This window comes from Benincasa hispida, chromosome 3 (genome assembly GCF_009727055.1).
Source record: "Benincasa hispida cultivar B227 chromosome 3, ASM972705v1, whole genome shotgun sequence".
NCBI lineage: Eukaryota > Viridiplantae > Streptophyta > Magnoliopsida > Cucurbitales > Cucurbitaceae > Benincasa > Benincasa hispida.
This window is the reverse complement of record NC_052351.1, coordinates 38,459,509-38,531,597: the sequence shown is the minus strand read 5'-3', so window position 1 is coordinate 38,531,597 and position 72,089 is coordinate 38,459,509. Positions and strand designations below refer to the sequence as shown.

Sequence of the window (72,089 nt, the reverse complement as noted above, 5' to 3'; positions counted from 1 at the left end):
TGTGTTTTCCATAGAGAAGTAGGGGTGTTCAAATAACCCGAACAACTCAGACTACCCAACTCAAAATGTAAGGGTTGGGTTGGGTTATTATTCTTGGGTTAGGTTGAGTTGAATTTTTTTATTTTTATTGGGTTAGGTTGGGTTGTGGTTTGGTTAAAAAAAAATTTTGGTTGACCCAACCCAACCCGAATTATATATATATATATATATTCCTCTTTGTTTAAAGTCTGATTTCGTCGTATTGATTAATTTTTAAATTTTTAATATTTTTCTTATAAAATTGTTATGATATTTGTCTTTGTTTAAAGTTTACAATAAATATCATAGATATTTGGTATTTAGCATCTTAATTTTATGAGATATTAATGATTAGTCATGTGTTCTATATAAATTTACATATTTTTCATTTAAAAAAAAAGTTATAACTCGACAACCCAACCCAACCCAACTCGAATTTTAAGGGTTGGGTTGGGTTGAAAACTTTATTTAAGTCATTTGAGTAGCCAATCAAACCAACCTGAAATTTCGAGTTGATCCAAAAAATACCCTCAACTCAACCCAACTCATGTACATCTAGAGAAGAACCAAAGAGAGAGTTCTCTGTTTCAAAAAAATTGTGGAAAAAAATAAAACTACCACACAACGATGTGGTTGAGAGACTTAAGGGGAGGGAGGGAGTTAACTCCCTCTCTTTAATTAAATTAATTATTAAATTAAAACTAATTTAATTATATTAGTATATTATTTAATAATTATTATATATATAATAACTAACTTATTAGATATATATACACTATGTTATATCAAATATACACATAACATATAATTTTTTATTTATCATTCTTATCAAATACAATATAACCTATAGTTCTATTTTCTCTCAACAATATATGGTATTTAATGTAAATCACATTTATACTAAATTCAATTATACAAATCTCATCCATATAATTAAAATTAAATCATATTCAAATATTTAATTTCCTCTCTACCATTTATAATATTTAACATAAATCATATTTATATTAAAAAATTAATTACATAAATCTCATTCATATAATTAATATTTGAATATGATTCAAATATTTAATTCCTCTAAAAAAAATACTTTATATTATAATGTATCTAATACATTATATTAACTAAATCACATATAATTAATTTGAAAAATTCAAATTAATCCAAAATTAATTCTCAATAATTCATGTTGAGTTACAGAGGGGATCTTATGAACCTATAGATTGAAGCTCCAATAGTACTTAGATAATTAATTAAACTCTTTAATTAAGTTACCCAACATCCATTAACTGATAGCCACTCTACTAAAGACTGACAGCTGCAATCTTCGCACTATAAATATATTTCTATATTTATTAGATATAAACAATCAACAGTGCGATGACTCTTCACAAATTACTCATAAGTATAGCTGGGCCAAAATTACCATTTTACTCCTGTAGTTACATCTAACATTTTAAGTATCATTTATCCCTCTAATGAACAATAAGTCATAGTTCAACTATGACCAAGTCTCTCTCGAGCCAAGAGAGGATGTGGCCATATTATTTAAGCCCCAAAATCAACTCTTAAAGGAGAAATTTATCTACTTACTCCGACATTAGGGAATGAGTGAATTCTGTCTTGTGCACCCGTGTTTCCAGTTTCCTGATCAGACAAATCCCCAAAATTGTAGACATATTGAGTTGGCAATCTGGTCACTCTCATCCAGACAAATAAAATGATCGCCTTTATAGGCAGGAGTTCATAATTCACTTAGGATTTATGTCATGTCACATATGGTCATCTTAGTGAAATGTAAGTCTCTATTATTAATGGCGTTGTATAATGAGACTAGTCATTTTGTGGTTCGGTCTTATACAAACACTTTGTATAAATATCTCTACTCACATATCTCTACATAAATGATCAAGATCAGATTATTTGTAACACTTTACAACACTTGTAACATCTACAAAGCGGGTCGTATTCGTAGTGTCACCAGGATAAGGTACCCAGCCTTATCCATCTACTACAGACCGTTTAGATTATCATTTAGACATGATCCACTCATATGTCTCTATATACATGTTTAAATTACATAAAATAATCTAAGATCTTAGTTAATTGGATTGAATGTATACTCATAAAATAACAGTTATTTTTTAATAACAATTTGTTTATACAATGTTTACAAGCTACAAGAATACTAGAGAGATTTAGGATACCAATCCCAACACTAAGAAGGTATCCACCTAGTGGAGATGTTTGGGTGCACCCCTGACTCTTTATTTCCAGCTTCTCTAAAAAAAATAAAGAGAAATATATGAAATTCTGCTATACCATCCAGGTGAAAGAACATCTTGAAAATCAGTACAAATAGTTTTTAATTTGAGTAGGTTTGCAGGGTATCTTTCACTTTTTCATCAGTTTCGAGTTGTTGGATTGACTTGGGAAAAAATGAATTTAAGAAAACTCATTTTTTATTTAAATACTTTTGATAAAAGTTGACTAAAAATATACTTGAAAAGTTATTTTGAGTGGTTGCTAAACATTCCAATTTCTTCGAAAATGACTTATTCTTTAAATTAAACACTTGAAAAATATATTCCAAATACACTCTTCATCACCTGATGATCTGATTTCAAAGTATAGAACCTAATTACCATCTAACTGAAATCCATTTTATATCTAATTGTCTGGAGCCAAGTAGGTGTCGTTAGTACTACCTAACTCAAAACAAACAATATTTATAAAGCTCAAACAATAACTTAACTAACTCGTAGTTAAAGTGGAAGAAAGAGGTTGATCCACAGGGAAATGTTATTTAATCCTTTCTTTAACCAAACATAACTATGAAAGCTATAAAACTGGAGTTTTTTATTAAGACAAGAAACATGCAAAAAATCAAAAGATAAAGGATAGTTGTAATCAAGTTATAGAATAATCTTGCTTCTAATCCAAGTTAGACGTTCATTGCAATTCTTTTCATTGAATTCTACAAATTTAATTCACAATCGGATTAAGCACGCAACTACTTACTTAATCTAGATTAAACTAGTCTCTACAAAGGTGAACAACTAGCATAACCTAGTCAAGAAGGCGTCCTAATCAACGATTAAGGTAGGATAGCCCTAATCCTTATCTATCTACATGCTTCTACCTCTATTGCTTTCCTTAGCGGTCATATAAAAGAGAAAACACATGCATTAAGTTCTAGTTTCTCCAAAACTAGTAATTAGTGCATCCTAGGTTAGTCAACCATTCAACACACAATTACTATTGCCTCTTGGAGATCTTGGCTAGACATTCTATCTAACACATTAAAAGTAATGTATTCAATCATGAGTGGATGTGACAAAACCAAGCATCTAGGCTAAACATGCTCAAGATATAAATCATTCAACATGCTTCAAGAATTAAAATCAGATTCAAGAATGCTCAAATTCAGATTGATAATGATAAAGAAAAGTAGAAAACTCAAAAGAATTTGCGAGAACTCTTGAAATAGAAACAAGATTGAATTACTTCATAAATCCATAGACAAATTCATGAAGAATTACAAGTTATTGATTACAAATAAAAAAGAAATCAAACTCTAACCTAGGTAGGAAACAAAATTACCATGGAGACTAATTGATACAGAGAGAAATTCCAGCCTCCATGAAATCGTGCTTCCTCTTCTTTTCAGCAAAAATGAAAGAAAACTATCCTCATCTTGGCAAAAATGAAAGAAATCTATTTATAGTTGCAGGGATAGCATTGAGATACATCGTTGACGCTTGGTTGCACGAAGCACGCAGGATGAATCGCGTCAAAATCCGAAAAAAAGAATGAATGCATTGATTTTTATGTTTTATACTCGATACTCGATGCTCGATGCTCCAACGTCAATACTCGATGCTGATTACTCGATAGCATTCACTCGATGACCTTTTCAGTAGTTACTCGATGACTCGACAGCCTTACTCGATGGCATTCTTGGTATTTATTCGATGCTTTATGCCTTAACTCGATGGTTGCTTATACTCGATGACCTATTTAATTTATTGATTTTCTTGGTTATTTTGGATCATTTTGGCTTAATTTTCTCTAAATGACTCCTAAAGCCTCGGGGACCGTTTTACCTATAAAATTAGTATTAAAAGCAAATAACAACACAATTTTGGGGGAATTAACATTAAGAATATATATCCTTGAAAGACCTAACACTAATATTAGTCTTAATTACTATATAAGATACCATCTTATCGACATGTAGATGTTAAGGACTTCTAATGATACCAATAAATTATGAGATTTTATCAAGACATAACAATCAAATAATTTGTAACTTGACTTAAGCTTATTCCAAAGATTTTGTTTTGAAATTCTAATTTTTCTTTTTTAAAATACAACACATATATTTTGACATTTAGATAAAACATATAGTGTAATTTGTAAAATAATGAGAAATAATCATAGTTTTTAAAATTGGAGATAAATAATAGGGATTTTGGTCCCTAGATTTTGAGGATAGTTTTCACTTGGCCCCTAAGTTTCAACATGTTACAAGTTTTCTCTATTAATTTTGAGTCTAGTTTCATTTGGTCTCTAGATTGCATAATGTTACAATGTTTTGAATTTAGTTTTTATTTGGTCACTAAATTTCAATGTCCTACACTTTTACTTTCAAGTTTTTACTAATGCTTACTTTCGTATTTTACGTTAACATTCAATTAATTAATTTACAATATTTAAGATATGAAAATTTATAACTAATTTAAATAGTGATGAAAACTTAATGGAAACAAATTAATTTAATTCTTTTAAATTAACGAACTTATATTAACACTAGGATTGAAAATTAGTATTAATAAAAATGTCAAGGTTAAAAGTGTAAATCTTAAAGTTATAAGACCAAGTTGAAACAAAACTCAAAATTCAAGGATAAAAATTAAGGTAACATTTATGCCCCTCTCAGAACAACCAGACTAAAGACACGCTTTGGAGGACTGATCGTGTGGCATTTTCACGATTAAGGACCTATTTGGATTGACTTAGAAAAAAAGGGATTAAATTACATTTGAAAATCTATTGAATGGTTATCAAACACTTCAATTTCTTCCAAAATGACTTATTTTTTAAATTAAATACTTGAAAATATGTTTCAAACACACTGTATATTCATGAAGAAATTTTATCCGAATCATTGTACCTCCATTGCCCCTTCGCCAATCTTATTTGGAGCTGCATATTTGATCTCTCAACTTGCCTTCATCATTCAAATAAAGAGATTCTCATAAGTGGATCAGACTTTATCTCTCAATTGTACCAAAAATATTATTCTATCTAACCTTATTGGATCCACCTCTCGAATCTTTAGCTTGATCGTAACAATCGTCTCTCGAAGGATATTTTCAAGACGATCTTTATCTCTTTGTATATCCCTTGTTGATGCACGAAATCAAATCTATTTTGTAATTATGATATTTACACCATTGTTTGAATTGTAGAGTTTTCCTCTAACTCTTCTTGTTTCTTCTCTGTAATCATTTTTTATGATCAATACATTTCTAGTACTTTTGGACTTCGAGTATGATGAGGGTGCTATTGATGTGTCAATCTAGTTGAGATGTCCTAGTACATCTTCTAATCCTTATTTCCTTTAGTATTTTGTTAAAAAAAATTAAGATAACATTTTGAAATCTAAGTACTAAATAGAAATTAATTCAAAACTCAATAGTAAGAGTAACATTTTGAAACTCATATAGATCAAATAGAAACTAAACCACAATACCGACGAAAATGTATTTTATTTCTCATCTATATAGAACAATAATGCTAAAGTTAGGTTATCTTTTCTTAATTTGATTGGCAATACTCTAGCTCCAAAAAAAATTATATTAAATTTTCCTTTTCTTCATAGATCCATTTTATTCCATGTTTTTAAAAATATTTTAAAGTTTTAATCACATGATAATAATCCTTATAGCGAGCAGTTGAGGCCGGGTAATTAATATTCAACTTTTGAGTACTTTTCCATTCTTTTAATATTAATTTCAAAATAGTTTCAAATTTTATTGGATGATTTCCATTATTCAAATTTCCATAAACTCGAGGTTTTTATATATAAAAATTGTTTTTAAATTCACAAATCTCTTTTATAATGGGGCAGTCGATAATTGACTTCTTAAACACCCAATAAAATTTAGAAAACTTTTTAGACTCTGGATCATGTTCACCCGTTGCCTCTTAAAATTGAAATTATATTTTTGTTAATCGCCTTTAAAAATAAAACATAATTAGTTGTTTTTTAATTACTTAAAGTACTTCAATTCCTTATTGCTACCTTAGCCAATATTAAATGGTTTGTAACAACTCTCACGTAATAAACTTCTTTGGTAGGATTTTGAACATAAGACCTAGACCACTTGATCTGATACCATCTTAAATCATTGATTGATTCAAAAATTTAAGTTAATAGGTAAAGACAAATTTAATCTTATATTATCTAACATTTATAGTTTTGTTCTTCCAAAAACTCATGCATGGAAGGAAAAAGGGTCATCAAATATATACCTCAAATAATCATTTAGGTTAGGCTAGTTTGGGTTGAGTTGCGAGCCGATAGAATTTATACCAATGTTTCTTTCTCTTACATTGATATTTATAATTCCAATATTTCATGCATCTTAATTTAGAAATTCGAGACTCGAAAAATTAGAAGAATCCATATAACGATAAATAAGAGTTTTCATTAACTTGAGATGTCCTTATGCAGTCACTCATCCTTTTCATCTAGTAATTTGTTCTAAGAAAGAACTCTTGTTTAACTTTGAGATATCCGGAGGGTAAGAAGTTTCATAAACTGGTCTTTTTATATTTTGATAGCGTGTCCTTTTAAAGTGGAATTCATCCTTTGTTTTTTCCTTTCCATTCACTCGGATCTCTTCCGTTTCATCGATTTTGTCCGGATCCTCCTTTTCTTCCGAAAAAAGGGAAGGAGAAGTATCTTCTTCGGTGGATGTGTGTTTGCATTGGTCCATTTCTATGTGCATTCAATCAAAGTTTTTGAATCACTAAACAATATTGTACAATATTTTGAAACAAGCTAAGTTTACATATGATTTAAGTCAGTCTGTTTGGATAGTAATATATTTTAATATATATCCAATAAAATAAGTAGTTTGAAATAAAAATTAGGATTTGGAATTTGCATTTATCATGCTATCCAGGTCTTGTGTTAACTGTTACATCAAAGAGTACAAAGAGATTCTCTTGCATGATTCAAAGCAAACCACACCTTTCTTCTTAAGTCTTGTCCTTTTTGCCTGATAAAGTCATGGCTGCTTCAACCATTTCTAACTATTTTTTTTTTTTAACCTGAAACAGCTTTTCTTCTCTCTCTCAGTTTCTCTCCCTTATGAAGCAAAATACATGTTAAAAGGGTTTTTCTTTTGGAATTTAAAACCTTTATTCTTTGGGGGAAAAAACACATGTCAAAATTTTGTACATAATTAGCTATATTGTTACCTTGTTAAAGTCCTGTCTTGAATCTTGATATTCCCAATTTCTCTGCAAAATAACTTTCCCAAGAGGTAAAACAAGAGTAATTATGAAATTACCCTTTTACTTAAGTATAATGTTTGAGAGTGATAATTTTGAATTGGCCAAATTATTTTTGTTGGATTCAAAATCATTCTCACACATATATTATTTAATCCTTCAAAATTAATTGAAATATTTTATTTTACATATTTTAAATGTGATTTGCATGCAATCAAAATTGATTTTGAATGATTTTTTTTAAACAAATGTACAAGAGGTAGACGAGATCAGTAAGCGCACCCAAATATCTCAATTAAGTTGATACATCCTTAGCGCCCTCATCATACTCCCAAAAATCAAAAGTAGTGTACATATTAATCATTAAAAAGAAATAGTACAGAGAAGAGAGTAGGAGATAAGCTTGAAAAGTACAGAAATACAGACAGAGATAAGCTAGAGAAAAGTCATCCAATTGAGAACAATAATAGATGTACCATAACTACAACAAAGATTGGGTTTAGTACACCAAAGGACGTCTAAATACATAATATCTTCCCATAGTATATAGACTTGCCATCATTTTGAAATGTTCAATCATTTCGCTCCAACTCGAGACACCAAAGCGTTGCACCAATTAAATTACATTAGTAGAGTTCATTTTTAATAGTCCATCCAAAGAAGAAGATGTATTAGATACACACGATTAATGAACCACATAAATTTATATGTCGATTCTCTATTGGTTAAGTTTTTACAAATCATTTGTTAACTTATTTTATACTTCACGTGAGCTAAATTTTAAGGAAATATCGACCATATTAACCTTTTCCAACCATTTAGAAACTTAATTAAAATGTGAAAAAAAAATTAGTGTAAAGGAATTTATGGGGGTTGCAAGTTTGAATATAATATAGCTTTGTCGTCTTGCTGATATTGTATTATATGAAACTCACTTCTTTATAAATATTTTATTTATAATCATTATTGGACTCCAAGTCAGCCATGATGTTTTACTTCACACTAATTAGTTTTATAATGTTTGTTAATTATGAAAAATTCCGAACTTCACATTAAATATATTATATGATAAATGTTGTAGCTTAACCAACTGTATACATAATAAAAAAACTGAAATTTATGATGTATATTATTGGTTAATTTAAAGAGTATAATCATTGTCTTGGATTAATAATAGTTAGAATTATGTACATTAATGATAAGTATATAAAATAACTTGTATTAATTATATCCATAGATAAAAAAGAATGTCCATCCATGGTTATATATTACAAAAATAGTGAATTAATTGATGAATTTATTTTTAAGATATTCGATAAAATTGGAATGATACCAGATAGTCTCTATCAAAGGTATATTGATATGTCATTTTTCTCCACGAAAATGAGAGAAAATTGGAAAAAAAAAAAAATCTCTATATAAATTAATAATAACGATTCTCTGTTCTTGTCTTGATCCCTACCCATCAATCTCTTTTTTTAATAAAAAGTTCAAACAATTTTTATTACATCAATAATAATTCATACAAGCTGATTGGTTAAAAAAACACAAACACTAGAAAATTAAAAATACAACCTTTCTTACAACAATTAACACAACCACAAGTACACTAGAAAAGGGCTCTTTTTTTGGGTTTTATGCAATAATAATATTGATCAGTGAATGTTATATAAATTAAGAGACCCAGAAGAAGATCATTTCTAAAATCAACTAATTAATGAGGAAGATGAAAGGTCTTGAAATATGAATTTTCTTTAAATTAAAATGGTGAAGAAATTAAGAGAAAATTTAGCATTAATTAATTAATGATAATTCTATCGCCTCCTTGCAGCAGTTTCTCTTTGTGCATTGAAATAAACAGCAGCCACAGGAAGACCCAAATCATTCTCACCCGAAAATCTTCGAGTATTGAAACGATCCCTCGAAGAAGGAGTGTTCACCGAACGACGTCGTTTTTGCTTAAACAGAACAAACACAAACCTGTGGATTCCTATTGTTGGCTTTGGAATTTCATAGCTCATTTCTTCTTTTCCTGTCTCATCACCCAAAATTTTAAAATTCAAATACAGTTTTATTATTATTATTCTTGTTTAATATAAAAAGTAGCTAATGGAAGTAACCTATACCAAAAGTAGCATCAGTAGTTCCTGGAATGTCAGTCACCAACCTGAAAAAGAGATCCAAATAAAGGCCAAAAATTAGGTAACCATCTCGGACTTGTTGATAAAAATTCCCCCTTTCTTTTCTTTTTTCTTTTTTTTTTTTTTTTTTTGTACGAATTCTTTTTTTTTTTTCCTAAATAAAATTAAACCCTAGAGAAATAAGTTATTTTTGGTAATGGGTTTTCAATTTTGCATCTGTTAAATGGAAAAAAAAAAAAAAAAAACATATATATTTTTAAGCATTTAGAAAATCATACTAAATAGACTCTAAATTTATCTAGAGAGAAACTGTTATTTTGGTAATGAGTTTTCAATTTTCCATCTTTTAAATAGAAAAATATTTTCAAGGCATTTAGAAAATCATTCCAAATTAGAATCTCAAAATTATCCCTAGGAAAGAAATTGCTATTTTGGAAATGGGTTATCTTCAAAGTTTATATTTTTTCAACTCTAGAGCTCAAGAGTTTGAAATAAATAAAAAGTTCTAATTTTAGCACTACTATTGTTGAAATTACCAGTGAAGGTGTTCTCTCATGTATGGATCACTAGGGCCAGGAACATCAGGGTCAACCATAACCTAACCCAAAAAAAAAAACATACATACATATATATATATATATATCAAATATCAAATTTAAAAGGAAAAAAAAAAAGAGAGAGAGAGAGAAAGAAACCAATAATTAATTTAGTTTTTACCAGAGTGAACAAGGATCTCATGTCTTCTCCTTGAATACGAACCCTAGGTTTGAAGGTAAGTGAAGAAGGGAAGAATTCATGGCCATTGAGAACTTGCTTGTTGCTGAAACTGACTGACATTTTAATGGTTGGGACGAAGGGATCCACAACATCTCCAATTACTCTTCCAAGAACAAGAGGCTGTTCTGCTATTTTTCTTGCCATTACAGAGAGAACAGCACACAAAAAACAAAGAAAGACTCTTTCTTTTTTTCCCTTTTTTCGTTAATTTTTGTTTGATGTTAGAAAAGACACTTTCTTTATGTCTAAAGTGGTTTCCAAGAAGACCCCTTTATTTATAACTTCTTAACTAAACTAGAAAATTTTACTTTTTCATACAACTCTGCCAGTGCCAATTATATCATACACATATATATACACAGACATAAAGAAATAAGAAAAATTATTTACACAGACATAATAGAAAAAGTTATAACTTGTTTTCTATTTTATATATAGGGGATTTTCAAAAATAAGAAAAATTATTTACACAAAATAGTAAAATATAACAAAATTTTAATACTTTTGATAGAAAATGAAAGAGGTTAATGAAAGTCTATCAATGTCTATCAGTGATAGAAACTAATAGAAGTTTATCTGTGTCTATCAATGTTTTTTTTTCTATTTCTATAAATAATCTGACATTTTTTTTCTATATGCGAAATTATTTCATATATATATATATATATATATATATATATATATATTACCCTTTTAGGCCCATGTTTGACATGCGATAGCCTAACATATAATTTGAGACTTTATACCAAATTGTAAGTTAATTTTAAAACATTGACAAATCGGTTTACTAAAGCTTCTTGATTTTATTAAAAGAAATAAGGTCAAATAAGTAATAATTTATTAGGCATAAAATTTAAAATTCAATGATCTGTCTGAGACAAAAAAGTGAAAGTTTAAAGACTACTTACATACTTTGACCAGAATGTTGATGAATTTTGTGTTTATAAGAAAATTATCAACAGTTCAGTAGCTTTTTTAGTATTATATGTGGATGATGTCCTACTCATTGGGATGATGTAGGTCTACTGACAAATGTAAAGCAATGGTTAGCCACCCAATTCGAAATGAAAGATTTGGATGAGACACAGTTTGTTCTAGGAACCCAGATCATTACAGAACGTAAGAACAAAATGCTGGCCTCTTCTCAGACATCGAATATTGGAAAAATGCTTGTCAGATTTTCGATAGGTAATTCCAAGAGAGGTTTATTACTTTTCAGGCATGAAATTATCTTGAAGAAACAGTTGCCTAAGACTCCTTAAGAGGTTGAGAAAATGAGACGGATTTCTATGCATCAGCTGTGGCAGCCTCATATATGTCATGTTGTGTACAGGTGCTAGGTCTTTAAAAGACATATTTTTTATGTTAATTCTCCAAAATTGTATTGATTATTTGGTTTTAATGCTCATTTTGTAGGTAAAATGGTCTTGGAAGCGATTAGGAATCATTCTGAGAAAATTGGGCCAAAAGGATAAAAAAATGACAAAGAAAGTCAATAAAGTTGAAGAGAATCAGAAAATTACCAAAATGCCATCGAGCTCTAGCGTCACGACCCTAGGAAAAGCATCGAACAACGCTTGAAGACAGAAAGCTCACTTTTTCTGCAAAATAGGACAGCGTTGCAACGCTCCGGATTTTGACGTGACTGATCCCACGCACGTGCCTCGCGCAATGCAGCGTCACGTCTCGAACGCAACGCTTCTTGGCTTTTTTGCGATTTAGCGTTGCAACGCTAGCCTCAGCATCGCGATGCTATCATGCAAGTATAAATAGTTTTTCTTTCATTTTTGCAAGAAAAAAGCACAATTTCAATGGAGGCTAGAATTTCTCTTTGTATCAAGTAGTCTCTATAATAATTATGTTTCCTACTTAGCTTAGATTTTACTTTCTTTTTGGATTGTAATCAACATTTTGTAATTCTTCATGAATTTGTCTATGGATTTGTGAAGTAATTGAGTCTTATTTCTATTTCAAGAGTTCTTGCAAATTCTTTTGAGTTTTCTACTTGTCTTTATCATTAACAATCTGATTTGAGCATTCTTGAATATGTTTTTAATTCTTGAAGCATGTTGAATGATCTATATCTTGAACATGTTTAGTCTAGATGCTTGGTTTTGTCACACTCATGATTGAATGCATTGTTTTTAATGTGTTCGATAGAATGTCTAGCCAATATCTACAAGAGGCATTAGTAATTGTGTATTTAATGGCTATCCTAGGATACACTAATTACTAGATTTGAAGAAATTTTGGTTAATTGAGTAAACTATCTTGACAATTAATCAGCGGAATTGAATCTTAGAACTTAATGCATGTGTTTTCTCTTCTATATGGCCACTATCTAACCCAATAAAAGTAGAAGCATGTAGATTGATTAGGGTTAGGGCTACCCAACCTTAATTAATAATTAGGACACCCCCTTGACTAGGTTAATGCTAGTTGTCTGCCTTTATAGAGACTAATTCAATCTAGTTAAATAGGTAGTTGCGAGCTTAATCCGATTTTGAATTAAATTTCTAGAATTCAATGATAGGAATTGTATTGAACATCTAACTTGGATTAGAAACAAGATTGTTCTAAATTTGGTTACAATTATCCTTTGTCTTTTGATTTTTAGTATGTTTCTTATCTTAATAAAAAATCCTCGTTTTATAGCTTTGACAGTTAAGCTTAGTTAAGGAAAAGATTAAATAACCTTTCCTGTGGATTGACCTCTTAGTTCCACTTTAACTACAAGTTAGTTTAGGTTTATGTTCGAGCTTTACAAATATAGTTTGTTTCGGATTAGGTAGAACTAACGACACTTACAAGTTAATCTATGTATCGGTTGTGGGTAGCCTCATGTATGTCATGTTGCGTACAAGGCCTGACATTTACTATGCAGTAGGAATTGTCAGTAGATTTAATCACTGAACTACAATTAAGACTATCCTTAAGTATCTTCAAAGAACGAGGGATTACATGCTTGTGTATGGGGAAGGATCTGATCCTTACAGAATACACTGACTCTGATTTTCAAACTCATAGGGATTTTAAAAAATTCACTTCAGGATCAATGTTCACTCTTAATGGAGAGATTATAGTATGGCAAAGCATAAAGCAAGGTTGCATTAATGACTCTACCATGGAGGCGCAGAATATGTAACTGCTTGTGAAGTTGCCAAAGAGATTGTATGGCTCAAGAAGTTTTTGACAAACTTGGAAGTTGTTCCTGACATGTCGAAGTCCATCACCCTTTATAGAGATGATAGTGGTGTTGTGGAAAATTCCAGCGAGCCTAAGGGCCATAAGAGAGAAAAGCATATTGAGCGCAAGTATCATCTCATTCGGTAGATTGTGCATCGAGAAGATGTAATTATCACGAAGATCATTTCGGAGCATAATGCTACTAATGTTGAGATTATGCCCTAAAGTCTTGTAGTCAATTAGTTATTTGATATAACAATCGATTATTCTTTATATGTAATAATTAGTTATTCATTACAGGAAAAATACAAGGTTATTTCATGAGACTTGAAACGGTATGTATTGGACATATAGATGGATCATGTTTCAAGTAATAACCTAAAGGGTCTATAATATATGGATTAAGGTTGGGTGCCTTATTCTGGTAACACTATAGATATGACCCACTTTGTAATTGTTACAAATAAGTGTTACGAATGATTTGAGCCAAATAGTTAATGTGAAGACATGCGAGTGAGAATATCCTATACAATGAATTTGTATAAGTTTGGATTGCGATCTATTTAATCTCTTCTTGTAACATATCGTTGACAGAAGAGATTAATATTCCATAGGATAATCATGTAACTCGATCTCAATTCTGTGTGAGTTATGGGCTCCTGTCTATGAAGGCAGTCATTTGATTTGTATGGGTGAGAATGACCCGAGTCGCCAACTTAATAAGTTCACCATTTTGGGGACTTATTCGAGTAGGGAGTTGGGAACATAATTACACAAGATGGAATTCACTTCTTCCCGTCTTTAGGGTAAATAGAGGAGTAGTTCCCTTAAATACTAATTTTGGGTCTTGAACACACTACTACAAAACTGGACTTTAATGTCGATTTAAAACTGACATTATAGGGGTACAATGTCGGTTGAAAATCAAGATCATGTCATAAAAGGTTTTTAATGTCGGTTGTTTTTAATATCGATTTTAAACTGACATTATAGATGACCGAAATTTCAATGTCAATATTCTTCAATGTTGGTTGAAAACCGACATTGTACAATATCTTCTCATTTGAAAATCGACATTGTACATCATCTTCTATGTCAGTTTTTTACCACTTTTTTCCAATAGTTGTCTATTATTTTTTTTAGTGGCTCAATTTTTAATAGTCTAATCCATTTTTAATTTCAATCGAAGAGTTAAAAACTGACATGAACAAGAAAAACATATACATACATATATATATATATATATTCTGCTTAAGTACGTGCAAATCAATAATATTTTTTTTAGACCATAATATTTTTCTTACCTTTATATATACAAAATAAAATCTTAATTGCTTTTATATATTATGATTTCAACAAACATAAAGGTTAACAAACTTATTGGAAGAAGGAAATAAAACTAGATAACAAAGGAAATAAAACACATTTATGATAGCACTAGAAATGTGTTATCTTCTTCTACTTAGCTCGGGATTGTTTAGCTACTTAATTTAGTCAAATGGTTTATTTTATAGGACTCAAGTGTACAAGCAGTCGAATTAAGCGTTGGGGACAAAAAGGTATAAAAATAATGAAGTTAGGAGCTAAAATGATCAAATAAAGAAGGAAAGAAGGTTGTTGCCCTACTAAGCGTTACAATACTTCCATTATACCTAAGTCCAACACTAGCTCAACGCTATTGTACAGAATGCTCGGATGTAGGACAGCGTTTGCAACACTTCGAAGATGCCCCAATGGCACCATCGCACTGCTTGTCAACGTTGCACCTTCAACGCTCTAGGATAGAATAGGTGTAAAACCCGCACCTTACTTTCCCCTTTTTCATTATGTTTATTGTTTAAGTAAGCAAAATATTTGGTTAAATATTTAAGTTAGAATGGATTTGTGTGTTTTGAGGTAAAGGATAGGTTTGAAGAAGGAAAATTTTTTAGTATAGGAACTTAACTCTCGGTTACTTATTGATCTAGCCTTACAAAGAGAATTTGCTTGAGCATCGAGTAAATGCTGCAGAGCATCGAATACAAGTGATCGAGGAAGGGGTCGAGCATCAAGGGTAAGCGAGGAAGGGTCTCATGTCGAGTATGAGCGATCGAGTAAGGAGCGTGCATCAAGTGAGCTCCCAACACTGAGTTTTCCATCGAGTATTTAATAGAGAGCCGCAGAATCTTTCATCAAGTAAAGACTTTCCTCCATCGAGTTGCTCAAACGCTCAGTTTTGAACTTTTTTTTTAGTTACCTGGACAGATGGCTTAATCTCGACCCTTAATCTCCACTAATGGGTGAGATGGCTTAAGGAGATTTCACACAAAGAGTTGGACGGTAGTATAAAAAGGGAAGAGAACTTCTAAGGCTCATTTTAGTACGATTTGCTCGAGAAAACAAGACAAAATTGGTACCATTAGAAAGATCTGTGAGTCTAGTTTCTAAAATCGAGTCTTTGGAAGGGAGTTCTCGTCAGAGAAAGGGCCGAAGAAGGAAGGAATAGTCGAAGGTTCATTTTTCGGGCGATTCTGGGCACTCGACGAAGAAATGTAGATCTAGACCAAACCACATGGAATTTCAAGCTGAAAATTTAAGATGATATTGTTATCACCTTTATGAGTAAGTTTGTAGAAGGAACTTTTGTAAGATAAGGTTTGGGGTTTGAGTTACATATTTTGGAAGCTAAACCTAGAAAGTGTTGAACAAGCAGGCAGCTTCGCAGTCTAGGGCCACTGGGGAAGATTTAAAGCTCCAGATCAAACCACAAAGAGTTTTAGCTGAAATTTTGAGGTAACACTGTTAACACAATTTCGAGCATGTTTGAAGAAGGAATTTTCTTAAAATGAGTTAGGATTTCGAGTTATTGACATTAGAAGCTGAATCTGAAATTTGTTGGACGAACAGGCAACTACTTGCTAAATGTGGGCTTGGCACCCCAAAACCCTACTAAGTACTGGGTGTGGGCGTCAGAAAGAAGGCGACCCGCTGAAGTTTAAGCCTTTTTAAATTCGACTAAGTACCCAACGCCCTAATGTAAGTTATGAAGATTTGGATGCGAAATGATTAAATGTGAGCTTAATTCTGAAAGTGAGTCTAAAAAGGGAAACCATGACTAGTAACTAAAGTAATTTGATATGCTCACAGGGTTGACATTAGTAGGAGAAGCTCATCAATCTTAAAAGGATTTCCCAAAGACTGTGAGTGACTCTAATGTTTACATACGTTTATGAATGATTTAACAAGTCATGCTTTTATGAAAAGTTACTTATTGATAGCCAGCCTCAAACGTTTACCTAGCTATTTACTTTACTAATGTTTACGAATGCTAGGTAGATTAATAACTTATAGAGTATGGATAGTTATGGTACAGGCTTGATGTTCTCAAATAATTAATATCTAGTGCTTATGAAGTATGTTGCTCTAGACAAAACCTGAATGGTTAGCATATGCTACTAGGGAAAGCTAGGTCTATAAGACAAGCTAAGTGTGAGGTTTATGTGAATGACTCCTAGTAAAGTATGTTTAGCTTAATACCTGGAAGTGGTAACCGAGCTTAAAGACGATTGATGATAGGATCCTAGCTACATACACATAGGGTCAGTATGACTGGGAAGGTGATGGACGGAGGATCCACATCCCAAGAGATGAATTCAAGTTTCAATAAAACTTGTTAATGAAGAATGCTATGCATTGAGTTGGTTCCGTATTAGCAAGAACTATGAAGAGGGATAAACTATGTCATTCAATGATAATTGTTGATAAGTTTATATGTTTTCAAGCAATTAAGCTTCACGAGATTGCTTAGCATGTTCCTCAAGTATGTACTTGTTTGATCGCATGTCAAGGTAATATGATAGCCTTATTTCATATAAAGCATTCTATGTTGAAGCATGCGTTCTAAAAATTGTAGCTAAGTTTCCACAAATGCTAAGCTTAAAGCTACATTCTGAAAAATTCATAATATATATGATGTTAAATATGATATTTTTTAGTAAGTCAAATACTGAAAGCATGGAAAGTGTCCAGGAAGTACCTAAGGTGTTAACGGTACTTGGTAACTCCACATGCACGTAGAAAGTTCTGAAGAAGAGGCCGAAGTATGGGTCTCTTAGGCCATATTTGAGAGGCCGAAGTATGGGTCTCCTATGCCATATTTTAGTAATCGAGGCCGAAGTATGGGTCTCTTGGCATGATACAGGCGTTGGGAGCTTGAGTGATGAATGCTCGTTCTCAACTAAGATTCAGGAAGTATTCACAGAACATTATTATGTTTTATGCTTCAAGTGTTATGAAGTTGTTCGATGAGTTACAGTTAAAGACATAAATAATGGTCAGAAGTGATACACCTTGACTAAGGTTATAGTGGAAGTTGGGCCGGAGGGTCCCTCCCCAACCAAGCTGAGGTTCAATAAGGTTATGCTCAAAAGCAGACCAGAGGAGTCGCTCTCTGGTAAAGATATTTAATGTGGAAGTTGAGGCCTAAGTGAAGGAACTCTCATCAAAGAGGACATATGAGCAGAAGCAAAATCGTTCCAAATTCATTGTGACAGAAATACCACATTCACAAACATACAACAAGTTATACATCTTGATAATAAATAGCAAAGGAACAAGAGACTCACCTTTGAAGAACTTGTCTTTTCTGTATCTCTCGCTCTCGTCAAGACCAGCAACTCTCGGTGTCGTTGCAACACCTAGTAAATTGTCTACCAAATCTCGTTGTCGCTCACCACCGAACGGTCTTCTACATGAATAATAAGCAAGAAGAACACCACCACTCAGTGGCCTTGGTATTCTTGGAGTGAGAATCTAGGAGGTGTGGGCTCTGTTGGATTTGGTAGAGGGAAGAAGGAAACACGATCGTATACAACGACCAAGCAAGTGGGAGAGATTTTGTGTATATCGTATAGATGGATGCTTGATCATTTAGAAAAAGGTACACGGTCATTTAGGTAACCGGGTCTGATCTTTAGACGATCGTTTAGGTAATTTCGCTCTCGCGCGCGATCGTTTCGTAAAAGCTATACGATCGTTTAGGTCGACTGCGCGTGTACATGATCGTTTAGGAAAACTTGAGCTATCGTGTAGGCTCTCGTTAACTATACGATGGATAGTGTACCAATCTGAAGCGATTGTCCGATATCTCTGCAAAAATGAAAACTATTTTCATTTTCTCCTTCAGTTATGAAAACTGAATGCAACCTCCCACTTTCACATACGGTTATGGAGAAAATCACCAACAATTATCTCATAATTGTTTAATTATAAATAAATATAATCATTTTATATTTATAACCTATAGTTTTAATATCACATCATATGTAACATATAAACCATAGTCATTTTCTCCTTCACTAGATATAAATCATATTTATATCCTTTTCCTCCAATTAATGTATCTCATACATCATGTCAACTATATCATATATAATTGATCAGTTTAATCATATCATATATAATCAAACTCCCTCTTGTAAATTTGAACACTTTAAATTAACCCAAAAACTGATTCTCAACTTGAATCCATTAAGCTACCAAGGGGACCTTATGGACCTGTGGCTTGAAGTTCCAACGGTACGTGAATAGCTGACTAAACTCTTTAGCCATGAGATCCACCATCCGTTAACTACCAAGCACTCCACTAAAGACCAACAGCTTCACTCTTCTCACCAAAGATATTTTTCTGTATCCATCGAATATAACTAATCAACAGTACGATAACCCTTCACAGATGCTTGTAAGTACAGTTGGGCCAAATTACCGTTTTACCCCTGTAGTTACATCTAACTTCTTAAGTACCACTGATCCCTCTAATGAACAATACAACATAGTTCTACTATGTGTGGGCACCTCTCAGGCCATGAGAAGGTGTGTGACGCCACATCGTTCAAGCTCCAGAATCAATTCTTAAGGGAGCAATCTATCTACTTATCCCTACTTCAGGGAAGGAGTGAATTCCATCTTGTGTAGCTGAGTTCTCAGCTCCCAAATTAGACGAATCCTCAAAATGGTAGGTTTAAGCCAGCAATTTGGCTGTTCACACACATGCAAATCAAAGGACCGCCCTCAGAGGCAGAAGTTCCCAACTCACTCAGGATTGAGGACATGTTACCTATGGTCATCCTAGTGAAGTGAAGTCTCTGTCATGAACGACGTTATATAACGAGACTAAAACACTTCGTGGTCCGGTCTTATACAAATTCCTTTATATAGGACATCCCTGCTCACATGTCTCCACATGAATGATCAAGATCAGACCATCTGTAGCAAGTCACAACACTTGTAACTTTTCTACAAAGTGGGCCGCATCCATAGTGTCACCAGGATAAGGTTTCCTTCCTATATCTATATACTACAAACCATTTTGGTTATCACTTAAGGCATGATCTACCTGTATGTCTCTACATACATGCTTAAGTTACAATGACAACCAGGGATCTTAGTTTATTGGTTTGTGGTAAAACAAATAAAACATCACATGTTTCATAGACAATAGTGAATAAAATATCATATATTATTACATTATAAGCGTTTGTTCAATACAACGTTTATAAACTACAGGACCAAACGAGAGTTTAGGACATCACTCCAACACTAAAGGCCTCCCAGAGCTGATGATTATGATGATTATGTTATATTTCAATTTTAATTGAAAAGTTTTATGTAATTACTTGCTTGACTTTCTCAATTTTCAGCTACGCTTTTTAGTTCATGATCTCTTCGTTAAGCATGATTGATATGTATGTCTTTTACGTTTCAAAGGTTAGTCACTCACTGGGCTTCTAGCTCACCCTATTTAAATGTCTTTTCCATAGGTAGAGGTCACTCCCCAGAAGACGACTCTGTTGTTGCTCTACCACTCAAGACCAAAATGTTAAAAAGTCTAAATGTGGGTTATGTATAAAGTAGTACGCATGTATTATGTCATGTAGGGACTAATTAAGTGTGTTGGGCTTATTGCTTATGTAAGATGTACAAGTTGTATTATTGAAGAGTAATGTAGAACTCTGTTAATGATTATCATTTGCCTTAAGTTGATGATTGAGTATATATATGCATTTCAAGGTTCTAAGCTAGGTCAAGCAGGTTAGTAGGCAGTAAGTACCAGCAAGAGGGTTGGTAAATTTTGCGGTCACATCTCTTTACAGGTTTAAAGGGTAATCTGGAAAGGGGTGTGACAATAGGCAGCGTTGCAATGCTCCTCCAGAGCGTTTCAACGTTACGTGGTTTTACAAACATTGAACCTCAACGCACATGCAACACAATGTCAAGGCACCGCTGTGACTTCGCTTGATGCTCGACCAATTTGCACCGCAGCGTTGCAACGCTCTTCTAAGTGTTGCAATGCCGCGGTAGTTTTATGAAAGGATCATCTGGGTCAGCCGATTACAACACACCAAGTACACTCAATTTCGAGCGTCGTTGCCCTGTTCTAGTTCGGTTTTAGCCCCATTTTTCACCAGATTCTGTAATAATTTCTTCCCATTTGAACATGTTTTGTGGCTAAAAGGTAATAACTTAGCTTGGGTTCATTTCAATTCGATTCTTGAGACTTGTTATGTAATTCTGCGAGTTTATTATGAATTTATGAGAATTTATCTTGAGCATATTCTTCAATTGCCTTATATGGGATAATCTGACAAATTAGCTATGCATGTATAATTGACTGCTTTGATTGGCCCTAATTTGTAATCGTTAAGTAATCACCACCTAGAAGCAAGGGTTAAGTTAGTTTTTGTGTTAAATTGGGATTCCATTTAGCAAGCATTTACTTTTTAACTTAGATAAATCTCGCTCGAATAATTGGTTAAACGATGGAAATCAATTATCTGGCTTAGCTTTTCCTTAGATCTTAATGTCTGTCAATTGATTGATTGGTTGAGGATTTTCGCTTTTCCTTTAATTAACTTGATTTTATGGACTACCAGTTAGGATTATAACTGAGTACACTAAGTTTTAATTCAAACATTCTCATGTATCTTTTGATTAGTTTGCGATAGAACTGAAAAGAAATGAATTAAACTAGAATTATCCAAGCTAAGTATTTTGTTCAAATTGATTATTCACACATCCGTTTGCATCGTGCATTTTTTGTTTTCTTGCAGTTTACTTCACAATTTTCACAAACCCCCCTTTTTTTATTACTTCCTACAAGTGTTAATTCTCAAAGAATCCAAATCGACTCTCTGTGGTTCGACCCTGGACTTGCCGCCTATACTACTAGTTAGTATAAGCAGTCAGTTCAGTGAATATCATTTGCATAGGCACAAGTTCATGGACGACGGTGAATCTGACGGCTAACCAAATTGGCGTCGTTGCAAATGAGCCAACGGATTTCTTGATTCTTGAATCTTGTAGTGTTTATCCTTGCTAATCGATTTTTTCTTTTGGTATATGACCCACACTCCCAAAGGTTATAGACTGTTGTATTTTACAAAGACTTCCAAGCTAGAGCGGAGAATTAGAAGAGAAAGGAGACTGCAAGTTGCGCTTGATAGAGATATTTTTGTTGAAGACACATTCGGAGAAGAAAGTGTTCCTAAAAATCTACCAGTGATGGCTAAACGAGAAAAGACTCTCAAGGAGCTCGCAACACCAGACTTTACTCAGTAACCTTATTGCATTTCTTATCCTGAAACGATAGGTAATTTCGAGCTTAAATCTGGCTTAATTCCCTTACTTCCTGCATTTTCTTGTCTATAGGGTGAGGATCCGCACAAAAACTTGAAGGAATTCTATGTGGTGTACAATAGAATGAGACCTAATAGGGTGACTCAAGAGCAGATAAATATGAGAGTATTCCCTTTTTCGTTGAAGGGAGATGCCAAGGAGTGGCTCTACATTCTTCCGCCTAGGAGTAACACATCCTAGGAAGAGTTGCAGAGGCAGTTCTTGGAGAAGTTCTTCCTAGCATCTCGAGCTGCCAGTATTAGAAAAGAGATTTATAGCATTATGCAGTTCAATAGGGAGACCCTTCATGAATATTGGGAACGATTCAGAAAGACCTGTGCCATGTTTTCCCACCATCAGACTTAAGACCAGTTGTTGATCCAGTACTTTTATGAAGGACTGATGTAAACCGACAAAAGCAACATGGATGCAGCTGTAGGAGGAGCTTAGTCAATAAAACCCCGTTTAAGGCAATCAACCTAATAATTACTATGGCAGCAAATTCCCAACAGTTTGGAACCAGAGATGCAGTTAATGTCAAGTCCGCCAACGAGGTAAGTGAACTTAAGAAAGAAATATTTGACTTAGTTTTTGTTGTGAAGTAGCTGGCAAAAGTGGAGATTGGACAACCTACTACTATTTGCCGAGTATGTCATGAAATTGGCCATTCAGCTGACATTTGCCCAAGTGCTCTGCAAGGAGCAATGCCTAAGGTAAATGTTGTTAGAGGTTATAATTTCAACGGGCAATACAAACGACAGAACCCATTCAGTTAGACTTACAATCTTGGGTGGAGAGATCACCCAAACTTCAAATGGAGAGGACAAAATGAGCAGGCTCAGCCTAGTCACGGAGCGTCGTTTGATTCAAGAATGTCCTTAGAAGATATGGTTAAAAGTCTTGTTGATAATCACTTTAAATTTCAGAGTGCCATTGATGCTTTGGGGACCCAAGTCTCTCTACTGGTCACCTCGTTGAATAAATTAGAGACATAGCCTAGCAAACTTTCATCTCAGCCAAGATGAAATCATAAAGAAAATGTAAGGGCAATCATGTTGAGGAGTGACAGGGAGTTGGAGCCACCTACTGAGTCAAAGGAGCCAAAATTGGAAAGCCCAGAAACTTCTTCTTCAAATTCTACCGTCCTACCACCACAAAATAAACATGGAGTATCTTTTCACCCTTATCATCCTTTAGATGTGTACGTGCCTAAAGCGCCTTTTCCTTCTAGGCTTGCAAGGCCAAAAGAACCAATTGAAGACAAGGACAAGGAGCTTTTGGAGATTCAGAAGGGTGGAGATAAATATTCCTCTCCTCGATGCCGTCAAGCAAATTCCGAAATACGCCAAATTCCTAAAATAGCTTTGCGCAAGGAAGAAACAAGCTAAACAAAAGGAGAGAATGATGGTAAGACAATCTGTATCGCGATCCTCCAGAAAAATTTTCCTGAAAAACAAAAGGATCCAGGTATGTTTTCTCTCCCTTGCATCATAGGAAAAAAGAAAATTGATACGATCATGCTAGATTTGGGTGCATCAATAAATGTTATACCTTATTCAATTTATTAAGAATTAAAATTAAAAGACCTAACTGAACTGGAACGGTGATTCAATTAGCTAATAGGTCTTTTACACACCCATTATGAGTCATAGAGGATGTCTTAGTTCAGGTTAATGAATTGCTTTTTCCTGCTGACTTTTATGTTCTTAAAATGGAAAAGCCCAAATCTACCTCATCTGCATCAATCTTGCTTGTTTGGCCTTTTATGAAAACGAACAAGACTAAGATTGATGTGGATGAGGACACTTTGTCTGTTGAGTTTGATGAATTGCTTAAGTTTAATATTTTCGATGCTATGAAATCTTCCACCGTAGAACAAGTACAATTTTTGTGCCATATTAATATGTTTGACTCTCTTGAGCATGAGATTATATGGGACGTCTATGATGACGATAAGAATGACTCAGGAGATTTGATTTCACTTGGAGAGCTTGCCACTTTGTCTATGACAGAGCCAGTAGGTATGCCCTCTTATTCTGATGATGAAACTTCTGACAAGGTGCTTCCTTCTATTTTGTAGGCACCTAAATTGAGTTAAAGAAGCTTCCAGACCATCTTAAGTACGCCTATCTAGGGGAGGCTGTGACCTTACCTGTTATAATTTCAAAGAACCTGATTAAGGAACAAGAGAAACAATTGGTGGATGTCTTGCAGAAATACAAGTTGGCCATTGGATGGACATTGGCCGACATAAAAGGTATTAGCCCTGTTGTGTGCATGCATCTTATTTCTTTGGAATATGGAGCTAAGCCTTGTTGATAGCCCGAACGACGTTTGAATCCTGTCTTGAAAGAGGTAGTAATGAAAGAGGTCTTGAAACTCTTGAATGCAGGTATTATCTATACTATTCCTGATAGTGAGTGGGTTAGTCCTATTCATGTAGTGCCTAAGAAAATGGGTATTACTGTAGTAAAAAATGCTTAGGGAAGTCTAATTCCTGTTAGGGTATAGAATGGGTGGAGGATGTATATAGATTTTAGAAAATTAAATGTCGTAACTAGAAAGGACCACTTCCTCATTCCTTTTATCGATCAAATGCTTGAAAGGTTAGCTGGTAAGTCTTTCTTTTGTTTCCTTGATGTATTTTTGGGTTTCTATCGAATCTGGATTAACGAGGAGGACCAACAGAAGACGACCTTTACATGTCCCTTTGGTACCTTCGCTTTCAGGAGAATGCCATTTGGACTATGTAATGCTCCTGGCACCTTTCAGTGTTGCATGATGTCCATATTTTCTGAGTTTATTGAAAAATGTATGGAGGTATTTATGGATGACTTTACTGTGTATAGAGACTCATTTACTGATTGCTTGTCTAATTTGTCTAGGGTGCTAGAAAGGTGCATTGAGTCTAACCTGGTACTTAACTTTGAGAAGTGTTATTTCATGGCCTCACGTGACATTGTATTAGCACATATTGTATCTGAGCATGGCATAGAGGTAAACCCTGCCAAGGTTGATGTTATTGCTAAGCTCTCTTAGCCCACAAATGTGAGGGAGGTTCGTTCGTTTCTTGGTCATCTAGGTTTCTATCGCAGGTTCATAAAAGATTTCAGCAAGATTGCTCAGCCGATGACCTCTCTTCTTCAAAAGGATGTGGCCTTTAATTTCAGTGATGATTGTAGGAAAAGTTTTGATGTGCTGAAAAATGCCTTGTCGTGTGCTTCCTTCACTCCATTGTTTAGGGAAGTATTCTTATCCCTCGTGCTTCATTTTAATCACATTGAGGATAATGTGTATTTTAAAAGTTGGGGGTGGGTGTTTCAATTTTTAGGTGGATTTTTAGGCCATGTTTAGGCTGGTTTTTTCTATGATAATAATATTTGGGATCCTTGAGCGTTGTGCTCGGACAATGTTTGCTTGATTGTGTAGTTTATCTTGTTGTTTTGTTCCATGCGATGACTAGTCTATGATGCACTCATATGAATCATTTTTGCATTAGAATATGTTGTATGAAAGGATTCATAATTTTCATGATGTTTTTGAAAATCCTGCTTCATTTTTTTTATTATTATATCTCCAAGCCCTTTGCATATCTATCTTGACCTTGTATGCTTGCTTAGAATTGAATTATGAGACCATAAGTTTATTGTCACTCCGATAGGCATTGGAAATAGATATTAATCCTTCCACGGTTCAATTTAGTAATGCAAGACGTAGTCAATTGATATCACTTTCGCCTAGTAAAAAGAAAAAAAAGAAAGAAAGAGAATTTTCATATATGCATATGTAGGGGTCTACTCCTCTTCTTCAAAGGTATGATTAACCTGGTGCAGCCATGACACCCGTGGTTTCCCTCTGAGCTAAAGTATCCTAGAGGAATGAGTAAGCTTAAGCACTTTTGAAAGGAAATTGGACCGTAGTTGGATGACTCACATGACGCCCGTGTACGCAAGCCAAAACGAAAGTTGGTTTTCTAGATTAAGTTTCCTCTTTGAGCTTTAAAAAAATAGAAAAAAAATAAACGAGAAGGAAAACTATGCAATAATGATGATAGATTATTAGATTTTGACCGATCCAATTTTATGTCATTACCGCTTTGCATTTAGGAAAACTAATTCTGGATACTTCGAGCCAGTGTAGGGGGAAAACAAATAGAAGATTCATAAGGTCATTCCGGGCTCGTTCTTGTTCAAAATAATTAACTTTGAGCTTGAACATGCATAACAAATTTTAAAACGAATTTTCAAACTGTTCTTGAAATGATGGAATGCTTTTTGATTACCTAATCGATTGTGAAATTAATTCTAGTTGACTATTGAAGTTTGAGTAAGGAATATTCTAGTTTGAGAAATTATTTATTTTTGCATGATTGCTTATTTTAACTTGCTCGAGGACAATCAAGATTTAAGCTTGGGGTGTTTGATAGCACTAGAAATGTGTTATCTTCTTCTACTTAACTTGGGGTTGTTTAGTTACTTAATTTGGTTACAAGATTGTGTTTATGCGATTTGCAGAAAGATTGATGTCGATCGAAAGAAGAAGAAACATACAGAATTATGTGGTTCGGCCAAGATGCCTACATCCACAAAAAAATTCACGTTCAACTTTGTTTGTTTATAGAAAAATAGAAATTATGAACTACTCTATTTTGTTTTTTTATCAGTGGTATTTAAAACATATACCAACAGACTGTTACAAAATAAAGTTAGTTATAAACTAAATTAGCTGAGGTATTTGAGTCACGATTTCTTTCAAGAATTTACATTATTAAATCACTATTTATATATCAAAACTGATGAGAATGATGTTATGATTGAGGTTACATATATGTCTTCAAATTTTATATATTAGCCATTAGTCAATTTCAACCTTATTTTGAAAATAATAATGATAATAATAATAATATAATAAATATATTTTTTAAAAATATATATATAAAAGTTGAAAGATAAAATAAAAACAAAATAATAAAAAAAAAGTAGATGAACACACATTTACAAAATTTGGTTTTTATGTTAATCAATGCCCAACATTAGAAGGGTATGATCGGACAGATGACTGACATTGAAAACACAATTGAAGCTATATTAAAGTCACAAATGGGTTAGTATGGTTTTATAAAAGAGGGTGGTAACTATCTCTATTGGTATGAAGCTTTTTGGCAGGATTGTTCTAAAAATAAATCTAAGATAGATGGGGGATTTATTTTCTTGATAGACGATGTGGGTTAGCTAAGCTAAATTCAACCATTATAATAATTAGAATATCTTGTCTACTTATCTAATTAGTACCTTTGATGATATTGCAACAGAGTATTGAATTTTTATCGACATGTTGATATTTCAATATTTTCATGGATTTGATATCGACATTTTATCGATATTTCTGTAAAATTAAAACCTCAATATGTTTATCGAGAATGATATTTTAAACCTAGCAATATTACACACTAATGCACTCCCAATATTCACAACACTTAATTCACCAAAAAAATAAGGGAGGTAAAGGTTTAAATCTTATTTTGATCCATGAATTTTGAATCTCATTCTATTTTGGTCCTAATTTTTCAAAAACGTTCATTTTAATCCCTAAACTTTTAAGAAGTACTTATTTTGATCCTACTATATCAAGATTTTGTTAACTCTTAAACATATTGGTGAGATACTTGTATTTTTGCATGACTAGGTTGTCAAATAAGTCATGCTAAAAAATTTAGGGTTTCAATTTTGAATTAGGTAGAAAAGTGATTTTCTATAGGAAATCTCAAGTTATTTTACATCCAAGATTTTGGTCGTTCAATATTTTGACACGTTTATTATGATATTTTACTTCAGATTTATCTTGCTAAATCGATGCTAGTTGTAATTTCATTTTTAAACCGATTCCATCTTAATGAGTTAACATAATCTTAATAATAGAGACCAAAATAATCAATTTTTCTAAGTTCAGGAACTAAAACAGATGTTTTTGAAAGTTTAAAGATCAAAATAAAACAAGATTCAAACTTTAAGAACCAAAATAAGATTTAAACCACGGAAAAAAATTCAATGTCTTCCTCATTAAATTACAAAACAACACCCAAACAATAAAAATTTAAAATTTAAGAATAAGGAAAAAAAAAAGATGAAAGAGAATTCTCAAGATTCAAACATTCTCTTCATCCTCCTAATCTCCTTAGAACTCAACCCAAAAGCCTTCTCCAAAAGCTCTTCTTTAATCCCGGACCCAAAAATGGCCGCCGCCATTTTCTGAGTCCCCGGATTCTGACTATTAAAACACCCAAAAACCGTCGCTTTTCTCTTCCCCACGTTCATCTGAAAATGAACCAGCCCTCTCGGAATCACCATCACTTCCCCTTCTTCAATTACCTTCGCGTAAACCCGGTTCGCCGAGTCAACAAAACCGACGTAAACCCTCCCCTGAACCACGTACACCATTTCCGCCCCCCGTGGGTGCACGTGCGGCGGATTTATTGCCCCTTCTTTGAAATCGGCGCGTACGAACGACATTCCCAGCGTGTTCAATCCCGGGAAATTACTTGGGTTTGCCGATACGGTTGCGAACCCACTTTCCGAGAAGGATCCGCAGGATTTTCCGCCGGAGAAGATGAAGTCATTGGCGGTGACGGCGGTTGAGTTCTTGCATAATTTATTTGGGGATTTTGGGTTTGAAATTGGGATGCAGAAATCTTGAAGTGGGTCGGGATCGGAGGCCATGGCGATTGTGAGAATTAAAATGGGTATGAGGATTTTGAGAGACATTTCGATTTGAACTTTGTGAGTGATCAAATTGTTTGTGTTGTTTGATGATTCCAATAATCTTGGGGTGGTTGATGGGTTTATATACAATTAAAGAACGTCTTCAATCACGAATTGATCCAAAAAATTTTAAAGACAATTTTAATTATATCATCTAACATTTTTTTTTCTTTTAGATAGCTTGATCAAAGCTACAATTTGTATAAATGTCTAACTGAGATGGATGGATTTTTATATTTGAATAAAATATCGATATCAATATTTATAAAAAAAAATAGGTAATGAATAATAAATATGTTAACTTATTTAAAATGTTAATTTAAATATTTATTTTAAGATTTATTGAAAATATAAAAATTAAATTTGAAATCTATTGAAAGTATATGGACTAAATGTTAAAAAATATAAAGAATAAATTTTTGAAAGGTCAACTTGAGCATCACTCCGCCATAATTGACATATACCTTTTCAATTTGAGATCAAAACTTAAATCTCCACATTTTAGTATAGTAGGATCCAAACGAAAATACTAATAGATTAAATTATTATAAATTTTAGATTATTATATATTGAAATTAAATCATCACATATTAAAATTAGAAAGGCCTAAATTTAAAGTTTATAAGCCCAAATCATTGTTATACATCCTTACGTTATTACCCTTGCATTACGATAATGTTTTTATCACCCACCTTAAGAACTTTTTAAATATCTCACCCACACCCATCTTTGATTTCTTTAGGCTTCATTGAAATTATTGTAGTTTTTAAAATAATCATTCGTAGTTGTACTTTTTAAAAAAAATCAGCTATAAAAATAAATAAAATAATGTTTGGTAATTTCAGCTTAAATTTGAAGTAGGTAGTGTATTTGGTAAATAAATATAAAAACATATTATTTTAGATATGATAACTAAAATAGATTTATAATCAATTTTTTTAGAAAAAAAATTGTAATAAAAATTTAAATAATTATTTAATATGATAAATTTTGTTTGTTATAGATTAATTCTCAAATATTAAGGAAAATAGTTTTATTTTAAAAAATGAATATGTTATACTTAAAAAAAAAGATGCAATTAACTCATGAAAAATATAGACTTAATTAGGTGAGAAATAGATAAATATATAAAATAAATCTTCTTTTTAAAGTATAAAATTGAAAATTAAATATTAATTAAAAATTTTATATGATTTTAGGAGAATTCAAAAGTTAGAAAGATACCACTTTTAAAGTCAACGTAAAATTATCTATTTTTTAAAAATGATTTTAACAAATTTAATTAAATCTGTTTTACCAAATACAAAAAACGGTTAAGATTGTTTTTAAATGGTTTTTTGATACAGTAATACCAAACGTAACCTAATTTTCTTGTCCCCAATTTTTTCTTTTCACTCCATTTCTAATTAAAGATTTTTTAAAAATAAAATAAGTATCCACACGCGCGTACAAACACATTGGAAATCTCGATTTCAGGTGAAAGATGAGAAATAAGGTGATATTTGTGTTTAATTATTTGATTAGTTCATATAGAAAAGTTTATTGTATTCATGATACTTGTGAAATGGCCAATATGCCATGATTGTATCTCATGGAATGATGTGGGTGGTGCATGCTTGATTGCTCACAAATTGAGCTGCCAACCACTATATATTTTTACTTGAGGCTTAAGGAAGAAGGATGGTGCAAGAATGATTAAATGTTTTGCCATTTGTGAATGTGGGGTTATTATTACTCGCATTCTTTTGATTTTTCCCTCTATAACTACTTATCATAATTCATATATATACACAATTATCAAAATTATTTGGACATGTGACGTATTTTGATGCATACTACATACACACACATTATGTACACGTGACGATAAAGAAAGATTACAGATGATTTGGTAAAGTTCAAATCCTTGCTAGTAAATTTATAACATAATATTCTAAAAATTAATATATAAAAAACATGACCCATCATTAAAAATGATAACACTAAAATATTAGTCAAAATGAGCATACAAAAAATAAATAAATAATAAACTCAACTTCTTTCTCATTTGCTTCTTGTGTTATCTACTAACTCTCAAAATTTAGGTCATAATAATTCTTATCTATCTAATTAATCTTTTTTTTTTCCTTTCTAAAAAGGAAAGATTGAAAAGATACTTTGAAATCTTACTGTATTTTAAATAACCATTTTGATTAAGATAAACTACGAGCATCTACAACCTTTTCTTCGTCACTCCATCCTCTTTTTTTCTTTCCATTGAAAATTGTCTTCAAATAGAATAGGACAAAGATTTCATTTCCTTCTTTTTGAATTCAACATTAGGTGGAAAATTCAGCTCTCTATCTTTTTATGTCAATAGTATACATTTTATGTCAAATAAGATATGCTCACTTTGAAATAGAGAGACTAAAAATTTATACTATAGCACACTTAAAAGAAATTAAGCCTTTCTCGAACAATGTATTAAGGAGAGAGAGAAACAACAACAATTATTCATTTACAAACACAGTGCAAAAGAGTGTGAATTTGAGCCTAGCTCATCCATTTAGGTATGAGGTTTGGATTAACTTTGTTGCTACTAAAAACACTTCATTTTCACTTAGAAATACTTTTGCAAGCACTTAGAAAATCACTACAAGACTCTACATTCCCATCTCAAACGTGATATAATTTATTGAAAAATATTAACCCCAAAAGCAACCGAAAATGAAAGAGACTACCACCTCACAATATAGTTGGCAATTGGCATACACCAAACTTGCAAATTAATTATTAACTATAAAGTAACGAAAAGCTAACATGATTTAAGAACCAAATAACAAACAGCAACCTCAATACTAAGCAATATGATAGATCTTGCCAACAATTTCATTTACAAAATGGATCACAAGAAAGAAGATTAAGAGCTTTCTACCTCTCCCAATTCTCATCATAGAGAATACTCAAAACGACATGCCAAAATGCCCAGTGGCCGGCCCTATCTAACAAACAATTACTTTGGCCACACACTAACCATACAAATTCTCACCCCCCGTTTCCTTCCTCATTTCCTTCCTCACGCGCTTCTGTGAACACACTAGTCTAATAGGAGTCTATCACAATACAATACAAATGACTTAAATGAGCTAAACACCAAGAAACAGAATGACATATTATTGGGGATTTGGGATGTATTTTTTAACATTCCCGAACTGCAAAACAACTAAAAGCTGTGGGTAGTAATCAATTTTGTAAAGAAACAAACTTGGCTGCCCTGTGCCCTTGTGGCCCTAAGATACAAACAGTCAATATATATACCAAAATTGAAACAAAAGCTGGCCATGGGAATCATCTCACTGGCAAATAGTACAAGCTGGCTACTTACTAAATGTGTTCTCTTTCGTAAATAAGAGATTTTGATTCCACACTTCCTAGCTATACATATAATGCAAGAAATAAGAGTAGCTGTAAAACTCAAGAGACAGCAGTAAAATCATAAACTATGTCAAAACAATAATCCAAAAAAAACAAATGTTTTGATGGTATTATCATTTAACGAGAAAGAAAGACGAAAAAAACAAAAAAAAACGTGCAAAGCTTCTATGCCAACGCTCCTAACATATCAGAGGATAGATTTATCAATATGTAACCTTGTATCTTGGAAGATTTGAGTTCCTTGACAATGCTCCTGCCTCAGTTTTGATAGAAAATACCCTCACAGACAACATGCATGCTCAAATACAACAGCCGAAGAAGGGTTATATAAACAAATAACTAAATGTTTCCTGACATGGAATCTGTATAAATGAAAAGCACGTGATTTATAAATGCTATTTGCTTGAAGTATATATGGAAAAGAAAAAAGAGTTCAGGGGACTTGGAAAAATATACAAAATCAGAGAAGATAGATACAGAATCCTAGCAAGTCTCTAGAAATGAACCTGTGGAAAATGAAAAGAAAAGTTTCGTCATATGTCAACAAGGATTGCAATTGACAATTGCTCAAAGTAATGAATGGTTGTAAAGAAAGACAAATGATTTCAGAATTATGACTGTGGAACAAGTAGGATCTCAGGATCCTTATGGGGTGGATTATAATCTCATAAATCTCGAATGGACTTGGCGATCTCCATGAACTTTCTATTCATATTCAAACTGAACCTCCACGTGCATATACTTTCTCATCAATTGGACAACGGAAAAGGTGAAGTTCGCTAAAGTTTGGCATTCATCATGGGTTTTGACCTCAGAAACAACCCCACATATGATCAACTTTTTCAAATTGGGGCACCTTCCTAGAAGTTTTCCCATCCATTCAGAGAAAAATTCACTAACTACACTCCATCCAAGTTCAAGCACTACCACATTCAACAAATTAGATGACCCCTGCAAGCTATGCTGAAGGATTCCATCTTTCAAATCATAACATAGAGATAGATGGCTTAACCTAGGAAAACACATACAAATAGTCTCTAAATCCACTACCTCATCATCGTCATCAAATACCACACCCCAAAGCCGAAGCTTCCTTAACTTTGATGATTTTGAGATCATGTGGTAGAATTTTGGCCACATAATTGTAAAGTTGCAGACATCTACAACCTCAAGATTTTCCATGTTCTCACCAATATCAAGATGGATAACACTTACATCATCAATCCTTAGAACTCTCAAGGCTCCCTTGCTAACCACTTCAAACAGCTCAAGAGTACAATCTTTTAAATGCATTACTTCAAGGGTATCAGCCTCCAATATAAACTTGTCCAAACTGATTGCTTCAACATATATATCTTTCAATGAGGAACTGCTAACTTCCATATCAGACATTGCAATATCAGGACTGATCAGAGCCAATTTCTCAAGTTTAGGACAAGTGGTCAGAAGAAGGCTCAAATCCAATGTAGAGACACTGACATGATTCAGTGAAAGTGATTTTAAGCAAGGGAACTTCTGATAACTGGGTTCTACACCTGTTATAGAATTATAAGCCAATGCCAGCACTTCAAGCTTCTGTCGACCACATTTCTCAATAATATTGAAGATCGGGGTTGTCTTCACATGATAGTGAAGTTGGCGCAAAGTATCCCTAGTATACATGAGCCAAGCCATCACGGGTGCAGCAGAGAATTCATCAACTTCATCCATTGAAATTGCCAAATGTTGCAGCGCAGTTGTCTGAAATATCGTTTGAGTTATAAGAATTTCCAATCTGCTGGTTGAGAGTTCATGATAGACAGGCCAATCACGAGAATCAAAAGAGAGGGTGTGGAGGTGATTGCGCCAAGCCTCTCTCCATTTCTTGCAAGTTACCGAAGCGATCACTGCATCTCGAGCACCTCTGAGCTGGGAAAGTATGTTACCAATCACTTCAACAGGAAGATGCTCCATCCCCAAAATAGGAAGCACAAGATGAACCAATTACTTCCAGAAATTTACACAGAGCATGAAATTCCAGCACCCAAAACCATGAATACACACCCAATAACAGGATTTAAATCTTAAAGCCGCCTAGTGCCCATCATCTGTACTATCTGCAGCAGTTATTAAGAACCAGAAAACCAATAAAAAACGGGTTTTCAATCAAAATGACGAAAGTAATTCAATACAAATTGCCAACAAAAAACCGGATCTGAAACAGAAATCTAAAAAAGAAAAGTTACCTACTAAAACAAAATTCTCACATGTAAAGTACAAATGAATCTGCAATCTGGGGTTTTACTAAAACAACAATGCTCACTCAAAATCCCCAGAAATTCCAAATTGTATCGGAAATCGATCGTCAACAAACAAACAGGACAAACTAATTAACGCGGCCAGCCATCAACCGCTTGAACCAATCTAATTCTCAGTACAAGTAATGGAAACGATAATCTATCAATTTCTAAACGTAATCATAACAGATGACTTGGCTTACTCGATACTGAGATGAAAATGATCCCGATCGAACTTGAACACCGGCGGCCATAGCAACAGGCTGTCAAAATGAAGACCTAGATTGTAAGAAGGGGAAGCTATTGGGGAATTAGATGGAAATTGATACTTACTGAAATCGAACAAAGATAAGATCGGAATCGGAACTTTGCATTCCACTGCTTGAGAAAAAATAAAATATTATAATAATTAAAATAATGAAAGTCGGGACTGGGAAGGGTTTGCGTTGCGTGTGTAAGGTGTTTCAACGTTTGACCACTGCTATGCTCTACACCCTACCCGTCGCTCCCTTTCTAATCCCTATTATCCTTTTTTTTTCTTTGTTAAATTATCAAACAGTTTAGCTTAATCTTAATTAGCATTCACTTCTTCAAAGTTAGTCGCTCATTTTTTCTTGTAATTATTATACTAATAAAAGTTAGACAATATTAAAGAAAAAATACAATCTGTTGGTACTTATTTGGTTTAAGAAGTTATATAAGAGACACTTTCGAAAATAGTTCTTAAATCATTTACGTCTTGAAGTTAGTTGACCATTATTTACATGTAAAAAAATATAGGAAAATTATTAGAAATTTTCACCTTACACGTTTTTTTTTAAATTCATTCACATAGGTTTTCTTGATCTATCTCAGGCGAGATCGATACCGAGATTTAGTTAAAAAAAAATTCTAACTTATTGATTGTTTTGGACCTTGTCTTGCTACATTTAGCCAAATTACACACTGATATTTAAAAGAATCGAAATGTTATGTAATCTTCCCAAATTTTTCCAAAATTAAAAAATCAAACTATGAAATATTACATAATTTAGAGGAATTTGAAAATATAATTGGTAAATTATTTAGATAATCAGAAAATCAATTTAGAAATTCGTGTAAATATAAATTGAAAGAAAGATTTGCAAGATTTTATATTTGGGAAATATCGCCCAAGATGAACCAAGAAAAACTATTTTTATGAGTTTTCAAAAAACATACTAATTTTGTAAGGTGAAAACTTAAACGTGTTATTTCTGACAATTTCCTAAAAAATATATTAATATGATGTTTAAAGAAAAAAAATGGCCATGACATGGTAAATTGAGATTAAAAAGGAAAAAACTCAATTTATTTTTTTTTCGTTGAAATTCACTTGTTGTTAAACTTTGTTGGTAAATTTAATGGAATAACTAAGCATACTGTCACGCGGTTAGAGCTCTTGCGCATGCAGCCTCCCGTGTGACACCTCGATTGTCCCAAGTCGAGGTAAGCCTTCTATAATACCCTCAAGTTAGATTGGTTTCGCCCTCCCATGAGCTCATCAAGGGAGTGGAAATAGCTCCCGACCAGTGTGGTGCTAAGGCTATATGTTCGTCCATCATAGACACTCAGGAATAGGCATATGCCTATAGCACCGCTTGTTCGCTATCTCGATGCCCCAGTGAGCATACCTTGGGACTAGTCAGCCCACTCGTATCTCGCCATGCATGTCAGATCATTGATATGTGACACTCTCCCCCACTCGATTTCACAACGTCCTTGTTGCGTGGAGGAGTGCAAACTCGCCCTTAGGGTCGTCACATGGTGTAGTTATTCCCTGCATACTCTAATAGAGGTCTTCATGCAAATCCTTAAACTTGTTTTATCAGTTAATTAAGTTTAAGTTCCTTTAATTGTGTGTTAAAGATGTGTATTAACATTAATGCAAGAGTAAGCTAAGTATATTTAATGAAAGATGTGTTGTTAATGTTTAAGAGAAGGAAAATCTTCTTAAGTGTTAGGAGTATATGCTCTCAGGTTGTAAAAGCAGTCGAAGCATAGAAAGTTTGGGAGTTTAAACAATGGCAAGCTGGAAAAGAGGCAGGAAAAATATGTTAAATATGGAATGTTGAGCTCTCGGGTGAGGTGGAAATAAGTTAAAAACTTAGAGAAAGTAGAGGACCCCACGCGTCGGAGCTATGAGGCGCCATGCGGCTAGAGGTCTAGGAAGAGGACGTTATAGCTAAATACAACAATGTGGTGTGAGGGAAGTTTGCTACCAACCTCGTATGCCAATGTTGAGAGCTAGGTTGATAAGCGAGGTGGGGGAGGATATAACGATGGGTAGAAGTATGCGCTGATCAGGAAAAGGCTGAAGTGGCCGCAAGGCCATGTAGTGAAGTTAAGCTGAGGAATTGAACTTAATATGATGGAATACACAAGCATGCAACGGAAGCAAACAAAATCAATAAGCACTCTAATTACATTTAATTTTAGTTCTAAAGCATGCATTTTCAAAAAATTACAAGTGGGTTTCATATTACATACCTCTTGATGAATTCTTCAATTCCAAGTTGCTCTTCACTCCAATTCAACTCCAAATCGACCGTGAACTCTACTATTCTCATCCTTGAATTTGAGTGGTAGAACTCAGATTTGAGTGAATTTTATGAAGGAAATTGGTGAGTTTGAAGAGGAAAAAGAAAAAGTTCCGGAAAAAAAAATCTCCAGCTTCAGCCAACTTATCTCTTTTTCAATTCAGAGAGTTTTTGTTCACTAGCAGCATGCAACCATTTCCATAATGAAATTGGCCAACAGCTGCTATCAATTGGAAGGTGAGAATTGTGTGATTACATGAGGAACACACTTCAAGCTTGAGAAAAGTGAGAAAAACCCACTTTCTTAAATTTCTAATTTTTCTCAAATTAATTCCTTAATTTCCAAAAATCTAATTAGTTCCAAATTAATTAAATTAAATTTGATTAATTTCTAATTAATCAAATTCAAAATTTCAATATTCAATTTCCCAAATTGAATTTTAAAATTGAAATTAATTTTATTTTTAATTAATTAAACATATTTATTTAATTAATTAATTTAATATCAAATATCAAATTAATCACACATCTAATTTCCAACATGAATCTTATTCATGTAATTAATATCTAAATCAATATTTAAACATTATAAATTCTCCAATTTCGTTTAATTTCAATAAATTAAACATTAATTATATGGAATATAATTAAACAACCCTAATTTGATTTTGAATTTATTCAAACTCAAAACCCTAATTTCAATTTAAACATTTTCAAATTGAAACTCAATTTGAACAATTCAAATTGATATCATTCCAAATTTACTCAATTTAATAATTCAAGGTGTTCATGTTTTACAACTAGTAGAGGGACCCGATGGACCTACAGATCATGAACTCCAACGATTTAAGATTAATTGGTTAAAACTCTTCAGAAAAATTAATCAGTATTCGTTAACTATCAAATCACACCACTATAGCTCGATAGTTGCACTCTCCTCACTATAGATATATTGTGTCCACATGATTTAACCATAACCAGTAAGTCGACCCTTCACAGGTTGTTCGTAATAATGGTTGGGTCAATATGCTATTTTACCCCCGATATTACGTCTTGTTCCTTAAATTCTAACTGATTCTCTAATGAACAATTGGTTTTTGATCTAATCATTAAACTGAATCCTTCTCAGGTCAGTGAGAGGGTGGGGGCCCTTGTTCAAAACTTGGATACAGTACTTAAGAGAATAACTTTTCTCCTATCCCTAAAATGGGTAAGTGTGAATTCCATCTTACACCCTATGTCCCCAACTATCTACCCGGTCTTACCCCTGAAATGGGAGGCTTATTAAGTCGGCGCTGTTGAGCCAACCCTCACCCATGCAAATATAAGGATAATCCCAAATAAATCGGAGTTCATAGTTAGCTCAGGATTAAGAGCAAGTTACCTAGGTCATCTAAGTGAAATAGACAGTCTTAAACAGTAAACAACGTTATAAAGTAAGAGTGACTTATTTCTTAGTCCGATCTTATAGAAACTCATTGCATAGGACGACCCTACTTCTCATGTCAATACATGAATGAATCTGGATCATTTCGTTTATAGTATCTTTACAACAACTTGTAACCGCTAGCTACAAAGTAGACCACATCCAATAGTGTTACTAAAATAAGGTACCCAACCTTAATCATATACTATAGACTGTTTTGGTTATTTACTTGAACTTGATCCATCTTTATGTCTCTACATAAAGTTCAAGTATTCATATAATAGCCATGGATCTTAGTTTATTGGATTTAGACTTTATGAATGCAATTAATAGATTCAATAACAACTTTGTTGAAGAAATGTTGAATAATATCTTTATTGATAATAGAATGTATTTAAGTTTACAAACTGTGAGTTTTATGATACACAACCCAACAAATTAACTGGTAAGTAAGCTAGATGGCAATCTTAGAGATGTCAATTGGAAGATAAGTATGCCAGATGGTGTTTAATTAAGTTGGAACGTCATGCAAGCCTAAGTATAAATTAACATGATGAAGAAGGCAAATGGTTTGCCAAAAGTTTTTTTACGACTAAGGGAAAAAGTGTTGTTGCAATTTGAAGACTTAGAAAGCGAGAGAGTTCTCAGCAAGCTTGAAGGAAAATTGGAGGATTCCAATCAACTCAAAAGGAGTAATGCTCAAATTCTAAGGTAAGTGAAAATTAAGATGTTTATGAGCAAATTCGTAGAAAGGAGTTTAGCTAAATGAATGTTAAGATTAAAGTTATGAAATCTGGAAAATTGAAAATTGAAATGATATTGTGGATGAATAAGCAGACAACTGTATACAAAGAACAAGCAAGCAGTTGACCAATTGATGATATACATTGATGCATAGACAAAGAGTTCATAACTAAGGTGCTCTGAGTACATCGCATAGTAGATGTTCATCACATAGGCTGAGAAGGTGTTTCAGTGCTTATCCGAGCACCCTGAGGAAAGATATCCAAATTTTCAACCATGTTATAAGGTAAGATGGCTAAGGATAGCTCATGCGGTAAAGATGGGTTATGATGCGTTAAACCTAGTTGTGATGCGATAAATTACTAGTATGCGATGAAGTTAAGTTTATACGCTAAGTTCAAAAGGGAGCTAGTTATACTGACCAAAGAACCTTTCCTTATTTCAAGGCAAACACAAGTAGGAGAGGCTTACAAACCCTTTGGATAAGTAGCTTAAGACAGTGAGTTACTAGTTTTCAAAATATTTTCTAAGTGTTTTACTTATGAATGTTAAACGCATAGTTACTCTTACTTCAATGTTCAACACATGCTTTTAGTAATAGGAATCGAGTTTAACGCATGATTGAAGTTTTCTAAAGACAGTTTTTATATGAAATCTCCATGCGTTCCACTTGAGTTTTCATGCCATGACTTGGCATTTAAATTAGTTATTTACTGATTCTTGTAAGTTTGAAAGTATGTTATTTAATGATGTTAACATGTGTGATGATATGAAGACCTACTCATAAGCTTTGGTACTGAAGGTATGGTAAAGTACCCAATTATATGATGATCTTTGCTACCAAAGGTATGATAAGGTAAGCAGGATCCTATTCAGTTCTATGTGCACATAAGATTTATGTTATCGACGTTGATGAGATCGAGCAAAAAGGCTCTCTCTCAACTAAGGTTAGTAGGTATTGAGCAAAATGACTCTCCCGCATGTTCGGGCAAGGGAGTAAAGGGATTCTACAGGATATGTTGATGAGTTTCAAACCAAGGTTTTCATATATATATATATATATATATATATTAATCTTTTGAAAATTAATTTAAAGAGAGAGTTGTAACTCCCTCCCCCTTTTTTCTCTCTGGTGGAAGACGTGTATTGTGAGTTGTTCAGTTTCCTACGGTTCTTCATCTTCTTCACAAAAGATTCACATAGAAGTGTTTTGTGTGTGTGTGTGTGTGTGTGTGTTTTCCAGCAGAACTCTCTTACACAAATTTTCTTGGGCTAGTTGCATAAATAGAATTCAAACCCAAAATAATAGAATATGTAGTACAAGGATAAAATAATTGCATATATAGATCAAAAAATGGTAAAAGACTAAAAAACCCATGCCTAGCCACCATTTTGCTCACTTCTTCTAATGGAGCACGAGACATACGCAGCGGAATAAGGATCTATTTACACTCTAATTGCTTTTAATTAAAAGGAAAATAACATGCAAATATAGGAAAAACATTAAATTAAAAGTGAGTAGAGTACAACCTTTGTAGCTCCAGAAAACGCTTTTTCTCGCGAATCTCGACCCGAACTCTTTCGAACTACCACTAGAATTTACCTGCTATTCTCTGGACTCAGAACCGGGTTGTGGGACTCGTGAATGAAGGAATGAAAAGGGAAAGAAATGGTGGTTCAAGGTTAATGTGTGAAAGAAAGGAGAAATTTTGGTGAGAATTATTGGAAACCAAAAATAGAAAACTTTTTTCAAGAAGAAGAGAAAAAGATTTCAAAAACCTCTTTTTATCAAACAATTACATGCATCTAATGCATGTAAAAACTCACCAAAATTCAACACCTTACAAAGCACTAAACCAAAGTGGGTTATGTGTCATTCTAAATGTTTACACATAGTCCACTTAAGTTAGTGGGATTATCCAACAAAAATGTTGGATAATTCCATTAACTCTTAGTCAAGGGCAAAATGGTGTTTTTCTATTTGGTCAAAGTCAAACTTTGACTTTTAGCAAAAAGTCAACCCTTTGACTTTTTACAGTTTTGACCCTCTTGACTAATTTTGGCCTCCCGAACATGAATCCGCATTCATATTTTTAAAATTCAAATCACATTTGAATATAGAGCACCATACAAAAGATCGATAGCGATATCGCATATACTTGTCGGTTTTAATCCCTTTTCTTAATTTAAACAATTCAAATTAATCTAACATACTGTTCTAAGTTTAATCCATATGAGCTAGCAGGGGGACCTAATAGACCTACAGATCATGGGCTCCAACAATCCGAGATTAACCGATAAAACTCTTTAACCTAATTGATCAACATTTGTTAACTAATGGGTCATTCCACTAAAGTTCCGTAGTTGCACTTCCCTCACTGTAGATATGTTTCTATCTATCTGATATAACCATAACCAGTAAGTTAATCTTTCACAGATTGTTAGTGGTCTTGGCTGGGTCAAAATACCGTTTTACCCCTGAGAACACTTCTTGTTCCTTCAGTCCCACTAAACCTCTAAAGAATAATTGATTTGTGGTTCAATCAACAAATCCAGTTCCTCTCAGCCTAGTGAGAGGGTGGGGTCCCTTGTTCTTATTCCGAAGTCAGCACTTAAGGGAACAACCTATCTACTACCCTTAGAGATGGGTAAGAGTGAAGTCTGTCTTGTACTCTATGTCCCCAGCTATTTACCCGGTCTTACCCCTGAAATGGGAGGCTTATTGAGCCAGTGTTGTTGAGCTGCTCTCACCCATGCAGATCTAAGGATAATCTCAAATAAACAGGAGTTCATAGTTAGCTCAGGATTGAGATCGAGTTACCTAGGTCATCAAATTTGAATTAGTCAGTTTTAAACAGTAAACGGTGTTATAAAGTAAAAGTGACTAAGTCGTGGTCCAGTCTTATACAAATTCATTACATAGGATGCCCCCACTCACATATCTCTATATGAACGATTCAGGATCACATCGTTTGTACTAACTACAAGTGGACGCATCCTAGTGTCCCAAACAAGGCACCAACCTTATCCCTATACTATGGACCATTTTAGGCTATATACTCGAACTTGATCCATGTTTTATGTCATACATTAAAGTTCAAGTCTACATTAATAGCCTCAGGACTTAGTTTATTGGATTCAAGATTACAATTAATAACAATTTTATCGAAAAACAAAATAGAATATGTTTATCAATTTGAAAACTACTAGTTTTAGGATATAAAATCCAACAAACTCCCACTTGGACTAAAACTCCTAGTGAAGTATCACAATGTTGAATTTAAGTGAGAAACATATGAGTACAATAAACATATGAATACAATAAACTAAGGCATATACCTAAAAGTTCTCCCACTTGTCTTAGTTTACAAACTTTGTAGACCTAGACTCTGTAGGTGACCTTCAATCACTTTAGTCGTGAGGACCTTTGTAAAAGGATCAGCAATGTTTTGCTCAAAAGATATCTAGGTCACTACAACGTCTCCACGATGTACAATCTCCCGGATAAGATGGTATTTGCGCTCAATATGCTTGCCGCACTTATGGCTTCTTGGTTCTCTTGAATTTGCAACTGCACCACTATTATCACAATATAGGGTGATAGGCAGATGCATATTTGGAACGACTTCCAAATCTCTCAAGAATTTCCTTAACCATACTGCTTTCTTTGTTGCTTCACATGCAGCTACGTATTCAACTTTCATTGTGGAGTCCGTAATATAGTTTTGCTTCATACTTCTCCACACTACTGCTTCTTCATTCAAAATGAACACTGATCCTAATGTAGATTTTCTTATATCTTTATCGGTTTGAAAAACAGAGTCCGTGTATCCATTAAGGATCAAATCCTTAGTACCATATACAAGTATGTAGTTCCTCGTTCTTCTAAGATACTTGAGGATATTTTTAACGGCAGTCCAATGATCATATCCAGGATTGGACTGATACCTACTGACTATTCTTATTATGTAGCATATGTCAGGTCTAGTACATAACATTGCATATATCAGGCTCTCTACTATGGAAGCATAGGGAATGTGTCTCATATCCTCAACCTCTTGAGGTGTCTTAGGACATTGATCCTTTGACAAATGAATTTCATATCTATAAGGTAACAGACCTCTTTTGGAATTATGCATCTTATACCCAGACAACATTTTGTCTATATAAGTTGCTTGAGACATGGCTAGTGTTATGTTCTTGTGATTCCGAATGGTCTGAATCCCGAGAACATATTGCGCATTTCCTAAATCTTTCATTTGGAACTGCATTGCTAGCCATTTTTTGATGTCAGTTAGATAACCTACTTCATTCCCAATGAGTATAATATCGTCAACATATAAAACTAAGAACGCTATAGTAAAATTGACGATCTTCTTGTAAACACGAGGGTCGTCAACATTTTGTTCAAAGCCAATATCAAATCTTATATTTTAAGATCTAGAAGCTTGTTTCAACCCATAAATGGATTTTTGAAGTTTACAAACCTTTTGTTCTTGACCCTGTGCAATAAACCCTTCTGGTTGAGCCATATAGATACTCTCTTCAAGATTGCCGTTTAGAAAGATTGTCTTGACATCCATCTACCAAATTTCATAGTCATAAAAGATGGTAATGGATAAGAGTATTCTAATTAACTTAAGTGTGGCAACGAGAGAGAAATCTTCTTCATAATCCACTCTCTCTCTCTGGGTATAATCTTTTGCCACAAGTCGAGCCTTAAAAGTCTGTACTTTACCCGCTTGGTCTCGTTTTCTCTAGTAGATCTACTTACAACCAATTGGTTTTACATCATTTGGTTGATCTACAAGTTTCCAGACAAAATTGAAGCACATAGACTCCATTTTGAGATCCATGGCTTTGACCCACTAATCACAGTCCACATCTTTCATCGCCTGTTTATAGGTCGATGGATCCTCTATGCCGTCATCAGGTATGACGACTTGTGTTTTTGTTAAACCTAAGTAACGGTCAGGTTGATGAACAACCCTCCCACTACGTCGAGACATTCTCAACTCTTGAGAAGGATGTGACTGACCAGATGTACTAGTTTTATCTACTACTTTAGTAGATGAACTAGCTCTATCTGTAGCGTCTTTGGAAATTTCATTCAATACTAGTCTACTGCGAGGTTGATTACTTCTTATGTGGTCTTCCTCTAAGAATGTGACATTTGTCGATACAAATACCTTAATCTCTTGAGGATCATAAAAAAGACCACCTTTTGTTTATTTTGGATAACCTACAAATAGGCATAGTTTTGAATGACGTTCCAATTTTTTAGGATTTTGCACCAACACGTGTTTCAGGCATCCCCAAATCCTAAAGTGACGTAAACTGCCTTTACGCCCTTTTCATAGCTCATAAGGTGTTTCTGAAACACTTTTAGAGGGAACGTTATTCAAAATATAGACGGAAATTTCTACTGCATATCCCCAAAAGGAATCAAGTAACTTAACAAAGCTCATCATTGAGTGAACCATGTCCAACAAGGTTCCGTTTCTTCTTTCAGATACACCATTCTGCTGAGGCATATTAGTTGCAGAGAATTGTGACTTGATTTTGTGTTCTATCATATAGTCTTGGAATCTTAAGTCCATGTACTCCCCACCTCGATCTGATCGTAGTGTCTTAATTGTTTTACCTAACTGGTTCTCAACCTCAGCCTTATATTCTTTGAACTTTTCAAAAGAATCAGACTTGTGATGCATTAGGTAAATATGATCATACCTTGAATAATCATCAATAAAACTGATGAAATATTCATACCCACCTCGAGCTTTGAGATTCATCGATCCACAGAGGTCCGAATGTACGAGCTCTAAGGGTATTGTGGCTCTGAGACCTTTTCTAGTAAAATATCTCTTAGTCATTTTTCCCTCAACACAAGACTCACATGGAGGTAAAGAATTGTCTTCTAACTGATGTAGGAGTCCATTCTTAACCAATCTCTCAATCATTTTGAGATTTATGTGGTCAAGTCTTAAGTGCCATAGATAGGCATTAGAGTAAACCTTTTGTCTTTTATTCTGAATTTCGACTGTTTTAAACATCTTAGTATTTAAGACAAATTTTGCTTTAGTTGGTCTTAACTTATATAAGTTGTTTTCACGTATAGCATAACAAATTTGAATACCTTTTCTAAAAATGAATGCTTCATTAACTTCAAAAGATATTTTATACATTTGTTCCAATATACTTGTGATAGATATCAAATTCCGTCTCATTTTAGGAGCATACAAAACATTTTTAAGTATGATATATCTATTGTTGAAAAACAACTTCAAGTCTCCCACTGCTTCGGCTGAGACAACCTCTTCTGTTCCAACCTTGAGGGTAATCTCGTCTTCTTCAAGCTTTTTTCAGGAACTAGTTTCCTAAAAAGAGAAGCAAATATGATTAGTGGCTCCTGAATCCAATATTCAGGTTGAGGTATCATACTCCACTAAACATGTTTCAGCAACTAGTAAATCATATTTACCTTGTGCTTCTTTCGAGGTAGGGGCCTGAAGACATTCCTCAGTTAAGAAAAATCTCAGGTCATCTAATACTAGTGTTGAATTCATATTTGTTTTCCATGTTAAGTAGTTGTTGCCGTTTAGTTTTTCAGAAGCTAATAGTTGAACTAAAGAGCTAGTCATGCTGAAAAGAAAAACATATCCTTTTTAGTAAAAAACATTAATCTTTAAAATCCAATCAAGTTTAGCAAAAAATAATGTACCCATCATTATTATATTTGCAACGATATTTTAACGGTTTAGAATAACCTTCACCGAGGGGTGATCGACTATTCCTCCATTGAACCAAGACTATCTTGACTAGATATTATCACCAGAATAACTCTTATTCCTATAATAACTTAGTTATCGCTACTTTGGTCAAGAATTTACCAACATTTAGTAATTCTCGTAAGTGTGACCCTCAATTTTTAGACCTCAAAGATCAGAATCATTATGCTCCCGAAGTTGGAAAGACAAAAATGAAAACGGACCTAAGAGACCCTATCAATTTCTAGAGTTTGCGGAGTTCTGAATCCTATAATACAACCCTCCGATTGGTAAGGTCGCTCCAAGGCAGACATGCAGGCGCCTTATAGAAATCTCACGATGCGACCTAATGAAAGAGATTGTAGGATGTGTTGATATACTTCCTTCTCCCACTTACTATGAACAACTTTCCCTATTCACCTTGGTATCGACTCATGCAAAACTCTTCGAATGGAGTCCGCTCCCAGGGAGATCCAAAGCCAAGCATGAATCTCACGATGTGAATTCTTAGGGACGCTAGAGCTAAAAGTACATTACTTCTCTCCAGCTGAAGTGTTCTAGATGGTTAGGGTATAAAATACTTAGTGATACATTTCAACTAACTTAAACATATCCTAAGTCTAGGTGATTCATCCGAGTGTAACTTTTATACTAGATTTTAACCTACGATGTCTAGGTGATAAACAAATTTTATTACCTCACACCGTTCACGCATACTCATAAAACCAGTTTAACCTAACTCAGACGTCGGCTCGATCTCCAGGTAATAGGTGTTCTGTGAACCGTCAACTTAAAAACCTTCAACCTTAGTCATCTTATCTGAATTTTTGCCAAGATCTTGCCGGGTGAGTTTTCTTGTAACTTCGGTTTTACAAGATATCGACCTATTTTCTATGAAAATTGGGATTGTTCGATGGTTAACCCTAAGTGAGCATGGATCTTATCTATATTATAGATTTTAGAAGTCTAGGTTATTTTATAACAACTATAATCCTAAAGCATTCATCTATAACACACTTCCTTCAAATAAACATGCTTTAATATAAAATTTATATTAAAACTAAGCATGCATAGTATATATTTTATAACACTTATAACATATAACAAATGCATGTCACATGCTTTTCCTATGGTGGGGTTTTAAAACTATATGACATACTATATGCACACATAATCAAACAACATTATACATCACATGCATAATAGGTAAACAATACTAAAGTTGACCAATTTTGGCATTAAAAAACAAATAACTAATTTATTAAAGAAATCAACAACCAGCTTCCCGAAACCGGCTTCAAACACTTTGAACCATCTAGAATCGCTCAAAAACCACTCGAACCAGTCCAAAAAGACCAAAAACCAAGTTGAACCGGTCAAACTGGCTCAACCAGGTTAGACGGACCGGTCCAGACGTCTGGATCGGCTGGTTAACGCGCACTGGCACGGTCAATGGAAGTGTGGGCGGGTCTGGTTGAACGAAAAGCATTGGTGCGCCAGCAGGCGGGCGGTGAACCGGGTCGATGCATGGGCGCGCGGCGCACGAAGCTATTTCGAACTAGGTCGAAACTCAGGGTGGCGGGTCGGGTCGTTGGGTTTGTGGCTGAAACGGGTCTGGAATCAATATTCCTTCAATTTTGATGTTGTCCTCTCTCCCAGAACCAAGTAACTACAACCTAATTTCAACTCTAATGACTCTAACAAAATTACAGACCCTTTTTCACACATTAATGCTCATAAACATGTGAGAAATTACAAATTTTCACAAGAAATTTAAAGAAAAACAATGCCAAAATCGTAATATATCCATTTTAGTTCACATTTCAAAGAAAAAAAATAACCACCAAAAGCAATTGAGCGTAATTAAAGTATGCTCTGATACCACATGATGGAATTAAAGAATTCCACTAACTCTTAGTCAAGGGCAAAATGGTGTGTTTTCTATTTGGTCAAAGTCAAACTTTGACTTTTAGCAAAAAATCAACCCTTTGACTTTTTACAGTTTTGACCCTCTTGACTAATTTTGACCTCCCGAATATGAATCCGCATTCATACTTTCGAAATTTAAATCACATTTGAATATAGAGCGCCATACAAAAATCGATGCGATATCGCATATACTTGTTGGTTTTAATCCCTTTTCTTAATTTGAACAATTCAAATTAATCCAACATACTATTCTAAGTTTAATCCATATGAGCTAGCAGAGGGACCTGATGGACCTGGACCTAATTAATCAACATTTGTTAACTAACGAGTCATTCCACTAAAGTCTCGTAGTTGCACTCCCCTCACTGTAGATATGTTTCTGTCCATCTGATATAACCATAACCAGTAAGTCAATCTTTCACAGGTTGTTCGTGGTCTTGGCTGGGTCAAAATATCGTTTTACCCCTGAGAACACTTCTTGTTCCTTTAGTCCTACTGAACTTCTAAAGAACAATTGATTTGTGGTCCAATCAACAAATCCAGTTCCTCTCAACCTAATGAGAAGGTGATGCCTCTTGTTCTTATTCCGAAGTCAGCACTTAAGGGAACAACCTATCTACTACCCTTAGAGATGGGTAAGAGTGAAGTCCGTCTTGTACTCTATGTCCCCAGCTATTTACCCGGTCTTACCCCTGAAATGGGAGGCTTATTGAGCCAGCACTGTTGAGCTTCTCTCACTCATGTAGATCTAAGGATAATTCCGAATAAACATGAGTTCATAGTTAATTCAAGATTGAAATTGAGTTACCTAGGTCATCAAATTTGAATTATTCAGTTTTAAACAGTAAGCGGTGTTATAAAGTAAAAGTGACAAAGTCGTGATCCAGTCTTATACAAACTCATTGCATAGGATGCCCCCACTCACATATCTCTATATGAACGATTCAGGATCACATCGTTTGTACTAACTACAAAGTGGGCCGCATCCATAGTGTCCCCATAACAAAGCGCCCAACTTTATCCCTATACTATAGACCATTTTAGGCTATATACTCGAACTTGATCCATGTTTTATGTCATCACATAAAGTTCAAGTCGACATTAAATAGCTTCAGGTCTTAGTTTATTAGATTCGAGATTACAATTTCAATAACAATTTTATCGAAAAACAAAACAGAATATGTTTATCAATTTACAAACTACGAGTTTTAGGACATAAAATCTAACATCTTCCCAGTTTTCTCAAATTAAAAGCTATCACTGATAGCAACTATCAGTTATAGCTACTGTTAACTACTACCGATGATGGCTTCTATCAATTGCTATCATTGATAGTTGCTATCAACGATAACTTTCAATTTGAGAAAAATTAATACAGTCTTGAAATATTAGCTTTTAGTTTGTTATCAATTATTAACAGCTATCATTGATACACTTTCATTAATTAGAATCAACCTTGAAATATTAATACTTAAGGCTATCAGTGGCCATTAATGATAGATTTATAAATAGTGATCAACTTTGAAAGAAAACCAACAACTTTGATTACACAGTAGCTATTACTAATAATATCTTTTATCATGTCTATTACTGATAGCAGCTACCAGTTGAAATCACTGATAGACTTTCATCAATTAGAATTAACCTTGAAATATTAACACTTAAGGCTATCAATGATAGACTTCTATAACTGGTTATTACCTTTGAAAGAAACTCGATATATAGATATCACCTAAGTTCTAAACTCGATATATAGATATCACCTAAGTTCTATCACCGATACACTAATATCACTCAAATTGTAATTATCAGTGATAGCTTCTTTCACTAAAAACATCACTGATAAGATGCTATCAATGATCTCAATGATATTATGATATCAGTGATAGTTCTTTATTACTGATAACGTGCTGTCAGTGGTAGTTTCTAGTGCTATCGAGTACCTTCTGTCACCGATAACGTTCTATCGAGTAACTTCTATTATCAATAATATGCTATTAATATTAGCTTCTATCATTGGTAACATGCTATCAATAGTAGCTTCTATCAATCATAGTCACTGAGCACCTTTCTTGTCCTTCCCAAACATTTATAAGTCCCTTTTTTTTTTCGACGATAACTTCTATCACTGATAACCATGTTATTAGTTATAACTTCGAGGCATTCCACTTACATTTTAGTTTGAGATTCAACTTTATTAATTAAATTCACTAAGTTGGCTATCAATGATAGATTTCTATAAGTGGCTATTTACTGTGAAAATATAATCAAATGTTAAGCTATCAATGATAGAAAATATTAATGGCTATCACTGATAAACTTTCATTTGCTATTTATATTTATTATTTATTACAATAATCAAACTTGATGATTGACTTGTTAGTGTTAAGTCACTTATGAATTGAGTACTTTCAAATCTTGGGTACAAAACTCAACCTCATAATTCTTGTGAAAAGAAAGGGAGGAAGAAAAAGTTCAAATTAGGGAAAGAAAAATTTTAAAAATAAGAGAAAGAGAAGAAGCAAAAACTGAAGAAAGGAAAGAAAATTAAATAGAAAAAAAGGAAGCAAAAACCGGAGAAGTGAAAGAAAAAGAAAAGGAAGACGTAGAAAATGCGAGAAATAAAATAAAATAAAATATTAAAAAAAGAAAAGGGAAGAAGCAAAAATTTGGAGAAAAAAAAGAAAATTAAAAAAAAAAAAAGAGAGAAAAAAGAAGGAAATGAAAGAAAATAAAAAGTAAAGGAAAGAAAAATAAAGGGAAAAAGAAGGAAATGAAAGAAAATAAAAAATAAAGGAAAGACGCAAAAATCAGATAAAGAAATGAATAAAATAAAATAAAAAGAAAAGAAAGAAGCAAAAGAAGGAGAAAGAAAAGAAAATAAAAAATAAAAGAAAGGGAAGATGCAAAAACTGAAGAAAGAAAAGAATATGAAAAATGAAAAAAAGGAGGGAATAAGAAAAAATAGAAGAAAATAAAAAAACTAAAAAAAGAAGGTGTGCAACAAGACAAGACAAAAGATGGCGAAACTGGATCAAGGGATTGCTTGAATAATTTTGGCTTCAAGGATAAGTTGTTATCTCTAACACTGATTCCTTATTCTAGAGAAGCATGTTGTGAATTCTTTGTACAATGCATAAGTTTTATGTTCTGTAAATTTTGATTATGTGTAAAAATCGAGATTCAAATGATCTCGCTTCCACTGTGAAACTTCACCGTTCATTCATTAAGTTCTAGAAAAGTATAAACTGCTAATCAGGTTTAACAGGTATGAAGGACGTAAGTTCATAGGAGTATGTTGGCAGTAGTTGTCACAGGAAAGTTGGCAACTGCTGTCTTCACATCTCTTCATGGATTAAGAGGGTAATCCAGGGAAGAGTGTGACACTTCATGTCCCAGAAAGACCCATGCTTTGCAGACACCCATCTTCGAGGGTGTGGGCAGTATGAGTTTGAAGAAACTCTTATCAAAGAGCACATATGAGCGAAAGCAAAATCGTTTCAAACTTATTGTGACAGGAACACCGCAGTCACTAATAAACATGCTAGTCGTGCATTTAACAACCAATTACGACATGCTTTGAACTATTAAACAACAAAGGAATAAGATACATACCAGTTGAAGAATTCTTCTTTGCTTTGATTCTCGCTCTCGTCAAAGGATTACACCTCTCGTTGTCGCTGTGCAAGCTAAACCAATCGTCCACCAAATCTCGCTGTCATCTACTCCCGAATGGACTCATCATGAACAAGGCAACAATGGAGGACACAACCACTTAAAAACTTGGTATTCTCGGAGTGAGAATCTAGAAGGTGTGGGCTCTGTTGGATTTGGTAGGGGGAAGGAGGAAGGAACAATCGTTTACCACAACCAAGCAAGTGGAAGATATTGGAAGTCTATCGTATAGACGACTGCTTGATCGTTTAGTAAAAGGTACAAAATCGTATAGTAAACTGGGGCTAATCGTATTGACGATTGTTTAGTAAAACGCTCGAGCGTCCAATCGTTTAGTAAAAGCTAGACGATCGTTTAGGTAATATTATGCGATCGTTTAGGAAATGCGTGCGTGTATATGATCAGGTAGTAAACTTTGAGCTATCATGTATGCTCTTGGTTTGCTAGGCGATAGGCAGTGTATTCAATCGGGGAGCGAATATCTGATCACTTGCAAAATGAAAACCATTTTCATTTTATCCTTCAGTTACGAAAACTGAATGTAACCTCCTACTATCTCATTCAGTTACAGAGAAGAAATTGCCAACAATTATCCCATAATTGTTTAATTAAAAAATAAATATAATCATATTATATTTATAACCTATGGTTTAATATCACATCATATGCAACATATGAACCATAGTTCTTTTCTCCTCCACTAGATATAAATCATATTTATATCCTTTTCCTCCAATTAATGTATCTCATACATCATGTCAACCATATCATATATAATTGACCAGTTTAATCATATCATATATAATCAAACTCCCTATTGTCAATTTGAACACTTCAATCTGACCCAAAAACTGATTATAAACTCGAATCCATTGAGCTACCAATGGGACCTTATGGATCTATGGCTCGAAGCTCCAATGGTACGTGAATAACTGACTAAACTCTTTAGCCACGAGATCCACTATCCGTTAACTGTGAGGCATTCCACTAAAGATTGACAACTGCACTCTTCTCACCACAGATATATTTCTGTGTCCATCAAATATAACTAATCAACAGTACGATAATCCTCACAGATGCTTGTAAGTACAGCTGGACCAATTTACTATTTTGCCCATGTAGTTACATCTAACTCTTTAAGTACCACTGATCCCTCTAATGAACAATACAACATAGTCCTACTATGTTGGACACCTCTCAGGCCATGAGAAGGTGTGTGGGCCACATCATTCAAACCCCAGGATCAGCCCTTAAAGGAGCAATCTATCTACTTATCCCTACTTTGAGGAAGGAGTGAATTCCATCTTGTGTAGCTGAGTTCCCAGCTCCCAAATCGGACGAATCTCCAAAGTGGTAGGTTTGAGTCGGCGATCTGGCCACTCACACCTATGCAAATCAAAGGTCTGCCCTCAAAGGCAGAAATTCCCAACTCACTTAGGATTGAGGTTATGTTACCTATGGTCATCCTAGTGAAGAGAAATCTCTGTCATGAATTGCGGTTAATAAATTTAGCCAATTAATCTCACATCGTTGGAGCTTTTGATCTATATGCCCATGAGGTCCCTTTCTTAGCTCATAAAGGGAATTGAGGTAAATATGTCTTGAATAGAGTTTGAAATGTTCAAATTCACTTAGGGAAATAATATAATGTATAATGATACATTATAATATAAAGTTTATATTTTAATTACACTTTATAATATAAATTTATGTTTGAGAATTAAATATTTGAATGAGTTGAAATATTAATTTAATATGAATTGGATTCATATTAAAAGTATATGTTAAAATTAATGCGTATTATATGCACATTAAAACTATAGGTTATGAGAGAAATACAATTGAATAGGATTTGAATGTAAGTCGAATTAAATATATTTAATTGAAGAATTAAATAATTATTTGATTTAATTAAACTAATTTAAGCAAAATTATAAATTATGTGAAAGATGTTTTTCATTTAAATATGATTTAAGTGAAATTATTAATAAAATTATATTTAGTTAATTATTAATTATTTTAATTAATTAATTAATTAAAATAAGATAACTCCCACGTAGAGGAGCTATCTGAAACGTGGACTATCTCACGTTTCCCATCTCTCTCAATTTGGTTAAGAGACCTACAAAATGTAAGCTTTTGGAGGTGATTGTTTTTGTTTTAATACATAGAAATGTTATGTGAAAATTGATATCTCCAAAATTCTCCTCGTTCTTCCTCTAATTTTGGTTCCCATAAACCTTAACCAAGAATTCTTAGAGAATAGAAAAGTAGCTTATTGGTGGTGTTCAAGAAATCCAAAGAGAATTGGCATTCGAGTCTTCAACGAAAGTGATTATCTATTTCCTTTTCTCTCTAGGATTGTAGCCTTGATTTCCTAATTTTACAATGCATACTTAACCTAGGAATTTTACAGTAGGTTTTGTTTTTGTTAAATATTTGTGATATTCTGTCTTGTTTTCTAGTGTATTGGTATTTCACATTTTCTAAATTAATTTCAAGAAAAGGTCCTGATTAATTCCACTACGTTAGGGCTTTTATCCCTGCACCTTCAAGATGGAGCGTTTGGTGAAGATCACGTGTGCAACCACTGCTCTGATACCACTCTGTCATATGGTTAGTTATTGAACTAACCGAACGTGCGACACTTGGATGTTCTTGCTGTCAAAAGATGCACCAAGTAAGCCTCAAGAGGTATTTTAGCCTATCAAAGGCACTAGGAACTCGTTTTAGAGGTTTAACAGTGTTCGGAAACCGAGGTGCTGCACGGGAGACGCCGCGTGTGTAAGAACTCTAACCTCGTGACAATATGCTTGATAAGACATAATTCTCATTAAATATTTTACCCTAAATGTGATTGAAGGAAAGTACAATTCTTTTGCAAAAAGTTCAATTCACACCCCTAAACTTTGGGGGTTGTATCAATTTAAACGTGGAATTTTATAAGTTAATCAATTAATACTCTCAATTAGACATAGTTTGAAAAATATAATGTGAAACATAGAATTGTTTTGATTATACTTTTAAATTGTTATAAGTGAATCACTTTATACAATTTATTAAGATTACATTTGAAAATCTTTTATGCTTTCAATTCTTACACATTTATAAACTTCTTCAATTGTCAGATTAATAAAATGGATGATTAGAATTGTTATATAGAAAGTTTATAAGGAAATTTTTATTTATTCGCTAATGAAAGTTTAAGTGTTTAATTAATGAATAAATTTATGAGTCCCACATGATTTTTATAAAAATAAAATGTGATGGAGAGGGTAAATTGATACACTTACGAAATATTTGAAATTTAAATTATACAATTATTAGTTTATCGTTTAAATGGATATAACCAATAAGTTTAGAGCTATAGGGGTAAATTTGAACTATAAAATGAGGATATAATTATTGCTAAACATATTATTGTAATAATAATTAAAAAAACTTAAAAAAGAATGTGAAAATTAATATAGTTATCGATACAATTAGCGGAAAAACCGAGTTCTTCTCTATATAATAATACCTGAGGCTTTAGATTTTCCCTCCATTTTTGAATATTTCAGTTGCTGCATCAAGAATGGCGCCAAATCGTAAACTGTTTTTCTTGATCCTTGTTTCCATTCTTTTTCTGCCACTACCATTCTCGGCCAGGATCTTCAAAGCTTCTGACCGGAAAAGACAAGATTCTTCATCAAAGCAAGGTTATGCATACGGAGAGTGGATTCCTGTGTTCGCCAACAAAGTATTTGGGGTTGATGAACGATGGTGATCACTAATTACTGATTACTCCGTTCATCTTTTTCATTTTCTTGCAATAATCAAGCTATATCGGAAAGATTTCATCTCCATAGCTGTTTTCTTCTCTCTAATCGGCCTAATCTGCAGATCACTAACCCTATTTTTCGTTGCTGCGACTGAGAAATCAGTTCTTGAAGAAACCAAATAAGTTTGATTCGCAATCCGAAGTGATAGCTTAAATTCTCAGGGCTTTCTCCAATTGGAAAGAGCATAAAAAACAATTTACCATTTCAAGTATATATGAACGAAAACTACATTTGCATTGCTTGCTTCATGAATCAATTTCTTTTCTTGATTCAAACAAAATTAGTAATGATCGGGAGATCAAAGAGTGTAAGAACTTATAGTTCTTTAACTTGTTATACTGATCGATGTTGTTAATTATTTCTCCTTTTCTGATTTCTAGCGACGCATACTCATATTTTTCGCTTCCATTTTGCCCTCCTGGAGGTGAAGATCACATTGCTCTCTTCATTAAATTGATATTATATACATTATATACATCGTTTATGTTTGATTTGTTGTGTATTTCCATTGACTACAGAAGGAATATCCAAAAGGAGAACCCTGAATGAAATTCTGGCAGGCGACTGCTTAACCAACACCCAATATGAGTTGAAATTTGGCGTTTCGGAGTCGGAGGGGTTTCTTTGCGAGAAGTATATGACAGAACATGATCTCAAAATGTTTAGGTTTTCCATTGCAAACAAACTTGAATACCAAATGTACTTTGACGACATCTGGTTTGGGAGTAAGGTGGGGGAAGTCATTGAAACAACAGGATTAGGACAGAAATTTTATCTTTTCAATCACATTGAATTCAATGTTGATTTCATGGAGAATCAAGTGATGGGCATTAGTGTTGTAAATAGTCTTGATTCTTCTGTTGACATAACCAATTGTACTGAAACCCTAGTCGAATTTTCCTACTCTGTCTTTTGGAATGAAATCAAATCCATAGAAAATTCGAGTTACTTTATACCCGGGAACAGAGCTTCAGCTGAGAAAGCCATGTGGGTTTTGGAAGAGAATCGACGCTTGTTTTGGTCTTCACTCTGGCTTTGGAGTATCTTGGCCTTTTGGTGGATCATTTTGCCTCTTGTACTTGCTTCGCCGTATCTCTTTCGGTATTTCTTGAGGAACAGGTAACATGGGCCTTCTTTTTGTTCTTGTAATTAAGGTCAATTACATTCAAGACTGTCGTTAATCGTTCATATGTATATATATTTTTGATTATTTACAGACAACCTCATGGAACTATTCGTCGTTTAAATGATAAAATGTGCTTCTGTCCTATGTTCACATCCTTACTCGGTGCTATACTGGGCGTTGGAACTCAGCATCTAATCATGTAACAGTTAAAATTGTATTTTACAGGCATAGTCTTATCATCTAAATCAGCATCTAATCATCAAACCAATTGTGTCTGCAGCATTGTGTTGCTTTTTGTTTCTGCATATGATGGTATCTACCCTTGCGACCATGAAAAAATCTCTGTTGATCTTGTTTTGGCATATTGTATAACATCAGTACTATCTGCATTTATGGCCAGATCATTTCATGAGAAATTTTCCCCAATTGGATCGGTATATATATTCTCAAAACCTTGTGATTTCACCATTTTACATCTGTCCATTCATGCTTCTCTTCTAATGAATTTCTTTCGTGCAGAAAGAATGTGTCTTTCAGACTGGCGCACTCTACTTTTTCCCAGTGTTCATAGCTGTTGTCCTAGGAATGGTATTTGGGATTAGTACTCCAATGGTTGACAATGCGATCTATAATCTTTTATTAGCAGGATTTGGCAGTGCCATTTTGATGTACATGTGGTGTATTGCAATAAGAGACTTCTATAGACCAGAGCGTAACACTGCAACTTGTTCCACCAGAAGACTACTCCTATATAACAGATCACCTTCCCCTTTATGGTATATGAAGACACCTGCCCAAATGGTTCTTGGGGGCCTTGGAATTTTCTTGCCAATCTCCCCTCTAATGGATGATATCTATGCAAGCTTGTGGGGTTTGAAAGTTTGTGGGTCATTCCTCACCTTATTTGCTGCATTCTTAATGGTCATCTTAACTACCATTGTTAGTGGAGTTACACTTACTAGTATTCAGCTACTCAAACATGATTACGACTGGTGGTGGAGGTAATTTATCCTTCTTTTAACCTTTTTGTCAACAAGTAGAAATAAAAGTCATGCCAATTACTATCGAAGTAAGTTCATTGTGATTATATTGCAGATCTGTATTACGTGGGGGTTCGCCTGCATTGTATATGTTTGGTTATGGTATATACTTCCTTTCAAAAATAAAGACAGAGAGTGACAAGGAGTTTGTCCTCCCTCTGGTGTACAATTGTTGCATTTGCTATTCATTCTTTCTGGTTCTTGGAACCGTTGGTTTTGGAGCTTCGCTGTTCGCCTTTAAATACTACATGGCCGGATACACTAAGAAGCGGTCCTAAATGTCAGCCTTTGTCTCGTTCCTTTCATCATTTTCGAAACTCACATTGTATATAATTACTTCATCATTTGCCTTTTCTGTATTCAAGGAATAAGATAGCAAATAAGAATTCACTTGCTTAGAATCCATAAAACCTTTACATTTTTTTAGAATGTTTCTTATTCTTATTCTAAACTCTTTTGATGATGACACTTAATTAGTTCTAATATGATTTATATTTGAAATATAATTCAAAATTCATTATTAATAAGTATATAACAAACTCTTGTTCTTATTTATACGAGTTTTACAAAAGTTATTCTTATGTTATTCGAGAAAAATTTGACTAACACATACAATAATATTATTATGTGAATGATAAGTTATACAATTTTTTTCATTATACCATTTTATTTAATAATTCTTTTTCCATATATCAATTTTAAACATATATAACCTTTTGCAACACATTTTATTTAATATACGAAATTGAATTTAACACAACACATGTTATTTAATTTAATATTTAAAAATAAAATAAATTTTTGACATAGATAATGTTCTACAAAGTGTTTTTCTTCCATGTTCAAATCATATTAGAAGATACTCATTTTTGAAATAATAATAATAACAATAATTAATTCGTTGTTCTAATGACTAAAAATTAAGAGTAAAATAGATATGTATTAAAAATGCCAAGGGTAAAATTGGCAAATATCGATTCTTCTCCATTTAAACTCCATTTATGTACGACATAACTCCATTTATATATGACATATATAGTATATATAATACTACACCTCAAATTATGTGGTAGTAAGTTAGTAGGGTTGATTTACAAGTTTAAACAATAAAAAATAATTATAAATTTAGGTTTCGTGAGTAATCATTTGATTTTTTGTTTTTAAAAATTAAACTTATTTCCTTCTATTTTTTATTATGATTTGTATCAGTCTTAAGTATAATGGTTGAATTCTTAATCAAATTCTAAAAACAATAACAAAGTTTTAAAATTACTTTTTTATTTTTCAAAATGGTTTAATTTTTTTAAATTATTGGTGAAAAATAGATAACAAATGAAGAAATTTGAAGATGAAAATAGTGTCATAGGTTTAATTTTCAAAAAAAAAAAAATTTAAAAACAAACTGATTACCAAACGGTCTTTAATTTTTAAACTTCCAAATTTACGTGTAAGAGATGTTGAACTTTAAAAATGATGTAATAAACATCTAAACTTTCAATTTTGTTTCTAATATATTTTTGAACTTTTGATTCTTACTTTAATCTAATATCTCATACATTTTAAAAAATGAAAGATAATGATAGAAAGTCGAATTTTATGTATAAGATATTTAAATTTTTTGGATTATTCTGTCCGATCATTAGTAAATAATAATTTTTTTATAAAAATATCGTGGAGGAGAGAATCAAACTTCTGACCACGAAATGGATATCACGAGTATTATTTCAATTCAACTAGCTCAGGAAGAATAAGAAAAGATTGGACTGTTAGCGGAGGTTTAGTTGAACCGAATTGCTTGTTTGCCCTTGCTCAAGAATCAAGATTACTACCACTCTTGTATCTCTTCGACCCAATTTGGATTTGCTCTCCGACGATTTTTGGTACTATTCAGAAGCATTTTCAGGTGCCCTTTTCGAAAATGTAGATTCCTTTTCCCTTTTCGATATCTTTCTTTGAAGTTCTATCTTTTTTCTGCTCGAGTTTATTGGGTTTAATTTTCTTTTGCTGTTGAATTCGATTGATAATGTGTAATGGGTTTCGAGTTTTCTTCCACACTTTTGAGTTTTGCGTTTCAGAGTTCATTGTATAGTTTCTGCGAAATCTTGATTTCTAGAATTTGTTTTCAGTCTGTTACGGATTTAACATCTCACTTAGATTGCCCTTCTTTCATTAGTCTTCTGAATTTGTGTTTTCTTGATGGTGACACAATTAATCAAAGAGTTCGAAAATTTTAGACCAGTTATGTATCTGAGTTTCTTTTCATTTTCAGCTGCATTTTCTAAGGGTGGGAGATTCACTGTGTTGGATAATGGCAAGTTATGCGTCGATGAATTTCACTCTTACTCGAAACCCTGTTGGAATGTTGTCTGCTCTTGGAGGCAGAGTTTCTATGGAGCACCACCCGGGGAAAAGCTATATGAAAATGCCCGAGGATAGGAATGGGTTTGTGGGTATCAATCAAAAATCTAATTTGGCTAAGTCTTCTTCCAATTCTCACAATGTCAGCCCATATCAGAACAGGGATCCATTTCTGGATTTACACCCTGAAATTTCAATGCTAAGAGGCGAGGGAAACAGTTCAGTTAATAGCCCAAGAAAGGAAAATTTGGGTGGAATTACACCCGAGAACTTGGAAGATGCATCCAGTAGTAATTACAACGAGGCAAGGATTAAAGTTATTGGTGTGGGGGGTGGTGGATCAAATGCAGTTAATCGGATGATTGAAAGTTCGATGCAGGGTGTGGAGTTTTGGATTGTTAATACAGATGTGCAAGCGATGAAAATGTCCCCTGTCTATCCTGAGAACCGTCTACAAATCGGTCGAGAACTTACAAGAGGTCTTGGTGCTGGTGGGAATCCTGAGATTGGCATGAGTGCTGCAAACGAAAGTAAAGAAGCTATAGAAGAGGCGCTTTATGGATCTGACATGGTTTTTGTCACTGTAAGTCAAGCTTCTTTAGCCCTGGAATGCACTGCTTCTACTGCTTCACTATTTGTTTCCTCCACCACTGTTTTAGCAGATACAAGTTTCACTTCCACGACTTCATGATTTTTCTTAATATATAGAGGAAAAAAAAGGACAAGTTAAAGCAATACTATGAAGAGTATGTTATATATTTGTAAGTCACTCAGTAGTCGGCTACCTTAATTGAGAGGTGCTTAGCCAATAATTGTACATCTCTCTGGTGGATGTCATACTTGACATAGGAACGATTGAAGCATTGGAATATCAAGGAACGAGAACTATGGATTTCTCGTTATAGCTTCCTTTTGCATGCTATTCTTTTCTTGCTTTTATTTTTATTTTTTCTGATTCCTTGCCTCCAGTTGACATTCTGCAACTTTTGACTGCATTTTGGCTTCAGGATTATATTTCCTAAGAAGTTGACCTCAGTGCTAACATCCCATTTTATGTTGACTTCTTAACTATTCACTTTTTACGTGAGCATTATTCTCTTGAAGATCAGACATTAGTTTTTTCATTTCAATCTTCATGTCAAGAAAAAAAAAAAACCATGTAATGTCTAATCGTGAAGAGAATTATGCTTAATTATGATACATGCTAGTGTAGATTTTGGGTTCATCTCCAATTTATTCTTTGACTATAATGTTCAACCACATATGCTAGACTAAGACCTAGCGTCTTTTCTAACTTTGAAATAACCTCCATGCTTGTAGTCTGGGATGGGTGGAGGAACTGGAACTGGAGGGGCTCCTGTTATTGCAGGCATTGCAAAGTCAATGGGCATATTAACAGTTGGTATTGTTACTACACCCTTCTCTTTTGAAGGACGAAGAAGAGCAGTTCAAGCGCAGGAAGGAATTGCAACTTTGAGAGACAAAGTTGATACATTGATAGTTATCCCGAATGACAAATTACTTACAGCAGTTTCGCAGTCCACCCCTGTAACAGAAGCATTTAATTTGGCTGATGACATTCTTCGGCAAGGTGTCCGTGGTATCTCTGACATCATCACGGTATTTACAGACCTCAAGAACTTTAAACTAAAGATTCTCTATGCTTTTAGAAAGCCTTTTTATGGAGTTAATTTCTTCTATTTAGTGGTTTTGACTATTGATGGTATGAAAACCTCTACTTTTCAAATATTTTGTGAAAATTGCGTGGTGAAAATTTACCTGGAGCTTTTATTGGATATGTAGTTCTACCTTTTGTGATTACTTTCCACTTTGAGGTTAAGTCCAAAATGTTGAATTAAAAATGCCTTCTAGCCATAAATTTATCTGTAGAAGTGGTTTACAAACGCTCTTTGAGATCTAACTTGTGGTTTGTTACTACATTACAACAATCAGATACCGGGGCTGGTAAATGTAGATTTTGCTGATGTCCGTGCTATAATGGCAAATGCTGGTTCTTCGTTGATGGGAATAGGAACTGCTACTGGTAACTCTAAGATGCATATTTACAGAGGATTTAATGTTATATTAAAGTTTAAAGTTTGGTCTGATTCTTTTTTGTCTCAACTGTGAACTGCCAAAATTTTCATTTTTATCCACCATCTCTAATTTTAAAACCTATGCAATTGTTTCATTATTCTTTATTTCTCATCAGAGAAATGAAACGTTATTTGGACCAAATTCCCACTGTTTCTTCCAAATTATCAAAAGATCCAAATAGACAGAACTATCCTTCCAATGTCTATGGATCTGACCTTTTCTAATATCTAACCTCCTCTTCTTCTTCCTAGTCTTTTTTGTTTTTTTGGTTCTTTTCTTTCTTTAAGTTAGGAAACTTTTATTCATAATTGAAATGTTGAAGGTACTGGGCTGGAAAACAAAAAACAATGGAACTTCCTACTATTGGTGAAAATCATATAAATATCGTAACTATAAAATATCTATTTAAGTAAGATCAATACTAAGCTGTAAAAATAAGTTCTTCCACATCATCCACTGTCTCTGCTCACATTTGGAAAGATTCTGCTGTTTTATTCCAACCAAGATCTCCCGAAGAATGCATCCATTCAACTTAGAATGGAGTGCCCTTGTGATATGGTAAAGAAGAAATCTTGAGTAGAATTAGATAATACTATGTTGTAATATCTTTGTAATTTGTGTTTAGCTTGTCTAGAAGATTGAATTATGAAAACATAGATTTATATTGTATATGATTTATAAAAACTAATATCTAGGATAAAAGATAGATTTCACAAGTATAAGTTTATGTAACCTGTTTGACAAACAAGCTTGTATCTTGGGATATACCAGTCTGAAATAAGCAAATCCTTCCCTCCCATTTGAAATCTGAAGGAAACCAAGTCTCCGTTATGGTTTATTTCTTTCGACGTTACTTTGTCTGGCAGTGACGCAGTGGGTTTAGCCTTATGAGATGTCTCTCTCTCTTCCCTTTTTCTCGAAACTCTCAAATATTTGATCAGCTGCTCTAATATAAACCAATTCTACCTCTTGTTTACATTGGTGCAGGAAAGACAAGGGCAAGAGATGCAGCTTTAAACGCTATCCAATCACCTCTATTAGATATTGGCATAGAAAGAGCCACTGGAATTGTGTGGAACATAACTGGTGGAAGTGATTTGACTTTATATGAGGTGTGGCTCTCTCCTTTCCTCTCACCTGCCTTTCACAACCTATTTAAGTATCTTTATCTCACTGCTCTCAAAACTTAAATCACTTATCGTAATTCATAATTTATATACCTGATGTATGCCATAAGTTTGAATCTACCATGTTTATGAGATTGATACAGTCTATGAACGGAAATTAGATGTAGTGGCTGGTGATTTTTATGAAGTTTGAGTTCACTACTTTTCTCTCGTTACCATTATGGACTTGGAATTCTTAGCCCAAGTCGCATAAGGCCCGCCTTAATTATCTATTCATGCAACAATTCGTACCCACAAGACTTCAGATAGTAGTCTATGCATCACCATGTCAACAACATTAAATTAATTAGTCCACGGAGGTGAATGATAAAATAAACAACAAAGTCTATTTAGATCAAATCTTCAGTACTCTCACTTCCTAAATCCCAAAACCAAAGAAACTTGTGAAATTTAGAATCGAAGATTAAAAATTTAAGACTGAACAGTTCAAAGTAAGAATTGGAAGGTTAAAAATAGTTAAAAAGAAATCATTTGCAACAAAAAAAAAAAAGATTTCTTTAGTTCTTTTAGAATAGGCTTCACAAAAAGTGCTCCATTGGGATCAAGAATCGATCACCACATTCACAAGTTTAGTCCCTACACTTCTAAGGATTTTCTATTTTGCGTCCAATATGGCCCTTAACTCATGAACGATGTTAGTGGTTGGAGATAACTCTCTTCTGTTATTCTTGGGATGGGTGGAGTAAGTCTTTCATATTTGTTAATTCATTTCTGCTTTACACAACTTCAGGCAGATAAAGCAGCTATAAAAGGTATGTCAATCAATCAAGTAGGTGATTTTGGATCGTTTTACCCTGTTTCAGACTGTAGACTTTTCCACCATTTTTGCTCGTGCTAGTGCTCCCAAAAATTCTTGGATTTCTTGCAGTATGAGATCGAATGCCATAACTTTGATTTTTATTTTACTAATTTGTATTATGGGGAAATCTGCACATATAGGATTGCATACATTACTTGGTCACCCGATGCTATGGATGGAGAGCTTAGGTTTCAATTATACAATTTTATAATAGATTAGTTAATTTTTCAAAACCCGAAGACTAGCCCTTTTTTGTGTTTGCACGATAAAGGTGGAAAAACAATTTTTTTATTCTTCAAATATAAGTACTTATTACACCCAAAAATGAATATTCAAGGATTTGTTAGATATTTTTAAAGTGGGCCTTATTACACACTTTTTATAGTCCATAGAGCTTTCAGACATGAACTTGAAAGTTGAGGAACTAAACTTATAATTGAACCAAAATTCCAACTTGAATCTGAATCATTGTACTTCTATTACTAATGATGTAATGTTAGTATCTTTTTCTCAACATTTCTCGTATCCAATCACAGGTGAATGCTGCAGCGGAGGTTATATATGACCTTGTGGATCCTACTGCTAATCTAATATTTGGAGCAGTGATAGATCCTTCACTCAGTGGTCAAGTGAGTTATAAGTTTCACCATAATTCATTTGAAGTTGCATTTGGATTTGATAGTCAGGCATTGATGCATTTGGGGAGCAATTTTTATTTCTTCCTACTGTCCAATAAGAGAACCATATGAACTTGAATTCCATCTTAATTTGAAAATTGATGTCTTTCACATTCAGGTTAGTATAACTCTAATTGCTACTGGATTCAAGCGCCAAGAAGAAAGCGAAGGAAGGGCGCTTCAGGTATTGTTGCATCTGCACCAAATATGGTGTTGAATTCAGTATTCTGGTATAGGTCTGTGACGAGATACACGAAATCGTGCTAAAAGCTTAAGAACCTGTTTTGTCCCTTTTTTTACAGGCCAGTCAACTATCACAGGGAGACAACAATTTTGGAAACAACCGTAGACCTTCTTCTTTGAGTGAAGGTAGTTCGTTTGAAATCCCAGAATTCTTGAAGAAGAAAGGTCGCTCACGCTATCCTAGAGCTTAATCATCCTTATTTCAGTTGGAGCATTTGTTTGTCGCCATGGCCTTCCTTCCTACGTACATATATTATGCTGCTATAGGTGGTAGTATCTGTATACCCTTCTTCGGTTTGGTTACTTTGTATATTTGTTGAGTAATAAATAGTTCATATATTGCTTATCTGTAGTTACAATATGAAATATGTTTCTAGCTGAAAAACTTGAGTTAGTTGTATTCTTCTTTTGATAAAGTTGCTCAACAGTAGCTTTTTCAGCAAAATACTGTAATGGCTGAAGTCAAGATGAAGTAGTTTTCATGGAATTGCCTTAATACCTTGTTGTAAGTTGATTAAATGTACTTCTTCATTAGTTTGATTCCAAGTATCTTAATTATGCATTCTGAGTTTTAATTTGTAAAGTGTGCTGGTTTCTTGAGTTATAACCAATCTTTGCTCACAGGACATTTAAGTCAAACAGGCATAATTGAAACTTTTTTAAATTTAAAATTAAATTGTAAGTTTAGACATTGTCTATTTGGTTCTGAAAATAACTGAGGTTTGTATATATATTTGATAACTACATGACTGATACAAAAATTTAAATGGAGTCCAAACTACAAGAATTAAACCGTTGATTTAATGGACAATAAATTTCCTATTAAATGAATATATATATATATATATATATATATATATATATATATATTTAATTCAAATGGATATGAAAATGTTAAAGATTTTTAAAGTGGGTATAGCTCATTGACTTAAAATATGAGTTTCCGGTTTGGTGTTTGAAGTTTAATTCTCTATTTAATTAAAATAAATAATAATAATATATTTGTGGAAGGGAAGGGTGATGTTGGCTGCGACGTTAGCATCATCAGTATTTATGTATAGAATAGAATGAATGTTTGGGAGTGATTTTAAAATTGTGAAAGTCATTTTTTTCATATTCAAAATCATTATATATTTTAAGGATTTTCTTTTAGTTCCACATATTTTAAATTAAATAAATAAAAATGTTTTCTAAGACTTGAACTCTATGCAACGTAGATAGGATAGTCATTTTCTTGATACGAAAGAATTTTCAAATTTTTATAAAATCATGATATATAAAAAATTTCTTAGCATCAACGTCATCTATTTTAGATTTTAGTCCTTAAACTTTAGATTTATGTCTATTTAATCCTTAAACTTTCAAAAGTGATCTTTAAAATTCTTTAATAGAGATTCTTGATCAATGTTTTTGAAATATTTAAAAAACCAATTAGTCTATTATTAGATATAATTTTGAATTTTATGTATAATAATGAATACTTGAACTTTTCAATTTTGTATCTATTAATTTTGTGAATTTTAAGCCCCTTTTTTTTAAAATATTGAATAAGACAATGACTAGTTAGATAGAAAATGAAAATTGAGGAATTCTATTAAATACAAAATTCAAACTTTAGAAATTTTTTAAACATTTTTGAAAAGTTCAAGACCAACTACACACAAACTTTAAAGTTTAGTAACTAAACTTATAATTTAGCCTCTAATGATTATTTATTAGATGTAGTTTCTACGACAATAGTTTTCTTTTAGCATGATAGTACAAAGACAAAAGATGAAACATAATACTTTCTCTAAATAAAAATATAGTGAAGATTCAAACCTATCATTCAATATTAGAGATGGTAAAGATGTCTAACTAAACTAATTAAACGGCCACTTGACACGAACAAATTTAACCCGAAAAATCTTATATATATATACATATACATATAAATATATAATACAATATGTGTCAATTTTGTTATGATAAAATATCACAAGGGAAAGCTACCAAATAAGAAGAAAATGAGAAAAAGGAAGTCTCTATCTCATAAAGAATACAAAAACTAGAGAGTATTGTTAAATTATACCCTTATTCTCTTGTGATTGGACAAAATTTAAGAGCATAAAACAGTCTCCCTACAAAACCCTTCTCAACTTAATGCACTCTAACATCAACCTCACAATATTGGAGAAAAAATCCTCTCTTTTCAAAATAAAGAGAGAGAGAAGATTGTGCCACACAAGTGGAATCCAAGCTGAGAAAAGACACGTTCATTTGTCACTTACCATACAAATTAAGATCATATGTTTGCTCTATGACGTGCATACTAACCTTTCCACCCATTCCCTTCTTAACCCTCTTCTTCTTCTTCTTCAACACAACCATTTTTCTCCCTTTCCCCCAAACCCTAATTCCTTCTCTTTTGCATTAACTAACCCCAACTTCCCATTTCTCCATTCAAAGTTTCAATCTTTACCAAACCCCACCAAAACTAAACCATGACTCTCCCATCTCCCAAACCCAACTCCCCATTATTCCTTCACCATCCTCTCCAAGAATCAGATCAAAGTCGTCCTCAAGATCATCAGACAAAGCTTGACACTACTTCCTCCGCTCTTGCTCCGGAGGAGAGCGGTCGAGAGCGGTTGAAGCGCCACCGTGTGGCCGTGGCGGGGCAGGTTTGGATCCCGGATAAGTGGGGAAAAGAGGAGTTTTTGAAGGATTGGATCGACGGCTCGGCATTTGAAGCCTCTCTGTTTCCCTCCGGGATTGTCTCGGCTCGTCGGGCTTTGGCCCGAGACGCTAAGAGATTGTCGCCGAATAACAACGCTGCCGCCACCACCGCCGCTGCTGGTGCCGGAGCTTTGAGAATATTAAACAGTTGTTAGACATACATATATGTTAAAGTTGGTGGGTTTTGTGTTTTGAATTTTGTTAATAATGTGGTGGTTGTGTATATTGAAATAATATCATTCTCTCTCTCTCTCTCGATCGGATCCACTTGAGAACTGATCTCTCTCCTGAAGATCTATCTTATCTTCTTAAAAAGATTGAATGATTATTATATTTAAATATCTTCGAATGATTATTATTGTTGTTATTATTTATCAAAGGCTGTTTAATTGTTATTTTGTTAGTGGAGCTTTATTAAACCTTTAGTTGTTTCATTTGATGATCATGTGTTAAGATCTGAGCCAGGGGAGTTAATTCTTTTAGAATAAAAATTGATCCTTTTTCTTAATATATATATATATATATATATACGGAAATTTAGTCAAGAAAGAGAGGATTTTATTTTTATTTTTTTCCTGTTGTTTGTTCTTTGAGAATCTTCTGATCAATTTTCTCTCTCATTACCAGTCAATTTAATACAAATCCAACCAAGCTATCATGCATTTTTCTTTTCTTTAATTGGTTGAATATGTGCTCCATAGCTTCTGTTCATGTTTGATTCATGAAGCTATTAGAAACTATTAATATCATTGTGTTTTCCAGTTGCATTCATGTTTGTGCAATTTACGTGACAGATATTTTCTGTATATATTCTCTTTGATTAAAGGGATGTATGGAGATGGTTACACGTATCTTTAGATATATACTTTTTACCAAAGTAATATACTTCTTCTTTTTTCCCCTTTTGAAAGATGATAATTTACATATATGAGAAACATATAGAACACCTCTTACATCAGGATAAATGCTCTTCTAAAGTTAGGAACGGTTTAGAGTTATATTAAACTTAAATTTATGTAAAACAATTTAGTTCTTAAAACTATATTTTCTAATTTATAATAATTAAATTTTGTTTACTTTGAAATATATAACAATTTAGCCCCATCATGAAAAATAACTAATCGAAATTAAGTGTCAATTTTTATTACCCAATAACTTATTATTTATAATTTATATTAAAAAAAAATTAATCTCCAATTTGTTATTGATCTACATGTATAATTTTTTTTGAAGTCCTACAAAATATTTTACAATGGAATTAGTTGTTACACGTTATAAAATATAGGGACTAAATTGTTAGTTATTAAATTTCAGGAATTAAAGTATAAGAAATTAAAAATACAAAGATTAATTAAATTTTTACTAACTAAAGTTCACGAGCTAAATTATTACTTGCATAAAAATTCATGAGACCATGAGTGTTAACCTATTTATAAATACGAACTTTGAAATGTTCTTTTGATAAACACTTATAAGAAAGAAACACACTTATGGCCATTGTATATGAAATTTCAATATCCATATCATTTGGTGTGTTTTAGAATTGTTTTGATGATAATGTTCATGTTAATTTTTGAAAATTTCAAGCATTACAATATAACATTATTGCCTATTCGGGCATATACAATTCAATAGATAATACCATCTCATACGTTTCTCTACCCCACAAGTGTTGAACTAAAAAAAATATTTACATTACCATTCTATATCTCTTGTGAAATCACATGTCAAGTTGTCGATCAAAAGTTCAATTAAATGAATAATTTTATTCAATAGATTTTCCAAAATTTCAATTAAATATTAATGACATGTCTACTAGAAAACTTCTATCTAATAATGTAAGAATAAGCGGAAAATAATAGAGAAATTAAAAGAAACCAATAAAATTGAGCACATAAAAATTAATATGGAAAAACTCCAAACTGGGAAAAAAAACAACAGATCGGAAAAAATCTACCATGTAAAAAATTATTACAATCGCACAAAATAGTTATATCTCCCGACCTCAATTACAAGAACACTCTTTCAAAGTTTTTGTACTACTCACATCTTTTAATCCCACTTTCAAATTAGAGAATATAAAAGAGAATTTAGAGTTAGCATACCTAAACTTAAAGTGTTCATAATTAAGACAATTCGAAGCCAAAGATATAGACATTTTAGAGTGCTTGGAGCTCATAACTTCCTTGAACTTTTTCGATGTGGGACAACTGCACTTTTAATATTTTGTTAAAATCCAACTATTGGAATATCTTAAATATGTTATTTGATACCTCGAACAACCAAGCCCATGGCCCCGAAAACCTAAATTATTTATGTATTTGTCATCTTTGCATTATTTATGATTTTGAACCTAGGATTTGGAGAAGTACACTATACAAATTTTTTAACCCAAGAGGCACCTCTATTTTGTATTCTGATTATTTTTTTCTCTAACAAAACTATTCTCCCTCTAACCTATGAACATAGCTAACATATTATTGATAAATTACGTAAATCTGTGTGTTGATTTTTATTGTTTACCTTTTCTATTTATACTTGATTGTCGATTCTTAAAGCAAACGTCTCTATGGATAATAGGATATTCATAATTGTTATACGATTAGAAGAGAAAAATTCTCATGTTTCACATAATATCATGCACATTATGAAGAGAGAAAAGGCAATGTCTTAGTTTTATAGAAAAAATAATGGTTGAGAGAGGGAGGGAAGGTTGGATTCATTGTATAATTGATGTTATTGCATGGCAGCTTTGGAAAATATAGTGCCAATCTGTCCTCTCTTTCTACTTTGTCTCTCATATATATCCTTCAAAATCAACAGCAACCCTAATACTTAGCTAGTCTCCCTTTTTAACTGATAATTTAATTTTTCTAAAAAATAAATAGCACAAAAAAGATGAATGACAAAAATGTCAAGAATAAGATCAACTCATAAAAATGAATGTGAAATGAATAGTAACATCATACTCTTGATGTTAGATGATATAATATTAAATTTATCTTTATCCATTATATTGAGTTTTTGAGTCCATTTTTAATTTAACATCTAGCCTACTTAATTGGTCTTGGATTAAAGTCTAATTGATTGCATATATAAAAGTCCGTCAATATGAAGTTTTGTCACAATATTGCTACAATTTGACTTTTCGTCATTGCAAGGTTATTGCTATGATTTGTGGTAGTCGTTGTGTTATTGCAACTTATCATTCTTTCGTTACAGTGTTAGAGATGAAAATTTTATTTCGTCCCTAAATGTGCAAGATATCTAAATTATCATTAGTTATTCGTTGCTAAAAGCCATGCTTCTTTTAGCGACATAGTATTAGAGAAGGTGATCTAGGTTCAAGCTCTTGTAATATTATTTCCTTCCTTGCATATTAAATTTACCGTTTGATCATTCCTCTTAATTATTTCTTACGATGGTTTTCATTTTTCTTAATTAAGTAAGAGCGGAATTCTTAGCTAAACTCGAAACAAATAAATAAAAACTACTTTTTTAGTTTTAAAAATTTTGCTTGATTTTTGAAAATATTGATAAAAAAATTGTTCCAAAATAAGAAATTTAGAGGTGAAAGGAATATTTCTAGACTTAATTTTCAAAAAATGAGGAAAAAACACTAAATTTGTATTTTTATTTCTTATCTTTTAAAAATAAAAAATAAAAAGTTCAAAACAAAAACTAGTAACCAACCCTATACGGTTTTTACTTTTTGAAACTGAAAAATTAAAAAATCAAAATGTAAAACTCAAATGATTATCAAATGAACCTAAATGATTACTAAATAGAACCTTAGGTTTTTAAATATAAGCTTATAAACCTTAGCACTTGTACTTATGATTTTCTTTATTATTTTTTTTTATTTACATTCTAGGTTTTCAAAGGGTAATTTTTTAAAATTGTTTTTTTTTTTTGGAATTCATTATGAATTCAAAATCTTTCCGTAAGAAATTAAGATAGAAAATTATATTTTTTTGAAAAAATAAATAAAAAAATCAAAAGCTAAAGCTCTAGAACATACTTAATTATTATATATTTTCTTATTTTTTGAAGTGTGTGTACGTGTAAATATACACTCTTATTTTGAAGTGGCTTCACTTAGGGATCTTATTTATAAGCTTTTTGGAAGTATTTAATTGACTACAGATCAAAATTGTTGTTGACTTTACAAAAAT

General features: G+C 33.1%; 6 protein-coding genes across 7 annotated transcripts; 3 read left to right on the top strand and 3 right to left on the bottom strand.

The window, feature by feature from the left end:
- Positions 1 to 9,273: 9,273 nt before the first annotated feature.
- LOC120074562 (protein TERMINAL FLOWER 1-like) lies at positions 9,274 to 10,607 on the bottom strand. Its single transcript, XM_039027720.1, has 4 exons — positions 10,404 to 10,607; positions 10,223 to 10,284; positions 9,672 to 9,712; positions 9,274 to 9,577 (listed from the first exon to the last, which is right to left on the bottom strand). Exons 1-4 carry the CDS (start codon positions 10,605 to 10,607, stop codon positions 9,360 to 9,362), a joined length of 525 nt encoding a protein of 174 aa, XP_038883648.1. The 3' UTR covers positions 9,274 to 9,359.
- Positions 10,608 to 28,329: 17,722 nt separating this feature from the next.
- Positions 28,330 to 29,139, bottom strand: LOC120074326 (germin-like protein subfamily 3 member 2). The gene has a single exon (XM_039027415.1). The coding sequence runs from the start codon at positions 29,060 to 29,062 to the stop codon at positions 28,439 to 28,441; it is 624 nt and encodes a 207-aa protein (XP_038883343.1). The 5' UTR covers positions 29,063 to 29,139; the 3' UTR covers positions 28,330 to 28,438.
- A 3,697-nt stretch (positions 29,140 to 32,836) lies between these two features.
- Positions 32,837 to 35,260, bottom strand: LOC120074106 (F-box/LRR-repeat protein At1g67190). Its single transcript, XM_039027117.1, has 3 exons — positions 35,083 to 35,260; positions 34,953 to 35,012; positions 32,837 to 34,569 (listed from the first exon to the last, which is right to left on the bottom strand). The coding sequence occupies exon 3, from the start codon at positions 34,424 to 34,426 to the stop codon at positions 33,179 to 33,181; it is 1,248 nt and encodes a 415-aa protein (XP_038883045.1). The 5' UTR covers positions 34,427 to 34,569; positions 34,953 to 35,012; positions 35,083 to 35,260; the 3' UTR covers positions 32,837 to 33,178.
- A 20,162-nt stretch (positions 35,261 to 55,422) lies between these two features.
- Positions 55,423 to 58,151, top strand: LOC120072583 (transmembrane 9 superfamily member 5-like). Its single transcript, XM_039024979.1, has 7 exons — positions 55,423 to 55,610; positions 56,050 to 56,093; positions 56,188 to 56,788; positions 56,887 to 56,994; positions 57,076 to 57,229; positions 57,315 to 57,796; positions 57,891 to 58,151. Exons 1-7 carry the CDS (start codon positions 55,423 to 55,425, stop codon positions 58,111 to 58,113), a joined length of 1,800 nt encoding a protein of 599 aa, XP_038880907.1. The 3' UTR covers positions 58,114 to 58,151.
- Positions 58,152 to 59,582: 1,431 nt separating this feature from the next.
- On the top strand, positions 59,583 to 65,734 carry LOC120074125 (cell division protein FtsZ homolog 2-1, chloroplastic). Of its 2 annotated transcripts, none has more exons than XM_039027145.1 (8): positions 59,583 to 59,738; positions 60,105 to 60,776; positions 61,514 to 61,813; positions 62,147 to 62,237; positions 63,278 to 63,402; positions 64,813 to 64,905; positions 65,072 to 65,137; positions 65,256 to 65,734. In XM_039027145.1, exons 2-8 carry the CDS (start codon positions 60,144 to 60,146, stop codon positions 65,385 to 65,387), a joined length of 1,440 nt encoding a protein of 479 aa, XP_038883073.1. In that variant the 5' UTR covers positions 59,583 to 59,738; positions 60,105 to 60,143; the 3' UTR covers positions 65,388 to 65,734. The 2 variants fall into 2 exon arrangements, with proteins under 2 accessions (XP_038883073.1, XP_038883072.1); XM_039027144.1 differs by having other exon boundaries at positions 59,586 to 59,755.
- A 1,698-nt stretch (positions 65,735 to 67,432) lies between these two features.
- LOC120074044 (protein BIC2-like) lies at positions 67,433 to 68,288 on the top strand. Its single transcript, XM_039027024.1, has one exon. It carries the CDS (start codon positions 67,680 to 67,682, stop codon positions 68,067 to 68,069), a length of 390 nt encoding a protein of 129 aa, XP_038882952.1. The 5' UTR covers positions 67,433 to 67,679; the 3' UTR covers positions 68,070 to 68,288.
- The last annotated feature ends 3,801 nt before the right edge of the window (positions 68,289 to 72,089 follow it).

Coding starts and splice junctions, on each gene's coding strand:
- LOC120074562 (XM_039027720.1), bottom strand. CDS start 10,607: ATGGCAAGAAAAATAGCAGAACAGCCTCTTGTTCTTGGAAGAGTAATT. Junction 10,285..10,403: donor TGAGATCCTTGTTCACTCTG/GTAAAAACTAAA, acceptor TTTTTGGGTTAG/GTTATGGTTGACCCTGATGT. Junction 9,578..9,671: donor AACTACTGATGCTACTTTTG/GTATAGGTTACT, acceptor GTGATGAGACAG/GAAAAGAAGAAATGAGCTAT.
- LOC120074326 (XM_039027415.1), bottom strand. CDS start 29,062: ATGTCTCTCAAAATCCTCATACCCATTTTAATTCTCACAATCGCCATG.
- LOC120074106 (XM_039027117.1), bottom strand. CDS start 34,426: ATGGAGCATCTTCCTGTTGAAGTGATTGGTAACATACTTTCCCAGCTC.
- LOC120072583 (XM_039024979.1), top strand. CDS start 55,423: ATGGCGCCAAATCGTAAACTGTTTTTCTTGATCCTTGTTTCCATTCTT. Junction 55,611..56,049: donor TTTGGGGTTGATGAACGATG/GTGATCACTAAT, acceptor TCTGATTTCTAG/CGACGCATACTCATATTTTT. Junction 56,094..56,187: donor TCCATTTTGCCCTCCTGGAG/GTGAAGATCACA, acceptor CATTGACTACAG/AAGGAATATCCAAAAGGAGA.
- LOC120074125 (XM_039027145.1), top strand. CDS start 60,144: ATGGCAAGTTATGCGTCGATGAATTTCACTCTTACTCGAAACCCTGTT. Junction 62,238..63,277: donor GGGAATAGGAACTGCTACTG/GTAACTCTAAGA, acceptor ACATTGGTGCAG/GAAAGACAAGGGCAAGAGAT. Junction 65,138..65,255: donor GCGAAGGAAGGGCGCTTCAG/GTATTGTTGCAT, acceptor CTTTTTTTACAG/GCCAGTCAACTATCACAGGG.
- LOC120074044 (XM_039027024.1), top strand. CDS start 67,680: ATGACTCTCCCATCTCCCAAACCCAACTCCCCATTATTCCTTCACCAT.